Source organism: Podarcis gaigeae, assembly GCF_964106915.1.
Source record: "Podarcis gaigeae genome assembly, chromosome: 6".
Classification (NCBI taxonomy): Eukaryota; Metazoa; Chordata; class Lepidosauria; order Squamata; family Lacertidae; genus Podarcis; species Podarcis gaigeae.
Window position 1 is genome coordinate 90,790,941 of NC_139682.1, and position 72,089 is coordinate 90,863,029.

Here is a 72,089-nt window from a genome sequence, read left to right on the forward strand (position 1 = left end):
TGAATTGCAGATCGTCAGAAATTTTGAAGAAATTGTGACCGCGCGGCTTAGGGATTTTTCAAAAAAAAGTTGTTCAGATGTCGAGCGCTAATTCTTTTTCCGATGATAAAAACCCACCTGTTTCCACCGAAAAACGTTTCAGGGGATCGTTTGCAACAGTTTGCCACCATTTTTGAATGAATTGCAGAACGTCAGAAATTTTGAAGAAATTGTGACCGCGCGGCTTAGGGATTTTTCAAAAAAAAGTTCAGACGTCGAGGGCTAATTCTATTTCCGATGATAAAAACCCACCTGTTTCCACCGAAAAAGCTTTCAGGGGATCGTTTGCAGTAGTTTGCCACAATTTTTGAGTGAATTGCAGATCGTCAGAAATTTTGAAGAAATTGTGACCGCGCGGCTTAGGGATTTTTCAAAAAAAAGTTGTTCAGACGTCGAGGGCTAATTCTGTTTCCGATGATAAAAACCCACCTGTTTCCACCAACAAACCTTTCAGGGGATCGTTTGCAACAGTTTTTTGAGTGAATTGCTGATCGTCAGAAATTTTGAAGAAATTCTGACCGCGCGGCTTAGGGATTTTTCAAAAAAAAGTTGTTCAGACGTCGAGGGCTAATTCTGTTTCCGATGATAAAAACCCACCTGTTTCCACCGAAAAACCTTTCAGGGGAGCGTTAGCAACAGTTCAGCACCATTTTTGAATGAATTGCAGAACATGAGATTTTTGCTGAATTTGTGACCACGCGGCTTAGGGATTTTTCAAAAAAAAAGTTGTTCAGACATTGAGGGCTAATTCTGTTTCCGATGATAAAAACCCACCTGTTTCCACGGAAAAATGTTTCAGGGGATTGTTTGCAACAGTTTGCCACCATTTTTGAGTGAATTGCAGAACGTCAGAAATTTTGAAGAAATTGTGACCGCGCGGCTTAGGGATTTTTCAAAAAAAAGTTGTTCAGACGTCGAGGGATAATTTTGTTTCTGCTTATAAAAACCCACCTGTTTCCACCAAAAAACCTTTCAGGGGATCATTTGCAACGGTTTGCCAACATTTTTGAGTGAATTGCCGATGGTCAGAAATTTTGAAGAAATTCTGACCGCGCGGCTTAGGGATTTTTCAAAAAAAAGTTGTTCAGACGTCGAGGGCTAATTCTGTTTCCGATGATAAAAACCCACCTGTTTCCACCGAAAAACCTTTCAGGGGAGCGTGAGGAACAGTTCAGCACCAGTTTTGAATGAATTGCAGAACATGAGATTTTTGCTGAAATTGTGACCGCGCGGCTTAGGGATTTTTGCAAAAAAAAGTTGTTCAGACGTCGAGGGCTAATTCTGTTTCCGATGATAAAAACCCACCTGTTTCCACCGAAAAACCTTTCAGGGGATCATTTGAAGCAGTTTGCCACCATTTTTGAGTGAATTGCAGAACGTCAGAAATTTTGAAGAAATTGTGACCGCGCGGCTTAGGGATTTTTCAAAAAAAAGTTCTTCAGACGTCGAGGGCTAATTCTGTTTCCGATGATAAAAACCCACCTGTTTCCACGGAAAAACGTTTCAGGGGATTGTTTGCAACAGTTTGCCACCATTTTTGAGTGAATTGCAGAACGTCAGAAATTTTGAAGAAATTGTGACCGCGCGGCTTAGGGATTTTTCAAAAAAAAGTTCAGACGTCGAGGGCTAATTCTGTTTCCGATGATAAAAACCCACCTGTTTCCACCGAAAAAGCTTTCAGGGGATCGTTTGCAGTAGTTTGCCACAATTTTTGAGTGAATTGCAGATCGTCAGAAATTTTGAAGAAATTGTGACCGCGCGGCTTAGGGATTTTTCAAAAAAAAGTTGTTCAGATGTCGAGGGCTAATTCTTTTTCCGATGATAAAAACCCACCTGTTTCCACCGAAAAACGTTTCAGGGGATCGTTTGAAACAGTTTGCCACCATTTTTGAGTGAATTGCAGAACGTCAGAAATTTTGAAGAAATTGTGACCGCGCGGCTTAGGGATTTTTCAAAAAAAAGTTGTTCAGATGTCGAGGGCTAATTCTTTTTCCGATGATAAAAACCCACCTGTTTCCACCGAAAAACCTTTCAGGGGAGCGTTAGCAACAGTTTAGCAGCATGTTTGAATGAATTGCAGAACATCAGATTTTTGCTGAAATTGTGACCGCGCGGCTTAGGGATTTTTGCAAAAAAAAGTTGTTCAGACGTCGAGGGCTAATTCTGTTTCCGATGATAAAAACCCACCTGTTTCCACCGAAAAACCTTTCAGGGGATCATTTGAAGCAGTTTGCCACCATTTTTGAGTGAATTGCAGAACGTCAGAAATTTTGAAGAAATTGTGACCGCGCGGCTTAGGGATTTTTCAAAAAAAAGTTCTTCAGACGTCGAGGGCTAATTCTGTTTCCGATGATAAAAACCCACCTGTTTCCACGGAAAAACGTTTCAGGGGATTGTTTGCAACAGTTTGCCACCATTTTTGAGTGAATTGCAGAACGTCAGAAATTTTGAAGAAATTGTGACCGCGCGGCTTAGGGATTTTTCAAAAAAAAGTTCAGACGTCGAGGGCTAATTCTGTTTCCGATGATAAAAACCCACCTGTTTCCACCGAAAAAGCTTTCAGGGGATCGTTTGCAGTAGTTTGCCACTATTTTTGAGTGAATTGCAGATCGTCAGAAATTTTGAAGAAATTGTGACCGCGCGGCTTAGGGATTTTTCAAAAAAAAGTTGTTCAGATGTCGAGGGCTAATTCTGTTTCCGATGATAAAAACCCACCTGTTTCCACCGAAAAACCTTTCAGGGGAGCGTTAGCAACAGTTCAGCACCAGTTTTGAATGAATTGCAGAACATGAGATTTTTGCTGAAATTGTGACCGCGCGGCTTAGGGATTTTTGCAAAAAAAATTTGTTCAGACGTCTAGGGCTAATTCTGTTTCCGATGATAAAAACCCACCTGTTTCCACCGAAAAACCTTTCAGGGGATCATTTGAAGCAGTTTGCCACCATTTTTGAGTGAATTGCAGAACGTCAGAAATTTTGAAGAAATTGTGACCGCGCGGCTTAGGGATTTTTCAAAAAAAAGTTCTTCAGACGTCGAGGGCTAATTCTGTTTCCGATGATAAAAACCCACCTGTTTCCACGGAAAAACGTTTCAGGGGATTGTTTGCAACAGTTTGCCACCATTTTTGAGTGAATTGCAGAACGTCAGAAATTTTGAAGAAATTGTGACCGCGCGGCTTAGGGATTTTTCAAAAAAAAGTTCAGACGTCGAGGGCTAATTCAGTTTCCGATGATAAAAACCCACCTGTTTCCACCGAAAAAGCTTTCAGGGGATCGTTTTCAGTAGTTTGCCACAATTTTTGAGTGAATTGCAGATCGTCAGAAATTTTGAAGAAATTGTGACCGCGCGGCTTAGGGATTTTTCAAAAAAAAGTTGTTCAGACGTCGAGGGCTAATTCTGTTTCCGATGATAAAAACCCACCTGTTTCCACCGAAAAACCTTTCAGGGGAGCGTTAGCAACAGTTCAGCACCATTTTTGAATGAATTGCAGAACATGAGATTTTTGCTGAAATTGTGACCACGCGGCTTAGGGATTTTTCAAAAAAAAGGTGTTCAGACGTCGAGGGCTAATTCTGTTTCCGATGATAAAAACCCACCTGTTTCCACCAACAAACCTTTCAGGGGATCGTTTGCAACAGTTTTTTGAGTGAATTGCCGATCGTCAGAAATTTTGAAGAAATTGTGACCGCGCGGCTTAGGGATTTTTGCAAAAAAAAGTTGTTCAGACGTCGAGGGCTAATTCTGTTTCCGATGATAAAAACCCACCTGTTTCCACCGAAAAACCTTTCAGGGGATCATTTGAAGCAGTTTGCCACCATTTTTGAGTGAATTGCAGAACGTCAGAAATTTTGAAGAAATTGTGACCGCGCGGCTTAGGGATTTTTCAAAAAAAAGTTCTTCAGACGTCGAGGGCTAATTCTGTTTCCGATGATAAAAACCCACCTGTTTCCACGGAAAAACGTTTCAGGGGATTGTTTGCAACAGTTTGCCACCATTTTTGAGTGAATTGCAGAACGTCAGAAATTTTGAAGAAATTGTGACCGCGCGGCTTAGGGATTTTTCAAAAAAAAGTTCAGACGTCGAGGGCTAATTCTGTTTCCGATGATAAAAACCCACCTGTTTCCACCGAAAAAGCTTTCAGGGGATCGTTTGCAGTAGTTTGCCACAATTTTTGAGTGAATTGCAGATCGTCAGAAATTTTGAAGAAATTGTGACCGCGCGGCTTAGGGATTTTTCAAAAAAAAGTTGTTCAGATGTCGAGGGCTAATTCTTTTTCCGATGATAAAAACCCACCTGTTTCCACCGAAAAACGTTTCAGGGGATCGTTTGAAACAGTTTGCCACCATTTTTGAGTGAATTGCAGAACGTCAGAAATTTTGAAGAAATTGTGACCGCGCGGCTTAGGGATTTTTCAAAAAAAAGTTCTTCAGACGTCGAGGGCTAATTCTGTTTCCGATGATAAAAACCCACCTGTTTCCACGGAAAAACGTTTCAGGGGATTGTTTGCAACAGTTTGCCACCATTTTTGAGTGAATTGCAGAACGTCAGAAATTTTGAAGAAATTGTGACCGCGCGGCTTAGGGATTTCTCAAAAAAAAGTTCAGACGTCGAGGGCTAATTCTGTTTCCGATGATAAAAACCCACCTGTTTACACCGAAAAAGCTTTCAGGGGATCGTTTGCAGTAGTTTGCCACAATTTTTGAGTGAATTGCAGATCGTCAGAAATTTTGAAGAAATTGTGACCGCGCGGCTTAGGGATTTTTCAAAAAAAAGTTGTTCAGATGTCGAGGGCTAATTCTGTTTCCGATGATAAAAACCCACCTGTTTCCACCGAAAAACCTTTCAGGGGAGCGTTAGCAACAGTTCAGCACCAGTTTTGAATGAATTGCAGAACATGAGATTTTTGCTGAAATTGTGACCGCGCGGCTTAGGGATTTTTGCAAAAAAAAGTTGTTCAGACGTCTAGGGCTAATTCTGTTTCCGATGATAAAAACCCACCTGTTTCCACCGAAAAACCTTTCAGGGGATCATTTGAAGCAGTTTGCCACCATTTTTGAGTGAATTGCAGAACGTCAGAAATTTTGAAGAAATTGTGACCGCGCGGCTTAGGGATTTTTCAAAAAAAAGTTCTTCAGACGTCGAGGGCTAATTCTGTTTCCGATGATAAAAACCCACCTGTTTCCACGGAAAAACGTTTCAGGGGATTGTTTGCAACAGTTTGCCACCATTTTTGAGTGAATTGCCGATTGTCAGAAATTTCGAAGAAATTCTGACCGCGCGGCTTAGGGATTTTTCAAAAAAAAGTTCTTCAGACGTCGAGGGCTAATTCTGTTTCCGATGATAAAAACCCACCTGTTTCCACCGAAAAAGCTTTCAGGGGATCGTTTGCAGTAGTTTGCCACAATTTTTGAGTGAATTGCAGATCGTCAGAAATTTTGAAGAAATTGTGACCGCGCGGCTTAGGGATTTTTCAAAAAAAAGTTGTTCAGATGTCGAGGGCTAATTCTTTTTCCGATGATAAAAACCCACCTGTTTCCACCGAAAAACGTTTCAGGGGATCGTTTGCAACAGTTTGCCACCATTTTTGAGTGAATTGCAGAACGTCAGAAATTTTGAAGAAATTGTGACCGCGCGGCTTAGGGATTTTTCAAAAAAAAGTTCAGACGTCGAGGGCTAATTCTATTTCCGATGATAAAAACCCACCTGTTTCCACCGAAAAAGGTTTCAGGGGATCGTTTGCAGTAGTTTGCCACAATTTTTGAGTGAATTGCAGATCGTCAGAAATTTTGAAGAAATTGTGACCGCGCGGCTTAGGGATTTTTCAAAAAAAAGTTGTTCAGACGTCGAGGGCTAGTTCTGTTTCCGATGATAAAAACCCACCTGTTTCCACCGAAAAACCTTTCAGGGGAGCGTTAGCAACAGTTCAGCACCAGTTTTGAATGAATTGCAGAACATGGGATTTTTGCTGAAATTGTGACCGCGCGGCTTAGGGATTTTTGCAAAAAAAAGTTGTTCAGACGTCGAGGGCTAATTCTGTTTCCGATGATAAAAACCCACCTGTTTCCACCCAAAAACCTTTCAGGGGATCATTTGAAGCAGTTTGCCACCATTTTTGAGTGAATTGCAGAACGTCAGAAATTTTGAAGAAATTGTGACCGCGCGGCTTAGGGATTTTTCAAAAAAAAGTTCTTCAGACGTCGAGGGCTAATTCTGTTTCCGATGATAAAAACCCACCTGTTTCCACGGAAAAACGTTTCAGGGGATTGTTTGCAACAGTTTGCCACCATTTTTGAGTGAATTGCAGAACGTCAGAAATTTTGAAGAAATTGTGACCGCGCGCCTTAGGGATTTTTCAAAAAAAAGTTGTTCAGATGTCGAGGGCTAATTCTTTTTCCGATGATAAAAACCCACCTGTTTCCACCGAAAAACGTTTCAGGGGATCGTTTGCAACAGTTTGCCACCATTTTTGAGTGAATTGCAGAACGTCAGAAATTTTGAAGAAATTGTGACCGCGCGGCTTAGGGATTTTTCAAAAAAAAGTTGTTCAGACGTCGAGGGCTAGTTCTGTTTCCGATGATAAAAACCCACCTGTTTCCACCGAAAAACCTTTCAGTGGAGCGTTAGCAACAGTTTAGCAACATGTTTGAATGAATTGCAGAACATCAGATTTTTGCTGAAATTGTGACAGCGGCTTAGGGATTTTTGCAAAAAAAAGTTGTTCAGACTTTCAGGGCTATTTCTGTTTCCGATGATAAAAATCCACCTGTTTCCACCAAAAAACCTTTCAGGGGATCGTTTGCAACAGTTTGCCACCATTTTTGAGTGAATTGCAGAACGTCAGAAATTTTGAAGAAATTGTGACCGCGCGGCTTAGGGATTTCTCAAAAAAAAGTTCAGACGTCGAGGGCTAATTCTGTTTCCGATGATAAAAACCCACCTGTTTACACCGAAAAAGCTTTCAGGGGATCGTTTGCAGTAGTTTGCCACAATTTTTGAGTGAATTGCAGATCGTCAGAAATTTTGAAGAAATTGTGACCGCGCGGCTTAGGGATTTTTCAAAAAAAAGTTGTTCAGATGTCGAGGGCTAATTCTGTTTCCGATGATAAAAACCCACCTGTTTCCACCGAAAAACCTTTCAGGGGAGCGTTAGCAACAGTTCAGCACCAGTTTTGAATGAATTGCAGAACATGAGATTTTTGCTGAAATTGTGACCGCGCGGCTTAGGGATTTTTGCAAAAAAAAGTTGTTCAGACGTCTAGGGCTAATTCTGTTTCCGATGATAAAAACCCACCTGTTTCCACCGAAAAACCTTTCAGGGGATCATTTGAAGCAGTTTGCCACCATTTTTGAGTGAATTGCAGAACGTCAGAAATTTTGAAGAAATTGTGACCGCGCGGCTTAGGGATTTTTCAAAAAAAAGTTCTTCAGACGTCGAGGGCTAATTCTGTTTCCGATGATAAAAACCCACCTGTTTCCACGGAAAAACGTTTCAGGGGATTGTTTGCAACAGTTTGCCACCATTTTTGAGTGAATTGCAGAACGTCAGAAATTTTGAAGAAATTGTGACCGCGCGGCTTAGGGATTTTTCAAAAAAAAGTTCTTCAGACGTCGAGGGCTAATTCTGTTTCCGATGATAAAAACCCACCTGTTTCCACCGAAAAAGCTTTCAGGGGATCGTTTGCAGTAGTTTGCCACAATTTTTGAGTGAATTGCAGATCGTCAGAAATTTTGAAGAAATTGTGACCGCGCGGCTTAGGGATTTTTCAAAAAAAAGTTGTTCAGATGTCGAGGGCTAATTCTTTTTCCGATGATAAAAACCCACCTGTTTCCACCGAAAAACGTTTCAGGGGATCGTTTGCAACAGTTTGCCACCATTTTTGAGTGAATTGCAGAACGTCAGAAATTTTGAAGAAATTGTGACCGCGCGGCTTAGGGATTTTTCAAAAAAAAGTTCAGACGTCGAGGGCTAATTCTATTTCCGATGATAAAAACCCACCTGTTTCCACCGAAAAAGGTTTCAGGGGATCGTTTGCAGTAGTTTGCCACAATTTTTGAGTGAATTGCAGATCGTCAGAAATTTTGAAGAAATTGTGACCGCGCGGCTTAGGGATTTTTCAAAAAAAAGTTGTTCAGACGTCGAGGGCTAGTTCTGTTTCCGATGATAAAAACCCACCTGTTTCCACCGAAAAACCTTTCAGGGGAGCGTTAGCAACAGTTCAGCACCAGTTTTGAATGAATTGCAGAACATGGGATTTTTGCTGAAATTGTGACCGCGCGGCTTAGGGATTTTTGCAAAAAAAAGTTGTTCAGACGTCGAGGGCTAATTCTGTTTCCGATGATAAAAACCCACCTGTTTCCACCCAAAAACCTTTCAGGGGATCATTTGAAGCAGTTTGCCACCATTTTTGAGTGAATTGCAGAACGTCAGAAATTTTGAAGAAATTGTGACCGCGCGGCTTAGGGATTTTTCAAAAAAAAGTTCTTCAGACGTCGAGGGCTAATTCTGTTTCCCATGATAAAAACCCACCTGTTTCCACGGAAAAACGTTTCAGGGGATTGTTTGCAACAGTTTGCCACCATTTTTGAGTGAATTGCAGAACGTCAGAAATTTTGAAGAAATTGTGACCGCGCGCCTTAGGGATTTTTCAAAAAAAAGTTGTTCAGATGTCGAGGGCTAATTCTTTTTCCGATGATAAAAACCCACCTGTTTCCACCGAAAAACGTTTCAGGGGATCGTTTGCAACAGTTTGCCACCATTTTTGAGTGAATTGCAGAACGTCAGAAATTTTGAAGAAATTGTGACCGCGCGGCTTAGGGATTTTTCAAAAAAAAGTTGTTCAGACGTCGAGGGCTAGTTCTGTTTCCGATGATAAAAACCCACCTGTTTCCACCGAAAAACCTTTCAGTGGAGCGTTAGCAACAGTTTAGCAGCATGTTTGAATGAATTGCAGAACATCAGATTTTTGCTGAAATTGTGACAGCGGCTTAGGGATTTTTGCAAAAAAAAGTTGTTCAGACTTTCAGGGCTATTTCTGTTTCCGATGATAAAAATCCACCTGTTTCCACCAAAAAACCTTTCAGGGGATCGTTTGCAACAGTTTGCCACAATTTTTGAGTGAATTGCCGATCGTCAGAAATTTTGAAGAAATCGTGACCGCGCGGCTTAGGGATTTTTGCAAAAAAAAGTTGTTCAGACGTTCAGGGCTAATTCTGTTTCCGATGATAAAAACCCACCTGTTTCCACCGAAAAACCTTTCAGGGGATTGTTTGCCACAGTTTGCCACCATTTTTGTGTGAATTGCAGAACGTCAGAAATTTTGAAGAAATTGTGACCGCGCGGCTTAGGGATTTTTGCAAAAAAAAGTTGTTCAGACGTTGAGGGCTAATTCTGTTTCCGATGATAAAAACCCACCTGTTTCCACCGAAAAACCTTTCAGGGGATCGTTTGCAACAGTTTGCAACCATTTTTGAGTGAATTGCGGATCGTCAGAAATTCTGAAGAAATTGTGACCGCGCGGCTTAGGGATTTTTTTAAAAAAAGGTGTTCAGACGTTGAGGGCTAATTCTGTTTCCGATGATAAAAACCCACCTGTTTTTACCGAAAAACCTTTCAGGGGATCGTTTGCAACAGTTTGCCACCATTTTTGAGTGAATTGCCGATTGTCAGAAATTTCGAAGAAATTCTGACCGCGCGGCTTAGGGATTTTTCAAAAAAAAGTTGTTCAGACGTCGAGGGCTAATTCTGTTTCCGATGATAAAAACCCACCTGTTTCCACCGAAAAACCTTTCAGGGGAGCGTGAGGAACAGTTCAGCACCAGTTTTGAATGAATTGCAGAACATGAGATTTTTGCTGAAATTGTGACCGCGCGGCTTAGGGATTTTTGCAAAAAAAAGTTGTTCAGACGTCGAGGGCTAATTCTGTTTCCGATGATAAAAACCCACCTGTTTAAACCGAAAAACCTTTCAGGGGATCATTTGAAGCAGTTTGCCACCATTTTTGAGTGAATTGCAGAACGTCAGAAATTTTGAAGAAATTGTGACCGCGCGGCTTAGGGATTTTTCAAAAAAAAGTTCTTCAGACGTCGAGGGCTAATTCTGTTTCCGATGATAAAAACCCACCTGTTTCCACGGAAAAACGTTTCAGGGGATTGTTTGCAACAGTTTCCCACCATTTTTGAGTGAATTGCAGAACGTCAGAAATTTTGAAGAAATTGTGACCGCGCGGCTTAGGGATTTTTCAAAAAAAAGTTCAGACGTCGAGGGCTAATTCTGTTTCCGATGATAAAAACCCACCTGTTTCCACCAACAAACATTTCAGGGGATCGTTTGCAACAATTTGCCAACATTTTTGAGTGAATTGCCGATCGTCAGAAATTTTGAAGAAATTCTGACCGTGCGGCTTAGGGATTTTTCAAAAAAAAGTTGTTCAGACGTCGAGGGCTAATTCTGTTTCCGATGATAAAAACCCACCTGTTTCCACCAACAAACATTTCAGGGGATCGTTTGCAACAGTTTGCCACCATTTTTGAGTGAATTGCAGATCGTCAGAAATTTTGAAGAAATTCTGACCGTGCGGCTTAGGGATTTTTCAAAAAAAAATTGTTCAGACGTCGAGGGCTAATTCTGTTTCCGATGATAAAAACCCACCTGTTTCCACCGAAAAACCTTTCAGGGGAGCGTTAGCAACAGTTCAGCACCATTTTTGAATGAATTGCAGAACATGAGATTTTTGCTGAAATTGTGACCACGCGGCTTAGGGATTTTTGAAAGAAAAGTTGTTCAGACATTGAGGGCTAATTCTGTTTCCGATGATAAAAACCCACCTGTTTCCACGGAAAAACGTTTCAGGGGATTGTTTGCAACAGTTTGCCACCATTTTTGAGTGAATTGCAGAACGTCAGAAATTTTGAAGAAATTGTGACCGCGCGGCTTAGGGATTTTTCAAAAAAAAGGTGTTCAGACGTCGAGGGATAATTTTGTTTCTCCTTATAAAAACCCACCTGTTTCCACCAAAAAACCTTTCAGGGGATCATTTGCAACGGTTTGCCAACATTTTTGAGTGAATTGCGGATAGTCAGAAATTTTGAAGAAATTGTGACCGCGCGGCTTAGGGATTTTTTTAAAAAAAGTTGTTCAGACGTCGAGGGCTAATTCTGTTTCCGATGATAAAAACCCACCTGTTTCCACCGAAAAACCTTTCAGGGGAGCGTTAGCAACAGTTCAGCACCATTTTTGAATGAATTGCAGAACATGAGATTTTTGCTGAAATTGTGACCACGCGGCTTAGGGATTTTTCAAAAAAAAGTTGTTCAGACGTCGAGGGCTAATTCTGTTTCCGATGATAAAAACGCACCTGTTTCCACCGAAAAACGTTTCAGGGGATCGTTTACAACAGTTTGCCACCATTTTTGAGTGAATTGCCGATTGTCAGAAATTTTGAAGAAATTGTGACGGCGCGGCTTAGGGATTTTTCAAAAAAAAGTTGTTCAGACGTCGAGGGCTAATTCTGTTTCCATTGATAAAAACCCACCTGTTCCCACCGGAAAACCTTTCAGGGGAGCGTTAACAACAGTTCAGCACCATTTTTGAATCAATTGCAGAACATGAGATTTTTGCTGAAATTGTGCTAGTTCTGTTTCCGATGATGAAAACTCACCTGTTTCCACAGGAAAACCTTTCAGGGGAGCGTTAGCAACAGCTCAGCACCATTTTTGAATGAGTTGCAGAACATGAGATTTTTGCTGAAATTGTGACCACGCGGCTTAGCGATTTTTCAAAAAAAAGGTGTTCAGACGTCGAGGGCTAATTCTGTTTCCGATGATAAAAACCCACCTGTTTCCACCAAAAAACCTTTCAGGGGATCGTTTGCAACAGTTTGCCAACATTTTTGAGTGAATTGCCGATCGTCAGAAATTTTGAAGAAATTGTGACCGCGCGGCTTAGGGATTTTTCAAAAAAAAGTTGTTCAGACGTCGAGGGCTAATTCTGTTTCCGATGATAAAAACGCACCTGTTTCCACCGCAAAACGTTTCAGGCGATCGTTTACAACAGTTTGCCACCATTTTTGAGTGAATTGCCGATTGTCAGAAATTTTGAAGAAATTCTGACCGCGCGGCTTAGGGATTTTTCAAAAAAAGTTGTTCAGACGTCGAGGGCTAATTCTGTTTCCGATGATAAAAACCCACCTGTTTCCACCGAAAAACCTTTCAGGGGATCGTTTGAAACAGTTTGCCACCATTTTTGAGTGAATTGCAGAACGTCAGAAATTTTGAAGAAATTGTGACCGCGCGGCTTAGGGATTTTTCAAAAAAAAGTTGTTCAGACGTCGAGGGCTAATTCTGTTTCCGATGATAAAAACCCACCTGTTTCCACCGAAAAACCTTTCAGGGGAGCGTGAGGAACAGTTCAGCACCAGTTTTGAATGAATTGCAGAACATGAGATTTTTGCTGAAATTGTGACCGCGCAGCTTAGGAATTTTTTCAAAAAAAAGTTGTTCAGACGTCGAGGGCTAATTCTGTTTCCGATGATAAAAACCCACCTGTTTCCACGGAAAAACGTTTTAGGGGATTGTTTGCAACAGTTTGCCACCATTTTTGAGTGAATTGCAGAACGTCAGAAATTTTGAAGAAATTCTGACCGCGCGGCTTAGGGATTTTTCAAAAAAAAGTTGTTCAGACGTCGAGGGCTAATTCTGTTTCCGATGATAAAAACCCACCTGTTTCCACCGAAAAACCTTTCAGGGGAGCGTTAGCAACAGTTCAGCACCATTTTTGAATGAATTGCAGAACATGAGATTTTTGCTGAAATTGTGACCACGCGGCTTAGGGATTTTTCAAAAAAAAGTTGTTCAGACATTGAGGGCTAATTCTGTTTCCGATGATAAAAACCCACCTGTTTCCACCGAAAAACCTTTCAGGGGATCGTTTGCAACAGTTTGCCAACATTTTTGAGTGAATTGCCGATCGTCGGAAATTTTGAAGAAATTGTGACCGCGCGGCTTAGGGATTTTTCAAAAAAAAGTTGTTCAGACGTCGAGGGCTAATTCTGTTTCCGATGATAAAAACGCACCTGTTTCCACCGCAAAACGTTTCAGGCGATCGTTTACAACAGTTTGCCACCATTTTTGAGTGAATTGCCGATTGTCAGAAATTTTGAAGAAATTGTGACCGCGCGGCTTAGGGATTTTTCAAAAAAAAGTTGTTCAGACGTCGAGGGCTAATTCTGTTTCCGATGATAAAAACCCACCTGTTTCCACCGAAAAACCTTTCAGGGGAGCGTTAGCAACAGTTCAGCACCATTTTTGAATAAATTGCAGAACATGAGATTTTTGCTGAAATTGTGACCGCGTGGCTTAGGGATTTTTGCAAAAAAAAGTTATTCAGACGTCGAGGGCTAATTCTGTTTCCGATGATAAAAACTCACCTGTTTCCACCGAAAAACCTTTCAGGGGATCGTTTGAAACAGTTTGCCACCATTTTTGAGTGAATTGCAGAACGTCAGAAATTTTGAAGAAATTGTGACCGCGCGGCTTAGGGATTTTTCAAAAAAAAGTTGTTCAGACGTCGAGGGCTAATTCTGTTTCTGATGATAAAAACCCACCTGTTTCCACCGAAAAACCTTTCAGGGGAGCGTTAGCAACAGTTCAGCACCATTTTTGAATGAATTGCAGAACATGAGCTTTTTGCTGAAATTGTGACCGCGTGGCTTAGGGATTTTTGCAAAAAAAAGTTGTTCAGACGTCGAGGGCTAATTCTGTTTCCGATGATAAAAACCCACCTGTTTCCACGGGAAAATGTTTCAGGGGATTGTTCGCAACAGTTTGCCACCATTTTTGAGTGAATTGCAGAACGTCAGAAATTTTGAAGAAATTCTGACCGCGCGGCTTAGGGATTTTTCAAAAAAAAGTTGTTCAGACGTCGAGGGCTAATCCTGTTTCCGATGATAAAAACCCACCTGTTTCCACCGAAAAACGTTTCAGGGGATCGTTTACAACAGTTTGCCACCATTTTTGAGTGAATTGCCGATTGTCAGAAATTTCGAAGAAATTCTGACTGCGTGGCTTAGGGATTTTTCAAAAAAAAGTTGTTCAGACGTCGAGGGCTAATTCTGTTTCCGATGATAAAAACCCACCTGTTTCCACCGAAAAACCTTTCAGGGGAGCGTGAGGAACAGTTCAGCACCAGTTTTGAATGAATTGCAGAACATGAGATTTTTGCTGAAATTGTGACCGCGCGGCTTAGGAATTTTTGCAAAAAAAAGTTGTTCAGACGTCGAGGGCTAATTCTCTTTCCGATGATAAAAACCCACCTGTTTCCACCGAAAAACCTTTCAGGGGATCATTTGAAGCAGTTTGCCACCATTTTTGAGTGAATTGCAGAACGTCAGAAATTTTGAAGAAATTGTGACCGCGCGGCTTAGGGATTTTTCAAAAAAAAGTTGTTCAGACGTCGAGGGCTAATTCTGTTTCCGATGATAAAAACCCACCTGTTTCCACGGAAAAACGTTTTAGGGGATTGTTTGCAACAGTTTGCCACCATTTTTGAGTGAATTGCAGAACGTCAGAAATTTTGAAGAAATTGTGACCGCGCGGCTTAGGGATTTTTCAAAAAAAAGGTGTTCAGACTTCGAGGGCTAATTCTGTTTCCGATAATAAAACCCACCTGTTTCCACCAACAAACCTTTCAGGGGATCGTTTGCAACAGTTTTTTGAGTGAATTGCTGATCGTCAGAAATTTTGAAGAAATTGTGACCGCGCGGCTTAGGGATTTTTCAAAAAAAAGTTGTTCAGACGTCGAGGGCTAATTCTGTTTCCGATGATAAAAACCCACCTGTTTCCACCGAAAAACCTTTCAGGGGAGCGTTAGCAACAGTTCAGCACCATTTTTGAATGAATTGAAGAACATGAGATTTTTGCTGAAATTGTGACCACGCGGCTTAGGGATTTTTCAAAAAAAAGTTGTTCAGACATTGAGGGCTAATTCTGTTTCCGATGATAAAAAACCCACCTGTTTCCACGGAAAAATATTTCAGGGGATTGTTTGCAACAGTTTGCCACCATTTTTGAGTGAATTGCAGAACGTCAGAAATTTTGAAGAAATTGTGACCGCGCGGCTTAGGGATTTTTCAAAAAAAAGTTGTTCAGACGTCGAGGGATAATTTTGTTTCTGCTTATAAAAACCCACCTGTTTCCACCAAAAAACCTTTCAGGGGATCGTTTGCAACGGTTTGCCAACATTTTTGAGTGAATTGCCGATCGTCAGAAATTTTGAAGAAATTCTGACCGCGCGGCTTAGGGATTTTTCAAAAAAAAGTTGTTCAGACGTCGAGGGCTAATTCTGTTTCCGATGATAAAAACCCACCTGTTTCCACCGAAAAACCTTTCAGGGGAGCGTGAGGAACAGTTCAGCACCAGTTTTGAATGAATTGCAGTACATGAGATTTTTGCTGAAATTGTGACCGCGCGGCTTAGGAATTTTTGCAAAAAAAAGTTGTTCAGACGTCGAGGGCTAATTCTGTTTCCGATGATAAAAACCCACCTGTTTCTACCGAAAAACCTTTCAGGAGATCATTTGAAGCAGTTTGCCACCATTTTTGAGTGAATTTCAGAACGTCAGAAATTTTGAAGAAATTGTGACCGCGCGGCTTAGGGATTTTTCAAAAAAAAGTTCTTCAGACGTCGAGGGCTAATTCTGTTTCCGATGATAAAAACCCACCTGTTTCCACCGAAAAAGCTTTCAGGGGATCGTTTGCAACAGTTTTTTGAGTGAATTGCTGATGGTCAGAAATTTTGAAGAAATTCTGACCGCGCGGCTTAGGGATTTTTCAAAAAAAAGTTGTTCAGACGTCGAGGGCTAATTCTGTTTCCGATGATAAAAACCCACCTGTTTCCACCAACAAAAATTTCAGGGGATCGTTTGCAACAGTCTGCCACCATTTTTGAGTGAATTGCAGATCGTCAGAAATTTTGAAGAAATTCTGACCGCGCGGCTTAGGGATTTTTCAAAAAAAAGTTGTTCAGACGTCGAGGGCTAATTCTGTTTCCGATGATAAAAACCCACCTGTTTCCACCGAAAAACCTTTCAGGGGAGCGTTAGCAACAGTTCAGCACCATTTTTGAATGAATTGCAGAACATGAGATTTTTGCTGAAATTGTGACCACGCGGCTTAGGGATTTTTCAAAGAAAAGTTGTTCAGACATTGAGGGCTAATTCTGTTTCCGATGATAAAAACCCACCTGTTTCCACGGAAAAACGTTTCAGGGGATTGTTTGCAACAGTTTGCCACCATTTTTGAGTGAATTGCAGAACGTCAGAAATTTTGAAGAAATTGTGACCGCGCGGCTTAGGGATTTTTCAAAAAAAAGTTGTTCAGACGTCGAGGGATAATTTTGTTTCTGCTTATAAAAACCCACCTGTTCCCACCGGAAAACCTTTCAGGGGAGCGTTAGCAACAGTTCAGCACCATTTTTGAATGAATTGCAGAACATGAGATGTTTGCTGAAATTGTGACCGCGCCGCTTATGGATTTTTTTAAAAAAAGTTGTTCAGACGTCGAGGGCTAATTCTGTTTCCGATGATAAAAACCCACCTGTTTCCACCAAAAAACCTTTCAGGGGATCGTGAGGAACAGTTCAGCACCATTTTTGAATCAATTGCAGAACATGAGATTTTTGCTGTAATTGTGCTAGTTCTGTTTCCGATGATGAAAACTCACCTGTTTCCACAGAAAAACCTTTCAGGGGAGCGTTAACAACAGTTCAGCACCATTTTTGAATGAATTGCAGAACATGAGATTTTTGCTGAAATTGTGACCACGCGGCTTAGGGATTTTTCAAAAAAAAGTTGTTCAGACGTCGAGGGCTAATTCTGTTTCTGTTTATAAAAACCCACCTGTTTCCACCAAAAAACCTTTCAGGGGATCGTTTGCAACGGTTTGCCACCATTTTTGAGTGAATTGCCGATCGTCAGAAATTTTGAAGAAATTCTGACCGCGCAGATTAGGGATTTTTCAAAAAAAAGTTGTTCAGACGTCGAGGGCTAATTCTGTTTCCGATGATAAAAACCCACCTGTTTCCACCGAAAAACCTTTCAGGGGAGCGTGAGGAACAGTTCAGCACCAGTTTTGAATGAATTGCAGTACATGAGATTTTTGCTGAAATTGTGACCGCGCGGCTTAGGAATTTTTGCAAAAAAAAGTTGTTCAGACGTCGAGGGCTAATTCTGTTTCCGATGATAAAAACCCACCTGTTTCCACCGAAAAACCTTTCAGGGGATCATTTGAAGCAGTTTGCCACCATTTTTGAGTGAATTGCAGAACGTCAGAAATTTTGAAGAAATTGTGACCGCGCGGCTTAGGGATTTTTCAAAAAAAAGTTCTTCAGACGTCGAGGGCTAATTCTGTTTCCGATGATAAAAACCCACCTGTTTCCACCAACAAACCTTTCAGGGGATCGTTTGCAACAGTTTTTTGAGTGAATTGCTGATCGTCAGAAATTTTGAAGAAATTGTGACCGTGCGGCTTAGGGATTTTTCAAAAAAAAGTTGTTCAGACGTCGAGGGCTAATTCTGTTTCCGATGATAAAAACCCACCTGTTTCCACCGAAAAACCTTTCAGGGGAGCGTTAGCAACAGTTCAGCACCATTTTTGAATGAATTGCAGAACATGAGATTTTTGCTGAAATTGTGACCACGCGGCTTAGGGATTTTTCAAAAAAAAGGTGTTCAGACGTCGAGGGCTAATTCTGTTTCCGATGATAAAAACCCACCTGTTTCCACCAACAAACCTTTCAGGGGATCGTTTGCAACAGTTTTTTGAGTGAATTGCCGATCGTCAGAAATTTTGAAGAAATTGTGACCGCGCGGCTTAGGGATTTTTGCAAAAAAAAGTTGTTCAGACGTCGAGGGCTAATTCTGTTTCCGATGATAAAAACTCACCTGTTTCCACCGAAAAACCTTTCAGGGGATCGTTTGAAACAGTTTGCCACCATTTTTGAGTGAATTGCAGAACGTCAGAAATTTTGAAGAAATTGTGACCGCGCGGCTTAGGGATTTTTTAAAAAAAAGTTGTTCAGACGTCGAGGGCTAATTCTTTTTCCGATGATAAAAACCCACCTGTTTCCACCGAAAAACCTTTCAGGGGAGCGTTAGCAACAGTTCAGCACCATTTTTGAATGAATTGCAGAACATGAGATTTTTCCTGAAATTGTGACCGCGTGGCTTAGGGATTTTTGCAAAAAAAAGTTGTTCAGACCTCGAGGGCTAATTCTGTTTCCGATGATAAAAACCCACCTGTTTCCACCGAAAAACCTTTCAGGGGATCGTTTGAAACAGTTTGCCACCATTTTTGAGTGAATTGCAGAACGTCAGAAATTTTGAAGAAATTGTGACCGCGCGGCTTAGGGATTTTTCAAAAAAAAGTTGTTCAGACGTCGAGGGCTAATTCTGTTTCCGATGATAAAAACCCACCTGTTTCCACCGAAAAACCTTTCAGGGGAGCGTTAGCAACAGTTCAGCACCATTTTTGAATGAATTTCAGAACATGAGATTTTTGCTGAAATTGTGACCGCGTGGCTTAGGGATTTTTGCAAAAAAAAGTTGTTCAGACGTCGAGGGCTAATTCTGTTTCCGATGATAAAAACTCACCTATTTCCACCGAAAAACGTTTCAGGGGATCGTTTACAACAGTTTGCCACCATTTTTGAGTGAATTGCCGATTGTCAGAAATTTTCAAGAAATTCTGACGGCGCCGCTTAGGGATTTTTTTTAAAAAAGTTGTTTAGACGTCGAGGGCTAATTCTGTTTCCATTGATAAAAACCCACCTGTTCCCACCGAAAAAACTTTCAGGGGAGCGTTAGCAACAGTTCAGCACCATTTTTGAATGAATTGCAGAACATGAGATTTTTGCTGAAATTGTGACCGCGTGGCTTAGGGATTTTTCAAAAAAAAGGTGTTCAGACGTCGAGGGCTAATTCTGTTTCCGATGATAAAAACTCACCTGTTTCCACCGAAAAACCTTTCAGGGGAACGTTTGAAACAGTTTGCCACCATTTTTGAGTGAATTGCAGAACGTCAGAAATTTTGAAGAAATTGTGACCGCGCGGCTTAGGGATTTTTTTAAAAAAAGTTGTTCAGACGTCGAGGGCTAATTCTGTTTCCGATGATAAAAACCCACCTGTTTCCACCAACAAACATTTCAGGGGATCGTTTGCAACAGTTTGCCACCATTTTTGAGTGAATTGCAGATCGTCAGAAATTTTGAAGAAATTCTGACCGCGCGGCTTAGGGATTTTTCAAAAAAAAGTTGTTCAGACGTCGAGGGCTAATTCTGTTTCCGATGATAAAAACCCACCTGTTTCCACCGAAAAACCATTCAGGGGAGCGTTAGCAACAGTTCAGCACCATTTTTGAATGAATTGCAGAACATGAGATTTTTGCTGAAATTGTGACCACGCGGCTTAGGGATTTTTCAAAGAAAAGTTGTTCAGACATTGAGGGCTAATTCTGTTTCCGATGATAAAAACCCACCTGTTTCCACAGAAAAACGTTTCAGGGGATTGTTTGCAACAGTTTGCCACCATTTTTGAGTGAATTGCAGAACGTCAGAAATTTTGAAGAAATTGTGACCGCGCGGCTTAGGGATTTTTCAAAAAAAAGTTGTTCAGACGTCGAGGGATAATTTTGTTTCTGCTTATAAAAACCCACCTGTTCCCACCGGAAAACCTTTCAGGGGAGCGTTTGAAACAGTTTGCCACCATTTTTGAGTGAATTGCAGAACGTCAGAAATTTTGAAGAAATTGTGACCGCGCGGCTTAGGGATTTTTTTAAAAAAAGTTGTTCAGACGTCGAGGGCTAATTCTGTTTCCGATGATAAAAACCCACCTGTTTCCACCAACAAACATTTCAGGGGAGCGTTAGCAACAGTTCAGCACCGTTTTTGAATGAATTGCAGAACATGAGATGTTTGCTGAAATTGTGACCGCGCCGCTTAGGGATTTTTAAAAAAAAAGTTGTTCAGACGTCGAGGGCTAATTCTGTTTCCGATGATAAAAACCCACCTGTTTCCACCGAAAAACCTTTCAGGGGAGCGTGAGGAACAGTTCAGCACCAGTTTTGAATGAATTGCAGTACATGAGATTTTTGCTGAAATTGTGACCGCGCGGCTTAGGAATTTTTGCAAAAAAAAGTTGTTCAGACGTCGAGGGCTAATTCTGTTTCCGATGATAAAAACCCACCTGTTTCCACCGAAAAACCTTTCAGGGGATCATTTGAAGCAGTTTGCCACCATTTTTGAGTGAATTGCAGAACGTCAGAAATTTTGAAGAAATTGTGACCGCGCGGCTTAGGGATTTTTCAAAAAAAAGTTCTTCAGACGTCGAGGGCTAATTCTGTTTCCGATGATAAAAACCCACCTGTTTCCACCAACAAACCTTTCAGGGGATCGTTTGCAACAGTTTTTTGAGTGAATTGCTGATCGTCAGAAATTTTGAAGAAATTCTGACCGCGCGGCTTAGGGATTTTTCAAAAAAAAGTTGTTCAGACGTCGAGGGCTAATTCTGTTTCCGATGATAAAAACCCACCTGTTTCCACCGAAAAACCTTTCAGGGGATCGTTTGCAACAGTTTTTTGAGTGAATTGCCGATCGTCAGAAATTTTGAAGAAATTGTGACCGCGCGGCTTAGGGATTTTTGCAAAAAAAAGTTGTTCAGACGTCGAGGGCTAATTCTGTTTCCGATGATAAAAACTCACCTGTTTCCACCGAAAAACCTTTCAGGGGATCGTTTGAAACAGTTTGCCACCATTTTTGAGTGAATTGCAGAACGTCAGAAATTTTGAAGAAATTGTGACCGCGCGGCTTAGGGATTTTTTAAAAAAAAGTTGTTCAGACGTCGAGGGCTAATTCTTTTTCCGATGATAAAAACCCACCTGTTTCCACCGAAAAACCTTTCAGGGGAGCGTTAGCAACAGTTCAGCACCATTTTTGAATGAATTGCAGAACATGAGATTTTTCCTGAAATTGTGACCGCGTGGCTTAGGGATTTTTGCAAAAAAAAGTTGTTCAGACCTCGAGGGCTAATTCTGTTTCCGATGATAAAAACCCACCTGTTTCCACCGAAAAACCTTTCAGGGGATCGTTTGAAACAGTTTGCCACCATTTTTGAGTGAATTGCAGAACGTCAGAAATTTTGAAGAAATTGTGACCGCGCGGCTTAGGGATTTTTCAAAAAAAAGTTGTTCAGACGTCGAGGGCTAATTCTGTTTCCGATGATAAAAACCCACCTGTTTCCACCGAAAAACCTTTCAGGGGAGCGTTAGCAACAGTTCAGCACCATTTTTGAATGAATTTCAGAACATGAGATTTTTGCTGAAATTGTGACCGCGTGGCTTAGGGATTTTTGCAAAAAAAAGTTGTTCAGACGTCGAGGGCTAATTCTGTTTCCGATGATAAAAACTCACCTGTTTCCACCGAAAAACGTTTCAGGGGATCGTTTACAACAGTTTGCCACCATTTTTGAGTGAATTGCCGATTGTCAGAAATTTTCAAGAAATTCTGACGGCGCCGCTTAGGGATTTTTTTAAAAAAAGTTGTTTAGACGTCGAGGGCTAATTCTGTTTCCATTGATAAAAACCCACCTGTTTCCACCGAAAAACCTTTCAGGGGAGCGTTAGCAACAGTTCAGCACCATTTTTGAATGAATTGCAGAACATGAGATTTTTGCTGAAATTGTGACCACGAGGCTTAGGGATTTTTCAAAGAAAAGTTGTTCAGACATTGAGGGCTAATTCTGTTTCCGATGATAAAAACCCACCTGTTTCCACGGAAAAACGTTTCAGGGGATTGTTTGCAACAGTTTGCCACCATTTTTGAGTGAATTGCAGAATGTCAGAAATTTTGAAGAAATTGTGACCGCGCGGCTTAGGGATTTTTCAAAAAAAAGTTGTTCAGACGTCGATGGATAATTTTGTTTCTGCTTATAAAAACCCACCTGTTTCCACCGAAAAACCTTTCAGGGGAGCGTTAGCAACAGTTCAGCACCATTTTTGAATGAATTGCAGAACATGAGATGTTTGCTGAAATTGTGACCGCGCCGCTTAGGGATTTTTTAAAAAAAAGTTGTTCAGACGTCGAGGGCTAATTCTGTTTCCGATGATAAAAACCCACCTGTTTCCACCGAAAAACCTTTCAGGGGAGCGTGAGGAACAGTTCAGCACCATTTTTGAATCAATTGCAGAACATGAGATTTTTGCTGTAATTGTGACCGCGTGGCTTAGGGATTTTTCAAAAAAAAGGTGTTCAGACGTCGAGGGCTAATTCTGTTTCCGATGATAAAAACGCACCTGTTTCCACCGCAAAACGTTTCAGGCGATCGTTTACAACAGTTTGCCACCATTTTTGAGTGAATTGCAGAACGTCAGAAATTTTGAAGAAATTGTGACCGCGCGGCTTAGGGATTTTTCAAAAAAAAGTTGTTCAGACGTCGAGGGCTAATTCTGTTTCCGATGATAAAAACCCACCTGTTTCCACGGAAAAACGTTTCAGGGGATCGTTTACAACAGTTTGCCACCATTTCTGAGTGAATTGCCGATTGTCAGAAATTTTGAAGAAATTCTGACCGCGCCGCTTAGGGATTTTTTTAAAAAAAGTTGTTCAGACGTCGAGGGCTAATTCTGATTCCGATGATAAAAACTCACCTGTTTCCACCGAAAAACCTTTCAGGGGAACGTTTGAAACAGTTTGCCACCATTTTTGAGTGAATTGCAGAACGTCAGAAATTTTGAAGAAATTGTGACCGCGCGGCTTAGGGATTTTTTTAAAAAAAGTTGTTCAGACGTCGAGGCTAATTCTGTTTCCGATGATAAAAACCCACCTGTTTCCACCGAAAAACCTTTCAGGGGAGCGTTAGAAACAGTTCCGCACCATTTTTGAATGAATTTCAGAACATTAGATTTTTGCTGAAATTGTGACCGCGTGGCTTAGGGATTTTTGCAAAAAAAAGTTGTTCAGACGTCGAGGGCTAATTCTGTTTCCGATGATAAAAACGCACCTGTTTCCACCGAAAAACGTTTCAGGGGATCGTTTACAACAGTTTCCCACCATTTTTGAGTGAATTGCCGATTGTCAGAAATTTTGAAGAAATTCTGACCGCGTGGGTTAGGGATTTTTTTAAAAAAAGTTGTTTAGACGTCGAGGGCTAATTCTGTTTCCATTGATAAAAACCCACCTGTTCCCACCGGAAAACCTTTCAGGGGAGCGTTAGCAGCAGTTCAGCACCATTTTTGAATCAATTGCAGAACATGAGATTTTTGCTGAAATTGTGCTAGTTCTGTTTCCGATGATGAAAACTCACCTGTTTCCACAGAAAAACCTTTCAGGGGAGCGTTAGCAACAGTTCAGCACCATTTTTGAATGAATTGCAGAACATGAGATTTTTGCTGAAATTGTGACCACGCGGCTTAGGGATTTTTCAAAAAAAAGTTGTTCAGACATTGAGGGCTAATTCTGTTTCCGATGATAAAAACCCACCTATTTCCACGGAAAAATGTTTCAGGGGATTGTTTGCAACAGTTTGCCACCATTTTTGAGTGAATTGCAGAACGTTAGAAATTTTGAAGAAATTGTGACCGCGCGGCTTAGGGATTTTTCAAAAAAAAGTTGTTCAGACGTCGAGGGATAATTTTGTTTCTGCTTATAAAAACCCACCTGTTTCCACCAAAAAACCTTTCAGGGGATCGTTTGCAACGGTTTGCCAACATTTTTGAGTGAATTGCCGATCGTCAGAAATTTTGAAGAAATTCTGACCGCGCGGCTTAGGGATTTTTCAAAAAAAAGTTGTTCAGACGTCGAGGGCTAATTCTGTTTCCGATGATAAAAACCCACCTGTTTCCACCGAAAAACCTTTCAGGGGAGCATGAGGAACAGTTCAGCACCAGTTTTGAATGAATTGCAGTACATGAGATTTTTGCTGAAATTGTGACCGCGCGGCTTAGGAATTTTTGCAAAAAAAAGTTGTTCAGACGTCGAGGGCTAATTCTGTTTCCGATGATAAAAACCCACCTGTTTCCACGGGAAAATGTTTCAGGGGATTGTTTGCAACAGTTTGCCACCATTTTTGAGTGAATTGCAGAACGTCAGAAATTTTGAAGAAATTCTGACCGCGCGGCTTAGGGATTTTTCAAAAAAAAGTTGTTCAGACGTCGAGGGCTAATCCTGTTTCCGATGATAAAAACCCACCTGTTTCCACCGAAAAACGTTTCAGGGGATCGTTTACAACAGTTTGCCACCATTTTTGAGTGAATTGCCGATTGTCAGAAATTTCGAAGAAATTCTGACTGCGTGGCTTAGGGATTTTTCAAAAAAAAGTTGTTCAGACGTCGAGGGCTAATTCTGTTTCCGATGATAAAAACCCACCTGTTTCCACCGAAAAACCTTTCAGGGGAGCGTGAGGAACAGTTCAGCACCAGTTTTGAATGAATTGCAGAACATGAGATTTTTGCTGAAATTGTGACCGCGCGGCTTAGGAATTTTTGCAAAAAAAATTTGTTCAGACGTCGAGGGCTAATTCTCTTTCCGATGATAAAAACCCACCTGTTTCCACCGAAAAACCTTTCAGGGGATCATTTGAAGCAGTTTGCCACCATTTTTGAGTGAATTGCAGAACGTCAGAAATTTTGAAGAAATTGTGACCGCGCGGCTTAGGGATTTTTCAAAAAAAAGTTGTTCAGACGTCGAGGGCTAATTCTGTTTCCGATGATAAAAACCCACCTGTTTCCACGGAAAAACGTTTTAGGGGATTGTTTGCAACAGTTTGCCACCATTTTTGAGTGAATTGCAGAACGTCAGAAATTTTGAAGAAATTGTGACCGCGCGGCTTAGGGATTTTTCAAAAAAAAGGTGTTCAGACTTCGAGGGCTAATTCTGTTTCCGATGATAAAAACCCACCTGTTTCCACCAACAAACCTTTCAGGGGATCGTTTGCAACAGTTTTTTGAGTGAATTGCTGATCGTCAGAAATTTTGAAGAAATTGTGACCGCGCGGCTTAGGGATTTTTCAAAAAAAAGTTGTTCAGACGTCGAGGGCTAATTCTGTTTCCGATGATAAAAACCCACCTGTTTCCACTGAAAAACCTTTCAGGGGAGCGTTAGCAACAGTTCAGCACCATTTTTGAATGAATTGCAGAACATGAGATTTTTGCTGAAATTGTGACCACGCGGCTTAGGGATTTTTCAAAAAAAAGTTGTTCAGACATTGAGGGCTAATTCTGTTTCCGATGATAAAAACCCACCTATTTCCACGGAAAAATGTTTCAGGGGATTGTTTGCAACAGTTTGCCACCATTTTTGAGTGAATTGCAGAACGTTAGAAATTTTGAAGAAATTGTGACCGCGCGGCTTAGGGATTTTTCAAAAAAAAGTTGTTCAGACGTCGAGGGATAATTTTGTTTCTGCTTATAAAAACCCACCTGTTTCCACCAAAAAACCTTTCAGGGGATCGTTTGCAACGGTTTGCCAACATTTTTGAGTGAATTGCCGATCGTCAGAAATTTTGAAGAAATTCTGACCGCGCGGCTTAGGGATTTTTCAAAAAAAAGTTGTTCAGACGTCGAGGGCTAATTCTGTTTCCGATGATAAAAACCCACCTGTTTCCACCGAAAAACCTTTCAGGGGAGCATGAGGAACAGTTCAGCACCAGTTTTGAATGAATTGCAGTACATGAGATTTTTGCTGAAATTGTGACCGCGCGGCTTAGGAATTTTTGCAAAAAAAAGTTGTTCAGACGTCGAGGGCTAATTCTGTTTCCGATGATAAAAACCCACCTGTTTCCACGGGAAAATGTTTCAGGGGATTGTTTGCAACAGTTTGCCACCATTTTTGAGTGAATTGCAGAACGTCAGAAATTTTGAAGAAATTCTGACCGCGCGGCTTAGGGATTTTTCAAAAAAAAGTTGTTCAGACGTCGAGGGCTAATCCTGTTTCCGATGATAAAAACCCACCTGTTTCCACCGAAAAACGTTTCAGGGGATCGTTTACAACAGTTTGCCACCATTTTTGAGTGAATTGCCGATTGTCAGAAATTTCGAAGAAATTCTGACTGCGTGGCTTAGGGATTTTTCAAAAAAAAGTTGTTCAGACGTCGAGGGCTAATTCTGTTTCCGATGATAAAAACCCACCTGTTTCCACCGAAAAACCTTTCAGGGGAGCGTGAGGAACAGTTCAGCACCAGTTTTGAATGAATTGCAGAACATGAGATTTTTGCTGAAATTGTGACCGCGCGGCTTAGGAATTTTTGCAAAAAAAAGTTGTTCAGACGTCGAGGGCTAATTCTCTTTCCGATGATAAAAACCCACCTGTTTCCACCGAAAAACCTTTCAGGGGATCATTTGAAGCAGTTTGCCACCATTTTTGAGTGAATTGCAGAACGTCAGAAATTTTGAAGAAATTGTGACCGCGCGGCTTAGGGATTTTTCAAAAAAAAGTTGTTCAGACGTCGAGGGCTAATTCTGTTTCCGATGATAAAAACCCACCTGTTTCCACGGAAAAACGTTTTAGGGGATTGTTTGCAACAGTTTGCCACCATTTTTGAGTGAATTGCAGAACGTCAGAAATTTTGAAGAAATTGTGACCGCGCGGCTTAGGGATTTTTCAAAAAAAAGGTGTTCAGACTTCGAGGGCTAATTCTGTTTCCGATGATAAAAACCCACCTGTTTCCACCAACAAACCTTTCAGGGGATCGTTTGCAACAGTTTTTTGAGTGAATTGCTGATCGTCAGAAATTTTGAAGAAATTGTGACCGCGCGGCTTAGGGATTTTTCAAAAAAAAGTTGTTCAGACGTCGAGGGCTAATTCTGTTTCCGATGATAAAAACCCACCTGTTTCCACCGAAAAACCTTTCAGGGGAGCGTTAGCAACAGTTCAGCACCATTTTTGAATGAATTGAACAACATGAGATTTTTGCTGAAATTGTGACCACGCGGCTTAGGGATTTTTCAAAAAAAAGTTGTTCAGACATTGAGGGCTAATTCTGTTTCCGATGATAAAAACCCACCTGTTTCCACGGAAAAATATTTCAGGGGATTGTTTGCAACAGTTTGCCACCATTTTTGAGTGAATTGCAGAACGTCAGAAATTTTGAAGAAATTGTGACCGCGCGGCTTAGGGATTTTTCAAAAAAAAGTTGTTCAGACGTCGAGGGATAATTTTGTTTCTGCTTATAAAAACCCACCTGTTTCCACCAAAAAACCTTTCAGGGGATCGTTTGCAACGGTTTGCCAACATTTTTGAGTGAATTGCCGATCGTCAGAAATTTTGAAGAAATTCTGACCGCGCGGCTTAGGGATTTTTCAAAAAAAAGTTGTTCAGACGTCGAGGGCTAATTCTGTTTCCGATGATAAAAACCCACCTGTTTCCACCGAAAAACCTTTCAGGGGAGCGTGAGGAACAGTTCAGCACCAGTTTTGAATGAATTGCAGTACATGAGATTTTTGCTGAAATTGTGACCGCGCGGCTTAGGAATTTTTGCAAAAAAAAGTTGTTCAGACGTCGAGGGCTAATTCTGTTTCCGATGATAAAAACCCACCTGTTTCTACCGAAAAACCTTTCAGGAGATCATTTGAAGCAGTTTGCCACCATTTTTGAGTGAATTGCAGAACGTCAGAAATTTTGAAGAAATTGTGACCGCGCGGCTTAGGGATTTTTCAAAAAAAAGTTCTTCAGACGTCGAGGGCTAATTCTGTTTCCGATGATAAAAACCCACCTGTTTCCACCGAAAAAGCTTTCAGGGGATCGTTTGCAACAGTTTTTTGAGTGAATTGCTGATGGTCAGAAATTTTGAAGAAATTCTGACCGCGCGGCTTAGGGATTTTTCAAAAAAAAGTTGTTCAGACGTCGAGGGCTAATTCTGTTTCCGATGATAAAAACCCACCTGTTTCCACCAACAAACATTTCAGGGGATCGTTTGCAACAGTTTGCCACCATTTTTGAGTGAATTGCAGATCGTCAGAAATTTTGAAGAAATTCTGACCGCGCGGCTTAGGGATTTTTCAAAAAAAAGTTGTTCAGACGTCGAGGGCTAATTCTGTTTCCGATGATAAAAACCCACCTGTTTCCACCGAAAAACCTTTCAGGGGAGCGTTAGCAACAGTTCAGCACCATTTTTGAATGAATTGCAGAACATGAGATTTTTGCTGAAATTGTGACCACGCGGCTTAGGGATTTTTCAAAGAAAAGTTGTTCAGACATTGAGGGCTAATTCTGTTTCCGATGATAAAAACCCACCTGTTTCCACGGAAAAACGTTTCAGGGGATTGTTTGCAACAGTTTGCCACCATTTTTGAGTGAATTGCAGAACGTCAGAAATTTTGAAGAAATTGTGACCGCGCGGCTTAGGGATTTTTCAAAAAAAAGTTGTTCAGATGTCGAGGGCTAATTCTGTTTCTGATGATAAAAACCCACCTGTTTCCACCGAAAAACCTTTCAGGGGAGCGTTAGCAACAGTTCAGCACCAGTTTTGAATGAATTGCAGTACATGAGATTTTTGCTGAAATTGTGACCGCGCGGCTTAGGGATTTTTCAAAAAAAAGTTGTTCAGACGTCGAGGGATAATTTTGTTTCTGCTTATAAAAACCCACCTGTTCCCACCGGAAAACCTTTCAGGGGAGCGTTAGCAACAGTTCAGCACCATTTTTGAATGAATTGCAGAACATGAGATGTTTGATGAAATTGTGACCGCGCCGCTTAGGGATTTTTTTAAAAAAAGTTGTTCAGACGTCGAGGGCTAATTCTGTTTCCGATGATAAAAACCCACCTGTTTCCACCGAAAAACCTTTCAGGGGAGCGTGAGGAACAGTTCAGCACCATTTTTGAATCAATTGCAGAACATGAGATTTTTGCTGTAATTGTGCTAGTTCTGTTTCCGATGATGAAAACTCACCTGTTTCCACAGAAAAACCTTTCAGGGGAGCGTTAACAACAGTTCAGCACCATTTTTGAATGAATTGCAGAACATGAGATTTTTGCTGAAATTGTGACCACGCGGCTTAGGGATTTTTCAAAAAAAAGTTGTTCAGACGTCGAGGGCTAATTCTGTTTCTGTTTATAAAAACCCACCTGTTTCCACCAAAAAACCTTTCAGGGGATCGTTTGCAACGGTTTGCCACCATTTTTGAGTGAATTGCCGATCGTCAGAAATTTTGAAGAAATTCTGACCGCGCAGCTTAGGGATTTTTCAAAAAAAAGTTGTTCAGACGTCGAGGGCTAATTCTGTTTCCGATGATAAAAACCCACCTGTTTCCACCGAAAAACCTTTCAGGGGAGCGTGAGGAACAGTTCAGCACCAGTTTTGAATGAATTGCAGTACATGAGATTTTTGCTGAAATTGTGACCGCGCGGCTTAGGAATTTTTGCAAAAAAAAGTTGTTCAGACGTCGAGGGCTAATTCTGTTTCCGATGATAAAAACCCACCTGTTTCCACCGAAAAACCTTTCAGGGGATCATTTGAAGCAGTTTGCCACCATTTTTGAGTGAATTGCAGAACGTCAGAAATTTTGAAGAAATTGTGACCGCGCGGCTTAGGGATTTTTCAAAAAAAAGTTCTTCAGACGTCGAGGGCTAATTCTGTTTCCGATGATAAAAACCCACCTGTTTCCACCAACAAACCTTTCAGGGGATCGTTTGCAACAGTTTTTTGAGTGAATTGCTGATCGTCAGAAATTTTGAAGAAATTGTGACCGCGCGGCTTAGGGATTTTTCAAAAAAAAGTTGTTCAGACGTCGAGGGCTAATTCTGTTTCCGATGATAAAAACCCACCTGTTTCCACCGAAAAACCTTTCAGGGGAGCGTTAGCAACAGTTCAGCACCATTTTTGAATGAATTGCAGAACATGAGATTTTTGCTGAAATTGTGACCACGCGGCTTAGGGATTTTTCAAAAAAAAGGTGTTCAGACGTCGAGGGCTAATTCTGTTTCCGATGATAAAAACCCACCTGTTTCCACCAACAAACCTTTCAGGGGATCGTTTGCAACAGTTTTTTGAGTGAATTGCCGATCGTCAGAAATTTTGAAGAAATTGTGACCGCGCGGCTTCGGGATTTTTGCAAAAAAAAGTTGTTCAGACGTCGAGGGCTAATTCTGTTTCCGATGATAAAAACTCACCTGTTTCCACCGAAAAACCTTTCAGGGGATCGTTTGAAACAGTTTGCCACCATTTTTGAGTGAATTGCAGAACGTCAGAAATTTTGAAGAAATTGTGACCGCGCGGCTTAGGGATTTTTTTAAAAAAAGTTGTTCAGACGTCGAGGGCTAATTCTTTTTCCGATGATAAAAACCCACCTGTTTCCACCGAAAAACCTTTCAGGGGAGCGTTAGCAACAGTTCAGCACCATTTTTGAATGAATTGCAGAACATGAGATTTTTCCTGAAATTGTGACCGCGTGGCTTAGGGATTTTTGCAAAAAAAAGTTGTTCAGACCTCGAGGGCTAATTCTGTTTCCGATGATAAAAACCCACCTGTTTCCACCGAAAAACCTTTCAGGGGATCGTTTGAAACAGTTTGCCACCATTTTTGAGTGAATTGCCGATTGTCAGAAATTTTCAAGAAATTCTGACGGCGCCGCTTAGGGATTTTTTTTAAAAAAGTTGTTTAGACGTCGAGGGCTAATTCTGTTTCCATTGATAAAAACCCACCTGTTCCCACCGAAAAAACTTTCAGGGGAGCGTTAGCAACAGTTCAGCACCATTTTTGAATGAATTGCAGAACATGAGATTTTTGCTGAAATTGTGACCGCGTGGCTTAGGGATTTTTCAAAAAAAAAGGTGTTCAGACGTCGAGGGCTAATTCTGTTTCCGATGATAAAAACGCACCTGTTTCCACCGCAAAACGTTTCAGGCGATCGTTTACAACAGTTTGCCACCATTTTTGAGTGAATTGCAGAACGTCAGAAATTTTGAAGAAATTGTGACCGCGCGGCTTAGGGATTTTTCAAAAAAAAGTTGTTCAGACGTCGAGGGCTAATTCTGTTTCCGATGATAAAAACCCACCTGTTTCCACGGAAAAACGTTTCAGGGGATCGTTTACAACAGTTTGCCACCATTTCTGAGTGAATTGCCGATTGTCAGAAATTTTGAAGAAATTCTGACCGCGCCGCTTAGGGATTTTTTTAAAAAAAGTTGTTCAGACGTCGAGGGCTAATTCTGTTTCCGATGATAAAAACTCACCTGTTTCCACCGAAAAACCTTTCAGGGGAACGTTTGAAACAGTTTGCCACCATTTTTGAGTGAATTGCAGAACGTCAGAAATTTTGAAGAAATTGTGACCGCGCGGCTTAGGGATTTTTTTAAAAAAAGTTGTTCAGACGTCGAGGGCTAATTCTGTTTCCGATGATAAAAACCCACCTGTTTCCACCAACAAACATTTCAGGGGATCGTTTGCAACAGTTTGCCACCATTTTTGAGTGAATTGCAGATCGTCAGAAATTTTGAAGAAATTCTGACCGCGCGGCTTAGGGATTTTTCAAAAAAAAGTTGTTCAGACGTCGAGGGCTAATTCTGTTTCCGATGATAAAAACCCACCTGTTTCCACCGAAAAACCTTTCAGGGGAGCGTTAGCAACAGTTCAGCACCATTTTTGAATGAATTGCAGAACATGAGATTTTTGCTGAAATTGTGACCACGCGGCTTAGGGATTTTTCAAAGAAAAGTTGTTCAGACATTGAGGGCTAATTCTGTTTCCGATGATAAAAACCCACCTGTTTCCACGGAAAAACGTTTCAGGGGATTGTTTGCAACAGTTTGCCACCATTTTTGAGTGAATTGCAGAACGTCAGAAATTTTGAAGAAATTGTGACGCGCGGCTTAGGGATTTTTCAAAAAAAAGTTGTTCAGACGTCGAGGGATAATTTTGTTTCTGCTTATAAAAACCCACCTGTTCCCACCGGAAAACCTTTCAGGGGAGCGTTTGAAACAGTTTGCCACCATTTTTGAGTGAATTGCAGAACGTCAGAAATTTTGAAGAAATTGTGACCGCGCGGCTTAGGGATTTTTTTAAAAAAAGTTGTTCAGACGTCGAGGGCTAATTCTGTTTCCGATGATAAAAACCCACCTGTTTCCACCAACAAACATTTCAGGGGATCGTTTGCAACAGTTTGCCACCATTTTTGAGTGAATTGCAGATCGTCAGAAATTTTGAAGAAATTCTGACCGCGCGGCTTAGGGATTTTTCAAAAAAAAGTTGTTCAGACGTCGAGGGCTAATTCTGTTTCCGATGATAAAAACCCACCTGTTTCCACCGAAAAACCTTTCAGGGGAGCGTTAGCAACAGTTCAGCACCATTTTTGAATGAATTGCAGAACATGAGATTTTTGCTGAAATTGTGACCACGCGGCTTAGGGATTTTTCAAAGAAAAGTTGTTCAGACATTGAGGGCTAATTCTGTTTCCGATGATAAAAACCCACCTGTTTCCACGGAAAAACGTTTCAGGGGATTGTTTGCAACAGTTTGCCACCATTTTTGAGTGAATTGCAGAACGTCAGAAATTTTGAAGAAATTGTGACCGCGCGGCTTAGGGATTTTTCAAAAAAAAGTTGTTCAGACGTCGAGGGATAATTTTGTTTCTGCTTATAAAAACCCACCTGTTCCCACCGGAAAACCTTTCAGGGGAGCGTTAGCAACAGTTCAGCACCATTTTTGAATGAATTGCAGAACATGAGATGTTTGCTGAAATTGTGACCGCGCCGCTTAGGGATTTTTTAAAAAAAAGTTGTTCAGACGTCGAGGGCTAATTCTGTTTCCGATGATAAAAACCCACCTGTTTCCACCGAAAAACCTTTCAGGGGAGCGTGAGGAACAGTTCAGCACCATTTTTGAATCAATTGCAGAACATGAGATTTTTGCTGTAATTGTGCTAGTTCTGTTTCCGATGATGAAAACTCACCTGTTTCCACAGAAAAACCTTTCAGGGGAGCGTTAGCAACAGTTCAGCACCATTTTTGAATGAATTGCAGAACATGAGATTTTTGCTGAAATTGTGACCACGCGGCTTAGGGATTTTTCAAAAAAAAGTTGTTCAGACGTCGAGGGCTAATTCTGTTTCTGTTTATAAAAACCCACCTGTTTCCACCAAAAAACCTTTCAGGGGATCGTTTGCAACGGTTTGCCACCATTTTTGAGTGAATTGCCGATCGTCAGAAATTTTGAAGAAATTCTGACCGCGCAGCTTAGGGATTTTTCAAAAAAAAGTTGTTCAGACGTCGAGGGCTAATTCTGTTTCCGATGATAAAAACCCACCTGTTTCCACCGAAAAACCTTTCAGGGGAGCGTGAGGAACAGTTCAGCACCAGTTTTGAATGAATTGCAGTACATGAGATTTTTGCTGAAATTGTGACCGCGCGGCTTAGGAATTTTTGCAAAAAAAAGTTGTTCAGACGTCGAGGGCTAATTCTGTTTCCGATGATAAAAACCCACCTGTTTCCACCGAAAAACCTTTCAGGGGATCATTTGAAGCAGTTTGCCACCATTTTTGAGTGAATTGCAGAACGTCAGAAATTTTGAAGAAATTGTGACCGCGCGGCTTAGGGATTTTTCAAAAAAAAGTTCTTCAGACGTCGAGGGCTAATTCTGTTTCCGATGATAAAAACCCACCTGTTTCCACCAACAAACCTTTCAGGGGATCGTTTGCAACAGTTTTTTGAGTGAATTGCTGATCGTCAGAAATTTTGAAGAAATTCTGACCGCGCGGCTTAGGGATTTTTCAAAAAAAAGTTGTTCAGACGTCGAGGGCTAATTCTGTTTCCGATGATAAAAACCCACCTGTTTCCACCGAAAAACCTTTCAGGGGAGCGTTAGCAACAGTTCAGCACCATTTTTGAATGAATTGCAGAACATGAGATTTTTGCTGAAATTGTGACCACGCGGCTTAGGGATTTTTCAAAAAAAAGGTGTTCAGACGTCGAGGGCTAATTCTGTTTCCGATGATAAAAACCCACCTGTTTCCACCAACAAACCTTTCAGGGGATCGTTTGCAACAGTTTTTTGAGTGAATTGCCGATCGTCAGAAATTTTGAAGAAATTGTGACCGCGCGGCTTAGGGATTTTTGCAAAAAAAAGTTGTTCAGACGTCGAGGGCTAATTCTGTTTCCGATGATAAAAACTCACCTGTTTCCACCGAAAAACCTTTCAGGGGATCGTTTGAAACAGTTTGCCACCATTTTTGAGTGAATTGCAGAACGTCAGAAATTTTGAAGAAATTGTGACCGCGCGGCTTAGGGATTTTTTTAAAAAAAGTTGTTCAGACGTCGAGGGCTAATTCTTTTTCCGATGATAAAAACCCACCTGTTTCCACCGAAAAACCTTTCAGGGGAGCGTTAGCAACAGTTCAGCACCATTTTTGAATGAATTGCAGAACATGAGATTTTTGCTGAAATTGTGACCGCGTGGCTTAGGGATTTTTGCAAAAAAAAGTTGTTCAGACCTCGAGGGCTAATTCTGTTTCCGATGATAAAAACCCACCTGTTTCCACCGAAAAACCTTTCAGGGGATCGTTTGAAACAGTTTGCCACCATTTTTGAGTGAATTGCAGAACGTCAGAAATTTTGAAGAAATTGTGACCGCGCGGCTTAGGGATTTTTCAAAAAAAAGTTGTTCAGACGTCGAGGGCTAATTCTGTTTCCGATGATAAAAACCCACCTGTTTCCACCGAAAAACCTTTCAGGGGAGCGTTAGCAACAGTTCAGCACCATTTTTGAATGAATTTCAGAACATGAGATTTTTGCTGAAATTGTGACCGCGTGGCTTAGGGATTTTTGCAAAAAAAAGTTGTTCAGACGTCGAGGGCTAATTCTGTTTCCGATGATAAAAACTCACCTGTTTCCACCGAAAAACGTTTCAGGGGATCGTTTACAACAGTTTGCCACCATTTTTGAGTGAATTGCCGATTGTCAGAAATTTTCAAGAAATTCTGACGGCGCCGCTTAGGGATTTTTTAAAAAAAAGTTGTTTAGACGTCGAGGGCTAATTCTGTTTCCATTGATAAAAACCCACCTGTTTCCACCGAAAAACCTTTCAGGGGAGCGTTAGCAACAGTTCAGCACCATTTTTGAATGAATTGCAGAACATGAGATTTTTGCTGAAATTGTGACCACGAGGCTTAGGGATTTTTCAAAGAAAAGTTGTTCAGACATTGAGGGCTAATTCTGTTTCCGATGATAAAAACCCACCTGTTTCCACGGAAAAACGTTTCAGGGGATTGTTTGCAACAGTTTGCCACCATTTTTGAGTGAATTGCAGAACGTCAGAAATTTTGAAGAAATTGTGACCGCGCGGCTTAGGGATTTTTCAAAAAAAAGTTGTTCAGACGTCGATGGATAATTTTGTTTCTGCTTATAAAAACCCACCTGTTCCCACCGGAAAACCTTTCAGGGGAGCGTTAGCAACAGTTCAGCACCATTTTTGAATGAATTGCAGAACATGAGATGTTTGCTGAAATTGTGACCGCGCCGCTTAGGGATTTTTTAAAAAAAAGTTGTTCAGACGTCGAGGGCTAATTCTGTTTCCGATGATAAAAACCCACCTGTTTCCACCGAAAAACCTTTCAGGGGAGCGTGAGGAACAGTTCAGCACCATTTTTGAATCAATTGCAGAACATGAGATTTTTGCTGTAATTGTGCTAGTTCTGTTTCCGATGATGAAAACTCACCTGTTTCCACAGAAAAACCTTTCAGGGGAGCGTTAGCAACAGTTCAGCACCATTTTTGAATGAATTGCAGAACATGAGATTTTTGCTGAAATTGTGACCACGCGGCTTAGGGATTTTTCAAAAAAAAGTTGTCCAGACGTCGAGGGCTAATTCTGTTTCTGTTTATAAAAACCCACCTGTTTCCACCAAAAAACCTTTCAGGGGATCGTTTGCAACGGTTTGCCACCATTTTTGAGTGAATTGCCGATCGTCAGAAATTTTGAAGAAATTCTGACCGCGCAGCTTAGGGATTTTTCAAAAAAAAGTTGTTCAGACGTCGAGGGCTAATTCTGTTTCCGATGATAAAAACCCACCTGTTTCCACCGAAAAACCTTTCAGGGGAGCGTGAGGAACAGTTCAGCACCATTTTTGAATGAATTGCAGTACATGAGATTTTTGCTGAAATTGTGACCGCGCGGCTTAGGAATTTTTGCAAAAAAAAGTTGTTCAGACGTCGAGGGCTAATTCTGTTTCCGATGATAAAAACCCACCTGTTTCCACCGAAAAACCTTTCAGGGGATCATTTGAAGCAGTTTGCCACCATTTTTGAGTGAATTGCAGAACGTCAGAAATTTTGAAGAAATTGTGACCGCGCGGCTTAGGGATTTTTCAAAAAAAAGTTCTTCAGACGTCGAGGGCTAATTCTGTTTCCGATGATAAAAACCCACCTGTTTCCACCAACAAACCTTTCAGGGGATCGTTTGCAACAGTTTTTTGAGTGAATTGCTGATCGTCAGAAATTTTGAAGAAATTCTGACCGCGCGGCTTAGGGATTTTTCAAAAAAAAGTTGTTCAGACGTCGAGGGCTAATTCTGTTTCCGATGATAAAAACCCACCTGTTTCCACCGAAAAACCTTTCAGGGGAGCGTTAGCAACAGTTCAGCACCATTTTTGAATGAATTGCAGAACATGAGATTTTTGCTGAAATTGTGACCACGCGGCTTAGGGATTTTTCAAAAAAAAGGTGTTCAGACGTCGAGGGCTAATTCTGTTTCCGATGATAAAAACCCACCTGTTTCCACCAACAAACCTTTCAGGGGATCGTTTGCAACAGTTTTTTGAGTGAATTGCCGATCGTCAGAAATTTTGAAGAAATTGTGACCGCGCGGCTTAGGGATTTTTGCAAAAAAAAGTTGTTCAGACGTCGAGGGCTAATTCTGTTTCCGATGATAAAAACTCACCTGTTTCCACCGAAAAACCTTTCAGGGGATCGTTTGAAACAGTTTGCCACCATTTTTGAGTGAATTGCAGAACGTCAGAAATTTTGAAGAAATTGTGACCGCGCGGCTTAGGGATTTTTTAAAAAAAAGTTGTTCAGACGTCGAGGGCTAATTCTTTTTCCGATGATAAAAACCCACCTGTTTCCACCGAAAAACCTTTCAGGGGAGCGTTAGCAACAGTTCAGCACCATTTTTGAATCAATTGCAGAACATGAGATTTTTGCTGTAATTGTGCTAGTTCTGTTTCCGATGATGAAAACTCACCTGTTTCCACAGAAAAACCTTTCAGGGGAGCGTTAGCAACAGTTCAGCACCATTTTTGAATGAATTGCAGAACATGAGATTTTTGCTGAAATTGTGACCACGCGGCTTAGGGATTTTTCAAAAAAAAGTTGTTCAGACGTCGAGGGCTAATTCTGTTTCTGTTTATAAAAACCCACCTGTTTCCACCAAAAAACCTTTCAGGGGATCGTTTGCAACGGTTTGCCACCATTTTTGAGTGAATTGCCGATCGTCAGAAATTTTGAAGAAATTCTGACCGCGCAGCTTAGGGATTTTTCAAAAAAAAGTTGTTCAGACGTCGAGGGCTAATTCTGTTTCCGATGATAAAAACCCACCTGTTTCCACCGAAAAACCTTTCAGGGGAGCGTGAGGAACAGTTCAGCACCATTTTTGAATGAATTGCAGTACATGAGATTTTTGCTGAAATTGTGACCGCGCGGCTTAGGAATTTTTGCAAAAAAAAGTTGTTCAGACGTCGAGGGCTAATTCTGTTTCCGATGATAAAAACCCACCTGTTTCCACCGAAAAACCTTTCAGGGGATCATTTGAAGCAGTTTGCCACCATTTTTGAGTGAATTGCAGAACGTCAGAAATTTTGAAGAAATTGTGACCGCGCGGCTTAGGGATTTTTCAAAAAAAAGTTCTTCAGACGTCGAGGGCTAATTCTGTTTCCGATGATAAAAACCCACCTGTTTCCACCAACAAACCTTTCAGGGGATCGTTTGCAACAGTTTTTTGAGTGAATTGCCGATCGTCAGAAATTTTGAAGAAATTGTGACCGCGCGGCTTAGGGATTTTTGCAAAAAAAAGTTGTTCAGACGTCGAGGGCTAATTCTGTTTCCGATGATAAAAACTCACCTGTTTCCACCGAAAAACCTTTCAGGGGATCGTTTGAAACAGTTTGCCACCATTTTTGAGTGAATTGCAGAACGTCAGAAATTTTGAAGAAATTGTGACCGCGCGGCTTAGGGATTTTTTAAAAAAAAGTTGTTCAGACGTCGAGGGCTAATTCTTTTTCCGATGATAAAAACCCACCTGTTTCCACCGAAAAACCTTTCAGGGGAGCGTTAGCAACAGTTCAGCACCATTTTTGAATGAATTGCAGAACATGAGATTTTTCCTGAAATTGTGACCGCGTGGCTTAGGGATTTTTGCAAAAAAAAGTTGTTCAGACCTCGAGGGCTAATTCTGTTTCCGATGATAAAAACCCACCTGTTTCCACCGAAAAACCTTTCAGGGGATCGTTTGAAACAGTTTGCCACCATTTTTGAGTGAATTGCAGAACGTCAGAAATTTTGAAGAAATTGTGACCGCGCGGCTTAGGGATTTTTCAAAAAAAAGTTGTTCAGACGTCGAGGGCTAATTCTGTTTCCGATGATAAAAACCCACCTGTTTCCACCGAAAAACCTTTCAGGGGAGCGTTAGCAACAGTTCAGCACCATTTTTGAATGAATTTCAGAACATGAGATTTTTGCTGAAATTGTGACCGCGTGGCTTAGGGATTTTTGCAAAAAAAAGTTGTTCAGACGTCGAGGGCTAATTCTGTTTCCGATGATAAAAACTCACCTGTTTCCACCGAAAAACGTTTCAGGGGATCGTTTACAACAGTTTGCCACCATTTTTGAGTGAATTGCCGATTGTCAGAAATTTTCAAGAAATTCTGACGGCGCCGCTTAGGGATTTTTTTAAAAAAAGTTGTTTAGACGTCGAGGGCTAATTCTGTTTCCATTGATAAAAACCCACCTGTTCCCACCGAAAAAACTTTCAGGGGAGCGTTAGCAACAGTTCAGCACCATTTTTGAATGAATTGCAGAACATGAGATTTTTGCTGAAATTGTGACCGCGTGGCTTAGGGATTTTTCAAAAAAAAGGTGTTCAGACGTCGAGGGCTAATTCTGTTTCCGATGATAAAAACGCACCTGTTTCCACCGCAAAACGTTTCAGGCGATCGTTTACAACAGTTTGCCACCATTTTTGAGTGAATTGCAGAACGTCAGAAATTTTGAAGAAATTGTGACCGCGCGGCTTAGGGATTTTTCAAAAAAAAGTTGTTCAGACGTCGAGGGCTAATTCTGTTTCCGATGATAAAAACCCACCTGTTTCCACGGAAAAACGTTTCAGGGGATCGTTTACAACAGTTTGCCACCATTTCTGAGTGAATTGCCGATTGTCAGAAATTTTGAAGAAATTCTGACCGCGCCGCTTAGGGATTTTTTTAAAAAAAGTTGTTCAGACGTCGAGGGCTAATTCTGTTTCCGATGATAAAAACTCACCTGTTTCCACCGAAAAACCTTTCAGGGGAACGTTTGAAACAGTTTGCCACCATTTTTGAGTGAATTGCAGAACGTCAGAAATTTTGAAGAAATTGTGACCGCGCGGCTTAGGGATTTTTTTTAAAAAAGTTGTTCAGACGTCGAGGCTAATTCTGTTTCCGATGATAAAAACCCACCTGTTTCCACCGAAAAACCTTTCAGGGGAGCGTTAGAAACAGTTCCGCACCATTTTTGAATGAATTTCAGAACATGAGATTTTTGCTGAAATTGTGACCGCGTGGCTTAGGGATTTTTGCAAAAAAAAGTTGTTCAGACGTCGAGGGCTAATTCTGTTTCCGATGATAAAAACGCACCTGTTTCCACCGAAAAACGTTTCAGGGGATCGTTTACAACAGTTTGCCACCATTTTTGAGTGAATTGCCGATTGTCAGAAATTTTGAAGAAATTCTGACCGCGTGGGTTAGGGATTTTTTTAAAAAAAGTTGTTTAGACGTCGAGGGCTAATTCTGTTTCCATTGATAAAAACCCACCTGTTCCCACCGGAAAACCTTTCAGGGGAGCGTTAGCAACAGTTCAGCACCATTTTTGAATCAATTGCAGAACATGAGATTTTTGCTGAAATTGTGCTAGTTCTGTTTCCGATGATGAAAACTCACCTGTTTCCACAGAAAAACCTTTCAGGGGAGCGTTAGCAACAGTTCAGCACCATTTTTGAATGAATTGCAGAACATCAGATTTTTGCTGAAATTGTGACCACGCGGCTTAGGGATTTTTCAAAAAAAAGTTGTTCAGACATTGAGGGCTAATTCTGTTTCCGATGATAAAAACCCACCTATTTCCACGGAAAAATGTTTCAGGGGATTGTTTGCAACAGTTTGCCACCATTTTTGAGTGAATTGCAGAACGTCAGAAATTTTGAAGAAATTGTGACCGCGCGGCTTAGGGATTTTTCAAAAAAAAGTTGTTCAGACGTCGAGGGATAATTTTGTTTCTGCTTATAAAAACCCACCTGTTTCCACCAAAAAACCTTTCAGGGGATCGTTTGCAACGGTTTGCCAACATTTTTGAGTGAATTGCCGATCGTCAGAAATTTTGAAGAAATTCTGACCGCGCGGCTTAGGGATTTTTCAAAAAAAAGTTGTTCAGACGTCGAGGGCTAATTCTGTTTCCGATGATAAAAACCCACCTGTTTCCACCGAAAAACCTTTCAGGGGAGCATGAGGAACAGTTCAGCACCAGTTTTGAATGAATTGCAGTACATGAGATTTTTGCTGAAATTGTGACTGCGCGGCTTAGGAATTTTTGCAAAAAAAAGTTGTTCAGACGTCGAGGGCTAATTCTGTTTCCGATGATAAAAACCCACCTGTTTCTACCGAAAAACCTTTCAGGAGATCATTTGAAGCAGTTTGCCACCATTTTTGAGTGAATTGCAGAACGTCAGAAATTTTGAAGAAATTGTGACCGCGCGGCTTAGGGATTTTTCAAAAAAAAGTTCTTCAGACGTCGAGGGCTAATTCTGTTTCCGATGATAAAAACCCACCTGTTTCCACCAACAAACCTTTCAGGGGATCGTTTGCAACAGTTTTTTGAGTGAATTGCTGATCGTCAGAAATTTTGAAGAAATTGTGACCGCGCGGCTTAGGGATTTTTCAAAAAAAAGTTTTCAGACGTCGAGGGCTAATTCTGTTTCCGATGATAAAAACCCACCTGTTTCCACCAACAAACATTTCAGGGGATCGTTTGCAACAGTTTGCCACCATTTTTGAGTGAATTGCAGATCGTCAGAAATTTTGAAGAAATTCTGACCGTGCGGCTTAGGGATTTTTCAAAAAAAAGTTGTTCAGACGTCGAGGGATAATTTTGTTTCTGCTTATAAAAACCCACCTGTTCCCACCGGAAAACCTTTCAGGGGAGCGTTAGCAACAGTTCAGCACCATTTTTGAATGAATTGCAGAACATGAGATGTTTGCTGAAATTGTGACCGCGCCGCTTAGGAATTTTTTTAAAAAAAGTTGTTCAGACGTCGAGGGCTAATTCTGTTTCCGATGATAAAAACCCACCTGTTTCCACCGAAAAACCTTTCAGGGGAGCGTGAGGAACAGTTCAGCACCATTTTTGAATCAATTGCAGAACATGAGATTTTTGCTGTAATTGTGCTAGTTCTGTTTCCGATGATGAAAACTCACCTGTTTCCACAGAAAAACCTTTCAGGGGAGCGTTAGCAACAGTTCAGCACCATTTTTGAGTGAATTGCAGAACATGAGATTTTTGCTGAAATTGTGACCACGCGGCTTAGGGATTTTTCAAAAAAAAGTTGTTCAGACGTCGAGGGCTAATTCTGTTTCTGCTTATAAAAACCCACCTGTTTCCACCAAAAAACCTTTCAGGGGATCGTTTGCAACGGTTTGCCACCATTTTTGAGTGAATTGTCGATCGTCAGAAATTTTGAAGAAATTCTGACCGCGCGGCTTAGGGATTTTTCAAAAAAAAGTTGTTCAGACGTCGAGGGCTAATTCTGTTTCCGATGATAAAAACCCACCTGTTTCCACCGAAAAACCTTTCAGGGGAGCGTTAGCAACAGTTCAGCACCAGTTTTGAATGAATTGCAGTACATGAGATTTTTGCTGAAATTGTGACCGCGCGGCTTAGGAATTTTTGCAAAAAAAAGTTGTTCAGACGTCGAGGGCTAATTCTGTTTCCGATGATAAAAACCCACCTGTTTCCACCGAAAAACCTTTCAGGGGATCATTTGAAGCAGTTTGCCACCATTTTTGAGTGAATTGCAGAACGTCAGAAATTTTGAAGAAATTGTGACCGCGCGGCTTAGGGATTTTTCAAAAAAAAGTTGTTCAGACGTCGAGGGCTAATTCTGTTTCCGATGATAAAAACCCACCTGTTTCCACCAACAAACCTTTCAGGGGATCGTTTGCAACAGTTTTTTGAATGAATTGCTGATCGTCAGAAATTTTGAAGAAATTCTGACCGCGCGGCTTAGGGATTTTTCAAAAAAAAGTTGTTCAGACGTCGAGGGCTAATTCTGTTTCCGATGATAAAAACCCACCTGTTTCCACCGAAAAACCTTTCAGGGGAGCGTTAGCAACAGTTCAGCACCATTTTTGAATAAATTGCAGAACATGAGATTTTTGCTGAAATTGTGACCGCGTGGCTTAGGGATTTTTGCAAAAAAAAGTTATTCAGACGTCGAGGGCTAATTCTGTTTCCGATGATAAAAACTCACCTGTTTCCACCGAAAAACCTTTCAGGGGATCGTTTGAAAAAGTTTTCCACCATTTTTGAGTGAATTGCAGAACGTCAGAAATTTTGAAGAAATTGTGACCGCGCGGCTTAGGGATTTTTCAAAAAAAAGTTGTTCAGACGTCGAGGGCTAATTCTGTTTCCGATGATAAAAACCCACCTGTTTCCACCGAAAAACCTTTCAGGGGAGCGTTAGCAACAGTTCAGCACCATTTTTGAATAAATTGCAGAACATGAGATTTTTGCTGAAATTGTGACCGCGTGGCTTAGGGATTTTTGCAAAAAAAAGTTATTCAGACGTTGAGGGCTAATTCTGTTTCCGATGATAAAAACTCACCTGTTTCCACCGAAAAACCTTTCAGGGGATCGTTTGAAACAGTTTGCCACCATTTTTGAGTGAATTGCAGAACGTCAGAAATTTTGAAGAAATTGTGACCGCGCGGCTTAGGGATTTTTCAAAAAAAAGTTGTTCAGACGTCGAGGGCTAATTCTGTTTCTGATGATAAAAACCCACCTGTTTCCACCGAAAAACCTTTCAGGGGAGCGTGAGGAACAGTTCAGCACCATTTTTGAATGAATTGCAGAACATGAGATTTTTGCTGAAATTGTGACCGCGTGGCTTAGGGATTTTTGCAAAAAAAAGTTGTTCAGACGTCGAGGGCTAATTCTGTTTCCGATGATAAAAACCCACCTGTTTCCACCGAAAAACCTTTCAGGGGATCATTTGAAGCAGTTTGCCACCATTTTTGAGTGAATTGCAGAACGTCAGAAATTTTGAAGAAATTGTGACCGCGCGGCTTAGGGATTTTTCAAAAAAAAGTTGTTCAGACGTCGAGGGCTAATTCTGTTTCCGATGATAAAAACCCACCTGTTTCCACGGAAAAACGTTTCAGGGGATTGTTTGCAACAGTTTGCCATCATTTTTGAGTGAATTGCCGATCGTCAGAAATTTTGAAGAAATTCTGACCGCGCGGCTTAGGGATTTTTCAAAAAAAAGTTGTTCAGACGTCGAGGGCTAATTCTGTTTCCGATGATAAAAACCCACCTGTTTCCACCGAAAAACCTTTCAGGGGAGCGTTAGCAACAGTTCAGCACCATTTTTGAATGAATTGCAGAACATGAGATTTTTGCTGAAATTGTGACCGCGCGGCTTAGGGATTTTTCAAAAAAAAGTTGTTCAGACATTGAGGGCTAATTCTGTTTCCGATGATAAAAACCCACCTGTTTCCACCGAAAAACGTTTCAGGGGATCGTTTACAACAGTTTGCCACCATTTTTGAGTGAATTGCCGATTGTCAGAAATTTCGAAGAAATTCTGACCGCGTGGCTTAGGGATTTTTCAAAAAAAAGTTGTTCAGACGTCGAGGGCTAATTCTGTTTCCGATGATAAAAACCCACCTGTTTCCACCGAAAAACCTTTCAGGGGAGCGTGAGGAACAGTTCAGCACCAGTTTTGAATGAATTGCAGAACATGAGATTTTTGCTGAAATTGTGACCGCGCGGCTTAGGAATTTTTGCAAAAAAAAGTTGTTCAGACGTCGAGGGCTAATTCTGTTTCCGATGATAAAAACCCACCTGTTTCCACCGAAAAACCTTTCAGGGGATCATTTGAAGCAGTTTGCCACCATTTTTGAGTGAATTGCAGAACGTCAGAAATTTTGAAGAAATTGTGACCGCGCGGCTTAGGGATTTTTCAAAAAAAAGTTGTTCAGACGTCGAGGGCTAATTCTGTTTCCGATGATAAAAACCCATCTGTTTCCACGGAAAAACGTTTTAGGGGATTGTTTGCAACAGTTTGCCACCATTTTTGAGTGAATTGCAGAACGTCAGAAATTTTGAAGAAATTGTGACCGCGCGGCTTAGGGATTTTTCAAAAAAAAGTTGTTCAGACGTCGAGGGCTAATTCTGTTTCCGATGATAAAAACCCACCTGTTTCCACCAACAAACCTTTCAGGGGATCGTTTGCAACAGTTTTTTGAGTGAATTGCTGATCGTCAGAAATTTTGAAGAAATTGTGACCGCGCGGTTTAGGGATTTTTCAAAAAAAAGTTGTTCAGACGTCGAGGGCTAATTCTGTTTCCGATGATAAAAACCCACCTGTTTTCACCGAAAAACCTTTCAGGGGAGCGTTAGCAACAGTTCAGCACCATTTTTGAATGAATTGCAGAACATGATATTTTTCCTGAAATTGTGACCGCGTGGCTTAGGGATTTTTGCAAAAAAAAGTTGTTCAGACGTCGAGGGCTAATTCTGTTTCCGATGATAAAAACCCACCTGTTTCCACCGAAAAACCTTTCAGGGGATCATTTGAAGCAGTTTGCCACCATTTTTGAGTGAATTGCAGAACGTCAGAAATTTTGAAGAAATTGTGACCGCGCGGCTTAGGGATTTTTCAAAAAAAAGTTGTTCAGACGTCGAGGGCTAATTCTGTTTCCGATGATAAAAACCCATCTGTTTCCACGGAAAAACGTTTTAGGGGATTGTTTGCAACAGTTTGCCACCATTTTTGAGTGAATTGCAGAACGTCAGAAATTTTGAAGAAATTGTGACCGCGCGGCTTAGGGATTTTTCAAAAAAAAGTTGTTCAGACGTCGAGGGCTAATTCTGTTTCCGATGATAAAAACCCACCTGTTTCCACCAACAAACCTTTCAGGGGATCGTTTGCAACAGTTTTTTGAGTGAATTGCTGATCGTCAGAAATTTTGAAGAAATTGTGACCGCGCGGCTTAGGGATTTTTCAAAAAAAAGTTGTTCAGACGTCGAGGGCTAATTCTGTTTCCGATGATAAAAACCCACCTGTTTTCACCGAAAAACCTTTCAGGGGAGCGTTAGCAACAGTTCAGCACCATTTTTGAATGAATTGCAGAACATGATATTTTTCCTGAAATTGTGACCGCGTGGCTTAGGGATTTTTGCAAAAAAAAGTTGTTCAGACGTCGAGGGCTAATTCTGTTTCCGATGATAAAAACCCACCTGTTTCCACCGAAAAACCTTTCAGGGGATCGTTTGAAACAGTTTGCCACCATTTTTGAGTGAATTGCAGAACGTCAGAAATTTTGAAGAAATTGTCACCACGCGGCTTAGGGATTTTTCAAAAAAAAGTTGTTCAGACATTGAGGGCTAATTCTGTTTCCGATGATAAAAACCCACCTGTTTCCACGGAAAAATGTTTCAGGGGATTGTTTGCAACAGTTTGCCACCATTTTTGAGTGAATTGCAGAACGTCAGAAATTTTGAAGAAATTGTGACCGCGCGGCTTAGGGATTTTTCAAAAAAAAGTTGTTGAGACGTCGAGGGATAATTTTGTTTCTGCTTATAAAAACCCACCTGTTTCCCCCAAAAAACCTTTCAGGGGATCGTTTGCAACGGTTTGCCAACATTTTTGAGTGAATTGCCGATCGTCAGAAATTTTGAAGAAATTGTGACCGCGCGGCTTAGGGATTTTTCAAAAAAAAGTTGTTCAGACGTCGAGGGCTAATTCTGTTTCCGATGATAAAAACCCACCTGTTTCCACCGAAAAACCTTTCAGGGGAGCGTGAGGAACAGTTCAGCACCAGTTTTGAATGAATTGCAGAACATGAGATTTTTGCTGAAATTGTGACCGCGCGGCTTAGGGATTTTTGCAAAAAAAAGTTGTTCAGACGTCGAGGGCTAATTCTGTTTCCGATGATAAAAACCCACCTGTTTCCACCGAAAAACCTTTCAGGGGATCATTTGAAGCAGTTTGCCACCATTTTTGAGTGAATTGCAGAACGTCAGAAATTTTGAAGAAATTGTGACCGCGCGGCTTAGGGATTTTTCAAAAAAAAGTTCTTCAGACGTCGAGGGCTAATTCTGTTTCCGATGATAAAAACCCACCTGTTTCCACCAACAAACATTTCAGGGGATCGTTTGCAACAGTTTGCCAACATTTTTGATTGAATTGCCGATCGTCAGAAATTTTGAAGAAATTCTGACCGTGCGGCTTAGGGATTTTTCAAAAAAAAATTGTTCAGACGTCGAGGGCTAATTCTGTTTCCGATGATAAAAACCCACCTGTTTCCACCGAAAAACCTTTCAGGGGAGCGTTAGCAACAGTTCAGCACCATTTTTGAATGAATTGCAGAACATGAGATTTTTGCTGAAATTGTGACCACGCGGCTTAGGGATTTTTCAAAGAAAAGTTGTTCAGACATTGAGGGCTAATTCTGTTTCCGATGATAAAAACCCACCTGTTTCCACGGAAAAACGTTTCAGGGGATTGTTTGCAACAGTTTGCCACCATTTTTGAGTGAATTGCAGAACGTCAGAAATTTTGAAGAAATTGTGACCGCGCGGCTTAGGGATTTTTCAAAAAAAAGTTGTTGAGACGTCGAGGGATAATTTTGTTTCTGCTTATAAAAACCCACCTGTTCCCACCGGAAAACCTTTCAGGGGAGCGTTAGCAACAGTTCAGCACCATTTTTGAATGAATTTCAGAACATGAGATGTTTGCTGAAATTGTGACCGCGTGGCTTAGGGATTTTTGCAAAAAAAAGTTGTTCAGACGTCGAGGGCTAATTCTGTTTCCGATGATAAAAACGCACCTGTTTCCACCGAAAAACGTTTTAGGGGATCGTTTACAACAGTTTGCCACCATTTCTGAGTGAATTGCCGATTGTCAGAAATTTTCAAGAAATTCTGACCGCGCCGCTTAGGGATTTTTTTAAAAAAAGTTGTTCAGACGTCGAGGGCTAATTCTGTTTCCGATGACAAAAACCCACCTGTTTCCACCGAAAAACCTTTCAGGGGAGCGTGAGGAACAGTTCAGCACCATTTTTGAATCAATTGCAGAACATGAGATTTTTGCTGTAATTGTGCTAGTTCTGTTTCCGATGATGAAAACTCACCTGTTTCCACAGAAAAACCTTTCAGGGGAGCGTTAGCAACAGTTCAGCACCATTTTTGAATGAATTGCAGAACATGAGATTTTTGCTGAAATTGTGACCACGCGGCTTAGGGATTTTTCAAAAAAAAGGTGTTCAGACGTCGAGGGCTAATTCTGTTTCCGATGATAAAAACCCACCTGTTTACACCAAAAAACCTTTCAGGGGATCGTTTGCAACAGTTTGCCAACATTTTTGAGTGAATTGCCGATCGTCAGAAATTTTGAAGAAATTGTGACCGCGCGGCTTAGGGATTTTTGCAAAAAAAAGTTGTTCAGACGTCGAGGGCTAATTCTGTTTCCGATGATAAAAACTCACCTGTTTCCACCGAAAAACCTTTCAGGGGATCGTTTGAAACAGTTTGCCACCATTTTTGAGTGAATTGCAGAACGTCAGAAATTTTGAAGAAATTGTGACCGCGCGGCTTAGGGATTTTTTTAAAAAAAGTTGTTCAGACGTCGAGGGCTAATTCTTTTTCCGATGATAAAAACCCACCTGTTTCCACCGAAAAACCTTTCAGGGGAGCGTTAGCAACAGTTCAGCACCATTTTTGAATGAATTGCAGAACATGAGATTTTTGCTGAAATTGTGACCGCGTGGCTTAGGGATTTTTGCAAAAAAAAGTTGTTCAGACGTCGAGGGCTAATTCTGTTTCCGATGATAAAAACCCACCTGTTTCCACCGAAAAACCTTTCAGGGGATCGTTTGAAACAGTTTGCCACCATTTTTGAGTGAATTGCAGAACGTCAGAAATTTTGAAGAAATTGTGACCGCGCGGCTTAGGGATTTTTCAAAAAAAAGTTGTTCAGACGTCGAGGGCTAATTCTGTTTCCGATGATAAAAACCCACCTGTTTCCACCGAAAAACCTTTCAGGGGAGCGTTAGCAACAGTTCAGCACCATTTTTGAATGAATTTCAGAACATGAGATTTTTGCTGAAATTGTGACCGCGTGGCTTAGGAATTTTTGCAAAAAAAAGTTGTTCAGACGTCGAGGGCTAATTCTGTTTCCGATGATAAAAACCCACCTGTTTCCACCGAAAAACGTTTCAGGCGATCGTTTACAACAGTTTGCCACCATTTTTGAGTGAATTGCAGAACCTCAGAAATTTTGAAGAAATTCTGACCGCGCCGCTTAGGGATTTTTTTAAAAAAAGTTGTTCAGACGTCGAGGGCTAATTCTGTTTCCGATGATAAAAACCCACCTGTTTCCACCGAAAAACCTTTCAGGGGAGCGTTAGCAACAGTTAAGCACCATTTTTGAATGAATTGTAGAACATGAGATTTTTGCTGAAATTGTGACCGCGTGGCTTAGGGATTTTTCAAAAAAAAGTTGTTCAGACGTCGAGGGCTAATTCTGTTTCCGATGATAAAAACCCACCTGTTTCCACCGAAAAACCTTTCAGGGGAGTGTTAGCAACAGTTCAGCACCATTTTTGAATGAATTTCAGAACATGAGATTTTTGCTGAAATTGTGACCGCGTGGCTTAGGGATTTTTCAAAAAAAAGTTGTTCAGACGTCGAGGGCTAATTCTGTTTCCGATGATAAAAACCCACCTGTTTCCACCGAAAAACGTTTCAGGGGATCGTTTACAACAGTTTGCCACCATTTTTGAGTGAATTGCCGATTGTCAGAAATTTTCAAGAAATTCTGACCGCGCCGCTTAGGGATTTTTTAAAAAAAAGTTGTTTAGACGTCGAGGGCTAATTCTGTTTCCATTGATAAAAACCCACCTGTTCCCACCGGAAAACCTTTCAGGGGAGCGTTAGCAACAGTTCAGCACCAATTTTGAATGAATTGCAGAACATGAGATTTTTGTTGAAATTGTGACCACGCGGCTTAGGGATTTTTCAAAAAAAAAGGTGTTCAGACGTCGAGGGCTAATTCTGTTTCCGATGATAAAAACGCACCTGTTTCCACCGCAAAACGTTTCAGGCGATCGTTTACAACAGTTTGCCACCATTTTTGAGTGAATTGCAGAACCTCAGAAATTTTGAAGAAATTGTGACCGCGCGGCTTAGGGATTTTTCAAAAAAAAGTTGTTCAGACGTCGAGGGCTAATTCTGTTTCCGATGATAAAAACCCACCTGTTTCCACGGAAAAACGTTTCAGGGGATTGTTTGCAACAGTTTGCCACCATTTTTGAGTGAATTGCAGAACATGAGATGTTTGCTGAAATTGTGACCGCGTGGCTTAGGGATTTTTGCAAAAAAAAGTTGTTCAGACGTCGAGGGCTAATTCTGTTTCCGATGATAAAAACCCACCTGTTCCCACCGAAAAACCTTTCAGGGGAGCGTGAGGAACAGTTCAGCACCATTTTTGAATCAATTGCAGAACATGAGATTTTTGCTGTAATTGTGCTAGTTCTGTTTCCGATGATGAAAACTCACCTGTTTCCACCGAAAAACCTTTCAGGGGAGCGTTAGCAACAGTTCAGCACCATTTTTGAATGAATTGTAGAACATGAGATTTTTGCTGAAATTGTGACCGCGTGGCTTAGGGATTTTTCAAAAAAAAGTTGTTCAGACGTCGAGGGCTAATTCTGTTTCCGATGATAAAAACCCACCTGTTTCCACCGAAAAACCTTTCAGGGGAGTGTTAGCAACAGTTCAGCACCATTTTTGAATGAATTTCAGAACATGAGATTTTTGCTGAAATTGTGACCGCGTGGCTTAGGGATTTTTCAAAAAAAAGTTGTTCAGACGTCGAGGGCTAATTCTGTTTCCGATGATAAAAACCCACCTGTTTCCACCGAAAAACGTTTCAGGGGATCGTTTACAACAGTTTGCCACCATTTTTGAGTGAATTGCCGATTGTCAGAAATTTTCAAGAAATTCTGACCGCGCCGCTTAGGGATTTTTTAAAAAAAAGTTGTTTAGACGTCGAGGGCTAATTCTGTTTCCATTGATAAAAACCCACCTGTTCCCACCGGAAAACCTTTCAGGGGAGCGTTAGCAACAGTTCAGCACCAATTTTGAATGAATTGCAGAACATGAGATTTTTGTTGAAATTGTGACCACGCGGCTTAGGGATTTTTCAAAAAAAAAGGTGTTCAGACGTCGAGGGCTAATTCTGTTTCCGATGATAAAAACGCACCTGTTTCCACCGCAAAACGTTTCAGGCGATCGTTTACAACAGTTTGCCACCATTTTTGAGTGAATTGCAGAACCTCAGAAATTTTGAAGAAATTGTGACCGCGCGGCTTAGGGATTTTTCAAAAAAAAGTTGTTCAGACGTCGAGGGCTAATTCTGTTTCCGATGATAAAAACCCACCTGTTTCCACGGAAAAACGTTTCAGGGGATTGTTTGCAACAGTTTGCCACCATTTTTGAGTGAATTGCAGAACATGAGATGTTTGCTGAAATTGTGACCGCGTGGCTTAGGGATTTTTGCAAAAAAAAGTTGTTCAGACGTCGAGGGCTAATTCTGTTTCCGATGATAAAAACCCACCTGTTCCCACCGAAAAACCTTTCAGGGGAGCGTGAGGAACAGTTCAGCACCATTTTTGAATCAATTGCAGAACATGAGATTTTTGCTGTAATTGTGCTAGTTCTGTTTCCGATGATGAAAACTCACCTGTTTCCACCGAAAAACCTTTCAGGGGAGCGTTAGCAACAGTTCAGCACCATTTTTGAATGAATTTCAGAACATGAGATTTTTGCTGAAATTGTGACCGCGTGGCTTAGGGATTTTTGCAAAAAAAAGTTGTTCAGACGTCGAGGGCTAATTCTCTTTCTGATGATAAAAACGCACCTGTTTCCACCGAAAAACGTTTCAGGGGATCGTTTACAACAGTTTGCCACCATTTTTGAGTGAATTGCCGATTGTCAGAAATTTTCAAGAAATTCTGACCGCGCCGCTTAGGGATTTTTTAAACAAAAGTTGTTTAGACGTCGAGGGCTAATTCTGTTTCCATTGATAAAAACCCACCTGTTCCCACCGGAAAACCTTTCAGGGGAGCGTTAGCAACAGTTCAGCACCATTTTTGAATCAATTGCAGAACATGAGATTTTTGCTGAAATTGTGCTAGTTCTGTTTCCGATGATGAAAACTCACCTGTTTCCACAGAAAAACCTTTCAGGGGAGCGTTAGTAACAGTTCAGCACCATTTTTGAATGAATTGCAGAACATGAGATTTTTGCTGAAATTGTGACCACGCGGCTTAGGGATTTTTCAAAAAAAAGGTGTTCAGACGTCGAGGGCTAATTCTGTTTCCGATGATAAAAACCCATCTGTTTCCACGGAAAAACGTTTTAGGGGATTGTTTGCAACAGTTTGCCACCATTTTTGAGTGAATTGCAGAACGTCAGAAATTTTGAAGAAATTGTGACCGCGCGGCTTAGGGATTTTTCAAAAAAAAGTTGTTCAGACGTCGAGGGCTAATTCTGTTTCCGATGATAAAAACCCACCTGTTTCCACCAACAAAGCTTTCAGGGGATCGTTTGCAACAGTTTTTTGAGTGAATTGCTGATCGTCAGAAATTTTGAAGAAATTGTGACCGCGCGGCTTAGGGATTTTTCAAAAAAAAGTTGTTCAGACGTCGAGGGCTAATTCTGTTTCCGATGATAAAAACCCACCTGTTTCCACCGAAAAACCTTTCAGGGGAGCGTTAGCAACAGTTCAGCACCATTTTTGAATGAATTGCAGAAAATGAGATTTTTGCTGAAATTGTGACCACGAGGCTTAGGGATTTTTCAAAAAAAAGTTGTTCAGAGATTGAGGGCTAATTCTGTTTCCGATGATAAAAACCCACCTGTTTCCACGGAAAAATGTTTCAGGGGATTGTTTGCAACAGTTTGCCACCATTTTTGAGTGAATTGCAGAACGTCAGAAATTTTGAAGAAATTGTGACCGCGCGGCTTAGGGATTTTTCAAAAAAAAGTTGTTCAGACGTCAAGGGATAATTTTGTTTCTGCTTATAAAAACCCACCTGTTTCCACCAAAAAACCTTTCAGGGGATCGTTTGCAACGGTTTGCCAACATTTTTGAGTGAATTGCCGATCGTCAGAAATTTTGAAGAAATTCTGACCGCGCGGCTTAGGGATTTTTCAAAAAAAAGTTGTTCAGACGTCGAGGGCTAATTTTGTTTCCGATGATAAAAACCCACCTGTTTCCACCGAAAAACCTTTCAGGGGAGCGTGAGGAACAGTTCAGCACAAGTTTTGAATGAATTGCAGTACATGAGATTTTTGCTGAAATTGTGACCGCGCGGCTTAGGAATTTTTGCAAAAAAAAGTTGTTCAGACGTCGAGGGCTAATTCTGTTTCCGATGATAAAAACCCACCTATTTCCACCGAAAAACCTTTCAGGGGATCATTTGAAGCAGTTTGCCACCATTTTTGAGTGAATTGCAGAACGTCAGAAATTTTGAAGAAATTGTGACCACGCGGCTTAGGGATTTTTCAAAAAAAAGTTGTTCAGACATTGAGGGCTAATTCTTTTTCCGATGATAAAAACCCACCTGTTTCCACGGAAAAATGTTTCAGGGGATTGTTTGCAACAGTTTGCCACCATTTTTGAGTGAATTGCAGAACGTCAGAAATTTTGAAGAAATTGTGACCGCGCGGCTTAGGGATTTTTCAAAAAAAAGTTGTTGAGACGTCGAGGGATAATTTTGTTTCTGCTTATAAAAACCCACCTGTTTCCACCAAAAAACCTTTCAGGGGATCGTTTGCAACGGTTTGCCAACATTTTTGAGTGAATTGCCGATCGTCAGAAATTTTGAAGAAATTGTGACCGCGCGGCTTAGGGATTTTTCAAAAAAAAGTTGTTCAGACGTTGAGGGCTAATTCTGTTTCCGATGATAAAAACCCACCTGTTTCCACCGAAAAACCTTTCAGGGGAGCGTGAGGAACAGTTCAGCACCAGTTTTGAATGAATTGCAGAACATGAGATTTTTGCTGAAATTGTGACCGCGCGGCTTAGGGATTTTTGCAAAAAAAAGTTGTTCAGACGTCGAGGGCTAATTCTGTTTCCGATGATAAAAACCCACCTGTTTCCACCAACAAACATTTCAGGGGATTGTTTGCAACAGTTTGCCAACATTTTTGAGTGAATTGCCGATCGTCAGAAATTTTGAAGAAATTCTGACCGTGCGGCTTAGGGATTTTTCAAAAAAAAATTGTTCAGACGTCGAGGGCTAATTCTGTTTCCGATGATAAAAACCCACCTGTTTCCACGGAAAAACGTTTCAGGCGATCGTTTACAACAGTTTGCCACCATTTTTGAGTGAATTGCAGAACGTCAGAAATTTTGAAGAAATTGTGACCGCGCGGCTTAGGGATTTTTCAAAAAAAAGTTGTTCAGACGTCGAGGGCTAATTCTGTTTCCGATGATAAAAACCCACCTGTTCCCACCGGAAAACCTTTCAGGGGAGCGTTAGCAACAGTTCAGCACCATTTTTGAATGAATTGCAGAACATGAGATTTTTGCTGAAATTGTGACCACGCGGCTTAGGGATTTTTCAAAAAAAAGGTGTTCAGACGTCGAGGGCTAATACTGTTTCCGATGATAAAAACCCACCTGTTTCCACGGAAAAACGTTTCAGGCGATCGTTTACAACAGTTTGCCACCATTTTTGAGTGAATTGCAGAACGTCAGAAATTTTGAAGAAATTGTGACCGCGCGGCTTAGGGATTTTTCAAAAAAAAGTTGTTCAGACGTCGAGGGCTAATTCTGTTTCCGATGATAAAAACCCACCTGTTTCCACGGAAAAACGTTTCAGGGGATTGTTTGCAACAGTTTGCCACCATTTTTGAGTGAATTGCAGAACATGAGATGTTTGCTGAAATTGTGACCGCGTGGCTTAGGGATTTTTGCAAAAAAAAGTTGTTCAGACGTCCAGGGCTAATTCTGTTTCCGATGATAAAAACCCACCTGTTCCCACCGGAAAACCTTTCAGGGGAGCGTTAGCAACAGTTCAGCACCATTTTTGAATGAATTGCAGAACATGAGATTTTTGCTGAAATTGTGACCACGCGGCTTAGGGATTTTTCAAAAAAAAGGTGTTCAGACGTCGAGGGCTAATTCTGTTTCCGATGATAAAAACCCACCTGTTTCCACCAAAAAACCTTTCAGGGGATCGTTTGCAACAGTTTGCCAACATTTTTGAGTGAATTGCCGATCGTCAGAAATTTTGAAGAAATTGTGACCGCGCGGCTTAGGGATTTTTGCAAAAAAAAGTTGTTCAGACGTCGAGGGCTAATTCTGTTTCCGATGATAAAAACTCACCTGTTTCCCCCGAAAAACCTTTCAGGGGATCGTTTGAAACAGTTTGCCACCATTTTTGAGTGAATTGCAGAACGTCAGAAATTTTGAAGAAATTGTGACCGCGCGGCTTAGGGATTTTTTAAAAAAAAGTTGTTCAGACGTCGAGGCTAATTCTTTTTCCGATGATAAAAACCCACCTGTTTCCACCGAAAAACCTTTCAGGGGAGCGTTAGCAACAGTTAAGCACCATTTTTGAATGAATTGTAGAACATGAGATTTTTGCTGAAATTGTGACCGCGTGGCTTAGGGATTTTTGCAAAAAAAAGTTGTTCAGACGTCGAGGGCTAATTCTGTTTCCGATGATAAAAACCCACCTGTTTCCACCGAAAAACCTTTCAGGGGATTGTTTGAAACAGTTTGCCACCATTTTTGAGTGAATTGCAGAACGTCAGAAATTTTGAAGAAATTGTGACCGCGCGGCTTAGGGATTTTTCAAAAAAAAGTTGTTCAGACGTCGAGGGCTAATTCTGTTTCCGATGATAAAAACCCACCTGTTTCCACCGAAAAACCTTTCAGGGGAGCATTAGCAACAGTTCAGCACCATTTTTGAATGAATTTCAGAACATGAGATTTTTGCTGAAATTGTGCCCGCGTGGCTTAGGGATTTTTGCAAAAAAAAGTTGTTCAGACGTCGAGGGCTAATTCTCTTTCCGATGATAAAAACGCACCTGTTTCCACCGAAAAACGTTTCAGGGGATCGTTTACAACAGTTTGCCACCATTTTTGAGTGAATTGCCGATTGTCAGAAATTTTCAAGAAATTCTGACCGCGCCGCTTAGGGATTTTTTTAAAAAAAGTTGTTTAGACGTCGAGGGCTAATTCTGTTTCCAATGATAAAAACCCACCTGTTCCCACCGGAAAACCTTTCAGGGGAGCGTTAGCAACAGTTCAGCACCATTTTTGAATGAATTGCAGAACATGAGATTTTTGCTGAAATTGTGCTAGTTCTGTTTCCGATGATGAAAACTCACCTGTTTCCACAGAAAAACCTTTCAGGGGAGCGTTAGCAACAGTTCAGCACCATTTTTGAATGAATTGCAGAACATGAGATTTTTGCTGAAATTGTGACCACGCGGCTTAGGGATTTTTCAAAAAAAAGGTGTTCAGACGTCGAGGGCTAATTCTGTTTCCGATGATAAAAACGCACCTGTTTCCACCGCAAAACGTTTCAGGCGATCGTTTACAACAGTTTGCCACCATTTTTGAGTGAATTGCAGAACGTCAGAAATTTTGAAGAAATTGTGACCGCGTGGCTTAGGGATTTTTGCAAAAAAAAGTTGTTCAGACGTCGAGGGCTAATTCTGTTTCCGATGATAAAAACCCACCTGTTTCCACCGAAAAACCTTTCAGGGGAGCGTTAGCAACAGTTCAGCACCAGTTTTGAATGAATTGCAGAACATGAGATTTTTGCTGAAATTGTGACCGCGCGGCTTAGGAATATTTGCAAAAAAAAGTTGTTCAGACGTCGAGGGCTAATTCTGTTTCCGATGATAAAAACCCACCTGTTTCCACCGAAAAACCTTTCAGGGTATCATTTGAAGCAGTCTGCCACCATTTTTGAGTGAATTGCAGAACGTCAGAAATTTTGAAGAAATTGTGACCGCGCGGCTTAGGGATTTTTCCAAAAAAAGTTCTTCAGACGTCGAGGGCTAATTCTGTTTCCGATGATAAAAACCCACCTGTTTCCACCGAAAAACCTTTCAGGGGAGCGTTAGCAACAGTTCAGCACCATTTTTGAATGAATTGCAGAACATGAGATTTTTGCTGAAATTGTGACCACGCGGCTTAGGGATTTTTCAAAGAAAAGTTGTTCAGACATTGAGGGCTAATTCTGTTTCCGATGATAAAAACCCACCTGTTTCCACGGAAAAACGTTTCAGGGGATTGTTTGCAACAGTTTGCCACCATTTTTGAGTGAATTGCAGAACGTCAGAAATTTTGAAGAAATTGTGACCGCGCGGCTTAGGGATTTTTCAAAAAAAAGGTGTTCAGACGTTGAGGGATAATTTTGTTTCTCCTTATAAAAACCCACCTGTTTCCATCAAAAAACCTTTCAGGGGATCATTTGCAACGGTTTGCCAACATTTTTGAGTGAATTGCCGATCGTCAGAAATTTTGAATAAATTCTGACCGCGCGGCTTAGGGATTTTTCAAAAAAAAGTTGTTCAGACGTCGAGGGCTAATTCTGTTTCCGATGATAAAAACCCACCTGTTTCCACCGAAAAACCTTTCAGGGGAGCGTTAGCAACAGTTCAGCACCATTTTTTAATGAATTGCAGAACATGAGATTTTTGCTGAAATTGTGACCACGCGGCTTAGGGATTTTTCAAAAAAAAGTTGTTCAGACGTCGAGAGCTAATTCTGTTTCCGATGATAAAAACGCACCTGTTTCCACCGAAAAACGTTTCAGGGGATCGTTTACAACAGTTTGCCACCATTTTTGAGTGAATTGCCGATTGTCAGAAATTTTGAAGAAATTGTGACGGCGCGGCTTAGGGATTTTTCAAAAAAAAGTTGTTCAGACGTCGAGGGCTAATTCTGTTTCCATTGATAAAAACCCACCTGTTCCCACCGGAAAACCTTTCAGGGGAGCGTTAGCAACAGTTCAGCACCATTTTGGAATCAATTGGAGAACATGAGATTTTTGCTGAAATTGTGCTAGTTCTGTTTCCGATGATGAAAACTCACTTGTTTCCACAGAAAAACCTTTCAGGGGAGCGTTAGCAACAGTTCAGCACCATTTTTGAATGAATTGCAGAACATGATATTTTTGCTGAAATTGTGACCACGCGGCTTAGGGATTTTTCAAAAAAAAGTTGTTCAGACGTCGAGGGCTAATTCTGTTTCCGATGATAAAAACCCACCTGTTTCCACCGCAAAACGTTTCAGGGGATCGTTTACAACAGTTTGCCACCATTTTTGAGTGAATTGCCGATCGTCAGAAATTTTGAAGAAATCGTGACCGCGCGGCTTAGGGATTTTTGCAAAAAAAAGTTGTTCAGACGTTCAGGGCTAATTCTGTTTCCGATGATAAAAACCCACCTGTTTCCACCGAAAAACCTTTCAGGGGATCATTTGAAGCAGTTTGCCACCATTTTTGAGTGAATTGCAGAACGTCAGAAATTTTGAAGAAATTCTGACCGCGCGGCTTAGGGGTTTTTCAAAAAAAAGTTGTTCAGACGTCGAGGGCTAATTCTGTTTCCGATGATAAAAACCCACCTGTTTCCACCGAAAAACCTTTCAGGGGAGCGTTAGCAACAGTTCAGCACCATTTTTGAATGAATTGCAGAACATGAGATTTTTGCTGAAATTGTGACCGCGTGGCTTAGGGATTTTTGCAAAAAAAAGTTGTTCAGACGTCGAGGGCTAATTCTGTTTCCGATGATAAAAACCCACCTGTTTCCACGGAAAAACATTTCAGGGGATTGTTTGCAACAGTTTGCCACCATTTTTGAGTGAATTGCAGAACGTCAGAAATTTTGAAGAAATTGTGACCGCGCGGCTTAGGGATTTTTGCAAAAAAAAGTTGTTCAGACGTCGAGGGCTAATTCTGTTTCCGATGATAAAAACCCACCTGTTTCCACCGAAAAACCTTTCAGGGGAGCGTGAGGAACAGTTCAGCACAAGTTTTGAATGAATTGCAGTACATGAGATTTTTGCTGAAATTGTGACCGCGCGGCTTAGGGATTTTTGCAAAAAAAAGTTGTTCAGACGTCGAGGGCTAATTCTGTTTCCGATGATAAAAACCCACCTGTTTCCACCGAAAAACCTTTCAGGGGATCATTTGAAGCAGTTTGCCACCATTTTTGAGTGAATTGCAGAACGTCAGAAATTTTGAAGAAATTGTGACCACGCGGCTTAGGGATTTTTCAAAAAAAAGTTGTTCAGACATTGAGGGCTAATTCTGTTTCCGATGATAAAAACCCACCTGTTTCCATGGAAAAATGTTTCAGGGGATTGTTTGCAACAGTTTGCCACCATTTTTGAGTGAATTGCAGAACGTCAGAAATTTTGAAGAAATTGTGACCGCGCGTCTTAGGGATTTTTCAAAAAAAAGTTGTTCAGACGTCGAGGGCTAATTCTCTTTCCGATGATAAAAACCCACCTGTTTCCACCGAAAAACCTTTCAGGGGAGCGTGAGGAACAGTTCAGCACCAGTTTTGAATGAATTGCAGAACATGAGATTTTTGCTGAAATTGTGACCGCGCGGCTTAGGGATTTTTGCAAAAAAAAGTTGTTCAGACGTCGAGGGCTAATTCTGTTTCCGATGATAAAAACCCACCTGTTTCCACCAACAAACATTTCAGGGGATCGTTTGCAACAGTTTGCCAACATTTTTGAGTGAATTGCCGATCGTCAGAAATTTTGAAGAAATTCTGACCGTGCGGCTTAGGGATTTTTCAAAAAAAAATTGTTCAGACGTCGAGGGCTAATTCTGTTTCCGATGATAAAAACCCACCTGTTTCCACCGAAAAACCTTTCAGGGGAGCGTTAGCAACAGTTCAGCACCATTTTTGAATGAATTGCAGAACATGAGATTTTTGCTGAAATTGTGACCACGCGGCTTAGGGATTTTTCAAAGAAAAGTTGTTCAGACATTGAGGGCTAATTCTGTTTCCGATGATAAAAACCCACCTGTTTCCACGGAAAAACGTTTCAGGGGATTGTTTGCAACAGTTTGCCACCATTTTTGAGTGAATTGCAGAACGTCAGAAATTTTGAAGAAATTGTGACCGCGCGGCTTAGGGATTTTTCAAAAAAAAGTTGTTCAGACGTCGAGGGATAATTTTGTTTCTGCTTATAAAAACCCACCTGTTCCCACCGGAAAACCTTTCAGGGGAGCGTTAGCAACAGTTCAGCACCATTTTTGAATGAATTGCAGAACATGAGATGTTTGCTGAAATTGTGACCGCGTGGCTTAGGGATTTTTGCAAAAAAAAGTTGTTCAGACGTTCAGGGCTAATTCTGTTTCCGATGATAAAAACCCACCTGTTTCCACCGAAAAACCTTTCAGGGGATCATTTGAAGCAGTTTGCCACCATTTTTGAGTGAATTGCAGAACGTCAGAAATTTTGAAGAAATTCTGACCGCGCGGCTTAGGGGTTTTTCAAAAAAAAGTTGTTCAGACGTCGAGGGCTAATTCTGTTTCCGATGATAAAAACCCACCTGTTTCCACCGAAAAACCTTTCAGGGGAGCGTTAGCAACAGTTCAGCACCATTTTTGAATGAATTGCAGAACATGAGATTTTTGCTGAAATTGTGACCGCGTGGCTTAGGGATTTTTGCAAAAAAAAGTTGTTCAGACGTCGAGGGCTAATTCTGTTTCCGATGATAAAAACCCACCTGTTTCCACGGAAAAACATTTCAGGGGATTGTTTGCAACAGTTTGCCACCATTTTTGAGTGAATTGCAGAACGTCAGAAATTTTGAAGAAATTGTGACCGCGCGGCTTAGGGATTTTTGCAAAAAAAAGTTGTTCAGACGTCGAGGGCTAATTCTGTTTCCGATGATAAAAACCCACCTGTTTCCACCGAAAAACCTTTCAGGGGAGCGTGAGGAACAGTTCAGCACAAGTTTTGAATGAATTGCAGTACATGAGATTTTTGCTGAAATTGTGACCGCGCGGCTTAGGGATTTTTGCAAAAAAAAGTTGTTCAGACGTCGAGGGCTAATTCTGTTTCCGATGATAAAAACCCACCTGTTTCCACCGAAAAACCTTTCAGGGGATCATTTGAAGCAGTTTGCCACCATTTTTGAGTGAATTGCAGAACGTCAGAAATTTTGAAGAAATTGTGACCACGCGGCTTAGGGATTTTTCAAAAAAAAGTTGTTCAGACATTGAGGGCTAATTCTGTTTCCGATGATAAAAACCCACCTGTTTCCACGGAAAAATGTTTCAGGGGATTGTTTGCAACAGTTTGCCACCATTTTTGAGTGAATTGCAGAACGTCAGAAATTTTGAAGAAATTGTGACCGCGCGGCTTAGGGATTTTTCAAAAAAAAGTTGTTGAGACGTCGAGGGATAATTTTGTTTCTGCTTATAAAAACCCACCTGTTTCCACCAAAAAACCTTTCAGGGGATCGTTTGCAACGGTTTGCCAACATTTTTGAGTGAATTGCCGATCGTCAGAAATTTTGAAGAAATTGTGACCGCGCGGCTTAGGGATTTTTCAAAAAAAAGTTGTTCAGACGTCGAGGGCTAATTCTGTTTCCGATGATAAAAACCCACCTGTTTCCACCGAAAAACCTTTCAGGGGAGCGTGAGGAACAGTTCAGCACCAGTTTTGAATGAATTGCAGAACATGAGATTTTTGCTGAAATTGTGACCGCGCGGCTTAGGGATTTTTGCAAAAAAAAGTTGTTCAGACGTCGAGGGCTAATTCTGTTTCCGATGATAAAAACCCACCTGTTTCCACCAACAAACATTTCAGGGGATCGTTTGCAACAGTTTGCCAACATTTTTGAGTGAATTGCCGATCGTCAGAAATTTTGAATAAATTCTGACCGCGCGGCTTAGGGATTTTTCAAAAAAAAATTGTTCAGACGTCGAGGGCTAATTCTGTTTCCGATGATAAAAACCCACCTGTTTCCACCGAAAAACCTTTCAGGGGAGCGTTAGCAACAGTTCAGCACCATTTTTGAATGAATTGCAGAACATGAGATTTTTGCTGAAATTGTGACCACGCGGCTTAGGGATTTTTCAAAGAAAAGTTGTTCAGACATTGAGGGCTAATTCTGTTTCCGATGATAAAAACCCACCTGTTTCCACGGAAAAACGTTTTAGGGGATTGTTTGCAACAGTTTGCCACCATTTTTGAGTGAATTGCAGAACGTCAGAAATTTTGAAGAAATTGTGACCGCGCGGCTTAGGGATTTTTCAAAAAAAAGTTGTTCAGACGTCGAGGGATAATTTTGTTTCTGCTTATAAAAACCCACCTGTTCCCACCGGAAAACCTTTCAGGGGAGCGTTAGCAACAGTTCAGCACCATTTTTGAATGAATTGCAGAACATGAGATGTTTGCTGAAATTGTGACCGCGTGGCTTAGGGATTTTTGCAAAAAAAAGTTGTTCAGACGTCGAGGGCTAATTCTGTTTCCGATGATAAAAACCCACCTGTTTCCACGGAAAAACGTTTTAGGGGATTGTTTGCAACAGTTTGCCACCATTTTTGAGTGAATTGCAGAACGTCAGAAATTTTGAAGAAATTGTGACTGCGCGGCTTAGGGATTTTTGCAAAAAAAAGTTGTTCAGACGTCGAGGGCTAATTCTGTTTCCGATGATAAAAACCCACCTGTTTCCACCGAAAAACCTTTCAGGGGATCGTTTGAAACAGTTTGCCACCATTTTTGAGTGAATTGCAGAACGTCAGAAATTTTGAAGAAATTGTGACCGCGCGGCTTAGGGATTTTTCAAAAAAAAGTTGTTCAGACGTCGAGGGCTAATTCTGTTTCCGATGATAAAAACCCACCTGTTTCCACCGAAAAACCTTTCAGGGGAGCGTTAGCAACAGTTCAGCACCATTTTTGAATGAATTTCAGAACATGAGATTTTTGCTGAAATTGTGACCGCGTGGCTTAGGGATTTTTGCAAAAAAAAGTTGTTCAGACGTCGAGGGCTAATTCTGTTTCCGATGATAAAAACGCACCTGTTTCCACCGAAAAACGTTTCAGGGGATCGTTTACAACAGTTTGCCACCATTTTTGAGTGAATTGCCGATTGTCAGAAATTTTCAATAAATTCTGACCGCGCCGCTTAGGGATTTTTTAAAAAAAAGTTGTTTAGACGTCGAGGGCTAATTCTGTTTCCATTGATAAAAACCCACCTGTTCCCACCGGAAAACCTTTCAGGGGAGCGTTAGCAACAGTTCAGCACCATTTTTGAATGAATTGCAGAACATGAGATTTTTGCTGAAATTGTGACCACGCGGCTTAGGGATTTTTCAAAAAAAAGGTGTTCAGACGTCGAGGGCTAATTCTGTTTCCGATGATAATAACCCACCTGTTTCCACGGAAAAACGTTTCAGGCGATCGTTTACAACAGTTTGCCACCATTTTTGAGTGAATTGCAGAACGTCAGAAATTTTGAAGAAATTGTGACCGCGCGGCTTAGGGATTTTTCAAAAAAAAGTTGTTCAGACGTCGAGGGCTAATTCTGTTTCCGATGATAAAAACCCACCTGTTTCCACGGAAAAACGTTTCAGGGGATTGTTTGCAACAGTTTGCCACCATTTTTGAGTGAATTGCAGAACATGAGATGTTTGCTGAAATTGTGACCGCGTGGCTTAGGGATTTTTGCAAAAAAAAGTTGTTCAGACGTCGAGGGCTAATTCTGTTTCCGATGATAAAAACCCACCTGTTCCCACCGGAAAACCTTTCAGGGGAGCGTTAGCAACAGTTCAGCACCATTTTTGAATGAATTGCAGAACATGAGATTTTTGCTGAAATTGTGACCACGCGGCTTAGGGATTTTTTTAAAAAAAGGTGTTCAGACGTCGAGGGCTAATTCTGTTTCCGATGATAAAAACCCACCTGTTTCCACCAAAAAACCTTTCAGGGGATCGTTTGCAACAGTTTGCCAACATTTTTGAGTGAATTGCCGATCATCAGAAATTTTGAAGAAATTGTGACCGCGCGGCTTAGGGATTTTTGCAAAAAAAAGTTGTTCAGACGTCGAGGGCTAATTCTGTTTCCGATGATAAAAACTCACCTGTTTCCCCCGAAAAACCTTTCAGGGGATCGTTTGAAACAGTTTGCCACCATTTTTGAGTGAATTGCAGAACGTCAGAAATTTTGAAGAAATTGTGACCGCGCGGCTTAGGGATTTTTTAAAAAAAAGTTGTTCAGACGTCGAGGCTAATTCTTTTTCCGATGATAAAAACCCACCTGTTTCCACCGAAAAACCTTTCAGGGGAGCGTTAGCAACAGTTAAGCACCATTTTTGAATGAATTGTAGAACATGAGATTTTTGCTGAAATTGTGACCGCGTGGCTTAGGGATTTTTGCAAAAAAAAGTTGTTCAGACGTCGAGGGCTAATTCTGTTTCCGATGATAAAAACCCACCTGTTTCCACCGAAAAACCTTTCAGGGGATTGTTTGAAACAGTTTGCCACCATTTTTGAGTGAATTGCAGAACGTCAGAAATTTTGAAGAAATTGTGACCGCGCGGCTTAGGGATTTTTCAAAAAAAAGTTGTTCAGACGTCGAGGGCTAATTCTGTTTCCGATGATAAAAACCCACCTGTTTCCACCGAAAAACCTTTCAGGGGAGCGTTAGCAACAGTTCAGCACCATTTTTGAATGAATTTCAGAACATGAGATTTTTGCTGAAATTGTGACCGCGTGGCTTAGGGATTTTTGCAAAAAAAAAGTTGTTCAGACGTCGAGGGCTAATTCTCTTTCCGATGATAAAAACGCACCTGTTTCCACCGAAAAACGTTTCAGGGGATCGTTTACAACAGTTTGCCACCATTTTTGAGTGAATTGCCGATTGTCAGAAATTTTCAAGAAATTCTGACCGCGCCGCTTAGGGATTTTTTTAAAAAAAGTTGTTTAGACGTCGAGGGCTAATTCTGTTTCCATTGATAAAAACCCACCTGTTCCCACCGGAAAACCTTTCAGGGGAGCGTTAGCAACAGTTCAGCACCATTTTTGAATCAATTGCAGAACATGAGATTTTTGCTGAAATTGTGCTAGTTCTGTTTCCGATGATGAAAACTCACCTGTTTCCACAGAAAAACCTTTCAGGGGAGCGTTAGCAACAGTTCAGCACCATTTTTGAATGAATTGCAGAACATGAGATTTTTGCTGAAATTGTGACCACGCGGCTTAGGGATTTTTCAAAAAAAAGGTGTTCAGACGTCGAGGGCTAATTCTGTTTCCGATGATAAAAACGCACCTGTTTCCACCGCAAAACGTTTCAGGCGATCGTTTACAACAGTTTGCCACCATTTTTGAGTGAATTGCAGAACGTCAGAAATTTCGAAGAAATTCTGACCGCGTGGCTTAGGGATTTTTGCAAAAAAAAGTTCTTCAGACGTCGAGGGCTAATTCTGTTTCCGATGATAAAAACCCACCTGTTTCCACCGAAAAACCTTTCAGGGGAGCGTTAGCAACAGTTCAGCACCAGTTTTGAATGAATTGCAGAACATGAGATTTTTGCTGAAATTGTGACCGCGCGGCTTAGGAATTTTTGCAAAAAAAAGTTGTTCAGACGTCGAGGGCTAATTCTGTTTCCGATGATAAAAACCCACCTGTTTCCACCGAAAAACCTTTCAGGGTATCATTTGAAGCAGTTTGCCACCATTTTTGAGTGAATTGCAGAACGTCAGAAATTTTGAAGAAATTGTGACCGCGCGGCTTAGGGATTTTTCAAAAAAAAGTTCTTCAGACGTCGAGGGCTAATTCTGTTTCCGATGATAAAAACCCACCTGTTTCCACGGAAAAACGTTTCAGGGGATTGTTTGCAACAGTTTGCCACCATTTTTGAGTGAATTGCAGAACGTCAGAAATTTTGAAGAAATTGTGACCGCGCGGCTTAGGGATTTTTCAAAAAAAAGTTGTTCAGACGTCGAGGGCTAATTCTGTTTCCGATGATAAAAACCCACCTGTTTCCACCGAAAAACCTTTCAGGGGAGCGTTAGCAACAGTTCAGCACCATTTTTGAATGAATTGCAGAACATGAGATTTTTGCTGAAATTGTGACCACGCGCCTTAGGGATTTTTCAAAAAAAAGTTGTTCAGACGTCGAGAGCTAATTCTATTTCCGATGATAAAAACGCACCTGTTTCCACCGAAAAACGTTTCAGGGGATCGTTTACAACAGTTTGCCACCATTTTTGAGTGAATTGCCGATTGTCAGAAATTTTGAAGAAATTGTGACGGCGCGGCTTAGGGATTTTTCAAAAAAAAGTTGTTCAGACGTCGAGGGCTAATTCTGTTTCCATTGATAAAAACCCACCTGTTCCCACCGGAAAACCTTTCAGGGGAGCGTTAGCAACAGTTCAGCACCATTTTGGAATCAATTGGAGAACATGAGATTTTTGCTGAAATTGTGCTAGTTCTGTTTCCGATGATGAAAACTCACTTGTTTCCACAGAAAAACCTTTCAGGGGAGCGTTAGCAACAGTTCAGCACCATTTTTGAATGAATTGCAGAACATGATATTTTTGCTGAAATTGTGACCACGCGGCTTAGGGATTTTTCAAAAAAAAGTTGTTCAGACGTCGAGGGCTAATTCTGTTTCCGATGATAAAAACCCACCTGTTTCCACCGCAAAACGTTTCAGGGGATCGTTTACAACAGTTTGCCACCATTTTTGAGTGAATTGCCGATCGTCAGAAATTTTGAAGAAATCGTGACCGCGCGGCTTAGGGATTTTTGCAAAAAAAAGTTGTTCAGACGTTCAGGGCTAATTCTGTTTCCGATGATAAAAACCCACCTGTTTCCACCGAAAAACCTTTCAGGGGATCATTTGAAGCAGTTTGCCACCATTTTTGAGTGAATTGCAGAACGTCAGAAATTTTGAAGAAATTCTGACCGCGCGGCTTAGGGGTTTTTGCAAAAAAAAGTTGTTCAGACGTCGATGGCTAATTCTGTTTCCGATGATAAAAACCCACCTGTTTCCACGGAAAAACATTTCAGGGGATTGTTTGCAACAGTTTGCCACCATTTTTGAGTGAATTGCAGAACGTCAGAAATTTTGAAGAAATTGTGACCGCGCGGCTTAGGGATTTTTGCAAAAAAAAGTTGTTCAGACGTCGAGGGCTAATTCTGTTTCCGATGATAAAAACACACCTGTTTCCACCGAAAAACCTTTCAGGGGAGCGTTAGCAACAGTTCAGCACCATTTTTGAATGAATTGCAGAACATGAGATTTTTGCTGAAATTGTGACCACGTGGCTTAGGGATTTTTGCAAAAAAAAGTTGTTCAGACGTCGAGGGCTAATTCTGTTTCCGATGATAAAAACCCACCTGTTTCCACCAACAAATCTTTCAGGGGATCGTTTGCAACAGTTTTTTGAGTGAATTGCTGATCGTCAGAAATTTTGAAGAAATTCTGACCGCGCGGCTTAGGGATTTTTCAAAAAAAAGTTGTTCAGACGTCGAGGGCTAATTCTGTTTCCGATGATAAAAACCCACCTGTTTCCACCGAAAAACCTTTCAGGGGAGCGTTAGCAACAGTTCAGCACCATTTTTGAATAAATTGCAGAACATGAGATTTTTGCTGAAATTGTGACCGCGTGGCTTAGGGATTTTTGCAAAAACAAAGTTAGTCAGACGTCGAGGGCTAATTCTGTTTCCGATGATAAAAACTCACCTGTTTCCACCGAAAAACCTTTCAGGGGATCGTTTGAAACAGTTTGCCACCATTTTTGAGTGAATTGCAGAACGTCAGAAATTTTGAAGAAATTGTGACCGCGCGGCTTAGGGATTTTTCAAAAAAAAGGTGTTCAGACGTCGAGGGCTAATTCTGTTTCCGATGATAAAAACCCACCTGTTTCCACCGAAAAACCTTTCAGGGGAGCGTTAGCAACAGTTCAGCACCATTTTTGAATAAATTGCAGAACATGAGATTTTTGCTGAAATTGTGACCGCGTGGCTTAGGGATTTTTGCAAAAAAAAGTGATTCAGACGTCGAGGACTAATTCTGTTTCCGATGATAAAAACCCACCTGTTTCCACCGAAAAACCTTTCAGGGGAACGTTTGAAACAGTTTGCCACCATTTTTGAGTGAATTGCAGAACGTCAGAAATTTTGAAGAAATTGTGACCGCGCGGCTTAGGGATTTTTCAAAAAAAAGTTGTTCAGACGTCGAGGGCTAATTCTGTTTCTGATGATAAAAACCCACCTGTTTCCACCGAAAAACCTTTCAGGGGAGCGTTAGCAACAGTTCAGCACCATTTTTGAATGAATTGCAGAACATGAGATTTTTGCTGAAATTGTGACCGCGTGGCTTAGGGATTTTTGCAAAAAAAAGTTGTTCAGACGTCGAGGGCTAATTCTGTTTCCGATGATAAAAACCCACCTGTTTCCACCGAAAAACCTTTCAGGGGATCATTTGAAGCAGTTTGCCACCATTTTTGAGTGAATTGCAGAACGTCAGAAATTTTGAAGAAATTGTGACCGCGCGGCTTAGGGATTTTTCAAAAAAAAGTTGTTCAGACGTCGAGGGCTAATTCTGTTTCTGATGATAAAAACCCACCTGTTTCCACCGAAAAACCTTTCAGGGGAGCGTTAGCAACAGTTCAGCACCATTTTTGAATGAATTGCAGAACATGAGATTTTTGCTGAAATTGTGACCGCGCGGCTTAGGGATTTTTGCAAAAAAAAGTGATTCAGACGTCGAGGGCTAATTCTGTTTCCGATGATAAAAACTCACCTGTTTCCACCGAAAAACCTTTCAGGGGATCGTTTGAAACAGTTTGCCACCATTTTTGAGTGAATTGCAGAACGTCAGAAATTTTGAAGAAATTGTGACCGCGCGGCTTAGGGATTTTTCAAAAAAAAGTTGTTCAGACGTCGAGGGCTAATTCTGTTTCTGATGATAAAAACCCACCTGTTTCCACCGAAAAACCTTTCAGGGGAGCGTTAGCAACAGTTCAGCACCATTTTTGAATGAATTGCAGAACATGAGATTTTTGCTGAAATTGTGACCGCGTGGCTTAGGGATTTTTGCAAAAAAAAGTTGTTCAGACGTCGAGGGCTAATTCTGTTTCCGATGATAAAAACCCACCTGTTTCCACCGAAAAACCTTTCAGGGGATCATTTGAAGCAGTTTGCCACCATTTTTGAGTGAATTGCAGAACGTCAGAAATTTTGAAGAAATTGTGACCGCGCGGCTTAGGGATTTTTCAAAAAAAAGTTCTTCAGACGTCGAGGGCTAATTCTGTTTCCGATGATAAAAACCCACCTGTTTCCACCGAAAAACCTTTCAGGGGAGCGTTAGCAACAGTTCAGCACCATTTTTGAATGAATTGCAGAACATGAGATTTTTGCTGAAATTGAGACCACGCGGCTTAGGGATTTTTCAAAAAAAAAGTTGTTCAGAGATTGAGGGCTAATTCTGTTTCCGATGATAAAAACCCACCTGTTTCCACGGAAAAATGTTTCAGGCGATTGTTTGCAACAGTTTGCCACCATTTTTGAGTGAATTGCAGAATGTCAGAAATTTTGAAGAAATTGTGACCGCGCGGCTTAGGGATTTTTCAAAAAAAAGTTGTTCAGACGTCGAGGGATAATTTTGTTTCTGCTTATAAAAACCCACCTGTTTTCACCAAAAAACCTTTCAGGGGATCGTTTGCAACGGTTTGCCAACATTTTTGAGTGAATTGCCGATCCTCAGAAATTTTGAAGAAATTCTGACCGCGCGGCTTAGGGATTTTTCAAAAAAAAGTTGTTCAGACGTCGAGGGCTAATTCTGTTTCCGATGATAAAAACCCACCTGTTTCCACCGAAAAACCTTTCAGGGGAGCGTGAGGAACAGTTCAGCACCAGTTTTGAATGAATTGCAGAACATGAGATTTTTGCTGAAATTGTGACCGCGCGGCTTAGGAATTTTTGCAAAAAAAAGTTGTTCAGACGTCGAGGGCTAATTCTGTTTCCGATGATAAAAACCCACCTGTTTCCACCGAAAAACCTTTCAGGGGATCATTTGAAGCAGTTTGCCACCATTTTTGAGTGAATTGCAGAACGTCAGAAATTTTGAAGAAATTGTGACCGCGCGGCTTAGGGATTTTTCAAAAAAAAGTTCTTCAGACGTCGAGGGCTAATTCTGTTTCCGATGATAAAAACCCACCTGTTTCCACCGAAAAACCTTTCAGGGGAGCGTTAGCAACAGTTCAGCACCATTTTTGAATGAATTGCAGAACATGAGATTTTTGCTGAAATTGTGACCACGCGGCTTAGGGATTTTTCAAAAAAAAAGTTGTTCAGAGATTGAGGGCTAATTCTGTTTCCGATGATAAAAACCCACCTGTTTCCACGGAAAAATGTTTCAGGGGATTGTTTGCAACAGTTTGCCACCATTTTTGAGTGAATTGCAGAATGTCAGAAATTTTGAAGAAATTGTGACCGCGCGGCTTAGGGATTTTTCAAAAAAAAGTTGTTCAGACGTCGAGGGATAATTTTGTTTCTGCTTATAAAAACCCACCTGTTTTCACCAAAAAACCTTTCAGGGGATCGTTTGCAACGGTTTGCCAACATTTTTGAGTGAATTGCCGATCCTCAGAAATTTTGAAGAAATTCTGACCGCGCGGCTTAGGGATTTTTCAAAAAAAAGTTGTTCAGACGTCGAGGGCTAATTCTGTTTCCGATGATAAAAACCCACCTGTTTCCACCGAAAAACCTTTCAGGGGAGCGTGAGGAACAGTTCAGCACCAGTTTTGAATGAATTGCAGAACATGAGATTTTTGCTGAAATTGTGACCGCGTGGCTTAGGAATTTTTGCAAAAAAAAGTTGTTCAGACGTCGAGGGCTAATTCTGTTTCCGATGATAAAAACCCACCTGTTTCCACCGAAAAACCTTTCAGGGGATCATTTGAAGCAGTTTGCCACCATTTTTGAGTGAATTGCAGAACGTCAGAAATTTTGAAGAAATTGTGACCGCGCGGCTTAGGGATTTTTCAAAAAAAAGTTCTTCAGACGTCGAGGGCTAATTCTGTTTCCGATGATAAAAACCCACCTGTTTCCACCGAAAAACCTTTCAGGGGAGCGTTAGCAACAGTTCAGCACCATTTTTGAATGAATTGCAGAACATGAGATTTTTGCTGAAATTGTGACCACGCGGCTTAGGGATTTTTCAAAAAAAAAGTTGTTCAGAGATTGAGGGCTAATTCTGTTTCCGATGATAAAAACCCACCTGTTTCCACGGAAAAATGTTTCAGGCGATTGTTTGCAACAGTTTGCCACCATTTTTGAGTGAATTGCAGAATGTCAGAAATTTTGAAGAAATTGTGACCGCGCGGCTTAGGGATTTTTCAAAAAAAAGTTGTTCAGACGTCGAGGGATAATTTTGTTTCTGCTTATAAAAACCCACCTGTTTTCACCAAAAAACCTTTCAGGGGATCGTTTGCAACGGTTTGCCAACATTTTTGAGTGAATTGCCGATCCTCAGAAATTTTGAAGAAATTCTGACCGCGCGGCTTAGGGATTTTTCAAAAAAAAGTTGTTCAGACGTCGAGGGCTAATTCTGTTTCCGATGATAAAAACCCACCTGTTTCCACCGAAAAACCTTTCAGGGGAGCGTGAGGAACAGTTCAGCACCAGTTTTGAATGAATTGCAGAACATGAGATTTTTGCTGAAATTGTGACCGCGCGGCTTAGGAATTTTTGCAAAAAAAAGTTGTTCAGACGTCGAGGGCTAATTCTGTTTCCGATGATAAAAACCCACCTGTTTCCACCGAAAAACCTTTCAGGGGATCATTTGAAGCAGTTTGCCACCATTTTTGAGTGAATTGCAGAACGTCAGAAATTTTGAAGAAATTGTGACCGCGCGGCTTAGGGATTTTTCAAAAAAAAGTTCTTCAGACGTCGAGGGCTAATTCTGTTTCCGATGATAAAAACCCACCTGTTTCCACCGAAAAACCTTTCAGGGGAGCGTTAGCAACAGTTCAGCACCATTTTTGAATGAATTGCAGAACATGAGATTTTTGCTGAAATTGTGACCACGCGGCTTAGGGATTTTTCAAAAAAAAAGTTGTTCAGAGATTGAGGGCTAATTCTGTTTCCGATGATAAAAACCCACCTGTTTCCACGGAAAAATGTTTCAGGGGATTGTTTGCAACAGTTTGCCACCATTTTTGAGTGAATTGCAGAATGTCAGAAATTTTGAAGAAATTGTGACCGCGCGGCTTAGGGATTTTTCAAAAAAAAGTTGTTCAGACGTCGAGGGATAATTTTGTTTCTGCTTATAAAAACCCACCTGCTTTCACCAAAAAACCTTTCAGGGGATCGTTTGCAACGGTTTGCCAACATTTTTGAGTGAATTGCCGATCCTCAGAAATTTTGAAGAAATTCTGACCGCGCGGCTTAGGGATTTTTCAAAAAAAAGTTGTTCAGACGTCGAGGGCTAATTCTGTTTCCGATGATAAAAACCCACCTGTTTCCACCGAAAAACCTTTCAGGGGAGCG